The sequence below is a fragment of the Chenopodium album genome, chromosome 16 (assembly GCF_948465745.1).
Source record: "Chenopodium album chromosome 16, dcCheAlbu1.1, whole genome shotgun sequence".
NCBI lineage: Eukaryota > Viridiplantae > Streptophyta > Magnoliopsida > Caryophyllales > Amaranthaceae > Chenopodium > Chenopodium album.
In genome coordinates, this window is record NC_137849.1 from 42,277,959 (window position 1) to 42,350,047 (window position 72,089).

The following is a 72,089-nucleotide window of genomic DNA, read 5'->3' on the forward strand; positions in this document are numbered from 1 at the left end:
AACATAGAAATAAACTTTAATACATAAAGAGAGAGCTTTAGAACATACAAAGAAAGCTTTAGAACATTAAGGATAAACTTTAGAACATAGTAAATGAAGGACTTGCCTATAACATTTTGATTTAGAATATAGTGAATTACTTTAGAACATATAGAAAAACTTTAGAAAGAACATCTGTATAAACCTTAGGTAAACTTTAGAACATAGTTGGAAAAATTTAGAACATGTAAGTAAACTTTAGAACATGTAATAAACTTTCGAACATAGGAAGTAAATTGAAATGACAAGGCATCCAAAGCTAGCTCCAACCAAAAAATTTAGAAGCCCTTAGTTGTGCATACAAGTCTAGCGAATTACTCAACCAGTTGCTATATGGTGTACTCATCCTATGTTTATCTAGCCCTCAAGCACCCCAAACGTGATGTGGAGACATTCAAAACCCAATATAGTAGGCAGTAATCATAGTGCTTCCTTAGCCATAGCCAATCAATATCCATAATGGAAGGTTACCAAGACTTGTATTAAGTTATAAGAAAAGTATATATGTGGTGGAAAGCGAAGGAGGAGAAATAGCGTGTATGCTCATGTCTTTGTTGTTTTTAGGAACATGGCCTAATGTATTAGCTAGCCTTCCAAGAAAGACGAGGCCAACTTCCTCAATATACGTATCTTGGTTACTCCATTTAGTCCATTATTACCAATCTCATTGCTGCTTTGATCATAGCCCATACTCTTAGTCAAATGGGTGATGCCACTCATGCCAGACCTAACATGCCTAATTTCATCAACATAGAGTGAAAATTATAGAACATAGAGTGAAAACTTTAGAACATAGTAAGAAAACTGATATTAAAGCATAAAATACAACTAAAATTGCATGAATGAGTAACAGAGGAAGGAGAATTGTATTCGACATCAACTAAATCCATCAACATGCAAAAACCTAATTTCATAAACATTAAATGTAGCAAAAAATGCAAACTGAAATTAAAATCAAAATCGAACAAAAATCGAACTGATAAACCGATGAATAAGGAAACAAACTGATTTTGTTTTTTTTCCATCTATCAGAAAGATGCAAAGAAATAGAAATCACAACAAAAAAAAAATATATATATAAACCGAATAGAAATCGAAGAAATAAAAATCGCAAAAATAAAAATCGAAAAAATAAAAAACGAATAAAAATCGCAACAAAATTGCAACAACATCGAGCATTAAAGCGCAAAAAAATCGCAAAAATCAGGAAAAATAATCAGGGAAATAATCGATGAATATAACAAAAAAATTTGCATAAATATCGAACAAAAAATCAAAATAAGAAAACAATTGTATAACAATTGATAAACTTACAATAACTTATTTAAAAAGCCGAGAAAATTCGATCAATTCCTTGCTTTTGAGCTGAGCTGCCGAGGAGAGAGAAGCAGTTGGAGAAAGAGTAGGAGAGAGAGAAGCTATTGAGGAGAGAGAGAAATAAAAACAACGTAAATTGGTTTGAAAGGAAAAAAGATTAGTTGTATAAAATCCTTAATATTACGTAAATGCCATTATTAAGATTAATTTGAGTGGTTAGATCAAAAGCTAATAAACGGTTGAGATTGATTCTTATATAAGATTGGGTTCTTATATAGAGGAGGGTTCTTACATAAGCCTATATATATATATATATATATGTATGTATATTTTGAGGAATTGGTTATTTTTTTTTAATCATTTTCATTTCAAACTTTTGACCGTGTCAATAAATAAATAAATAAATTTTATTTTTGGTTGGAATAACTAAATTGATATCTAGAAATTGGCTTTAATTCTTATATTTTGTTACTCGTGCAATTTACGATGATAGCTACATATATATGTTTTATGATCTAATTTATAAGTATATACGGGAAAATAAAAAATAGAAATAAGCTACTCCTATTTCAATTCAATAATTTCGTAATCCGTGCATCGCACGGGTCTAATCTAGTATAATAAAGTATAATTTTGATATTTCATTAATTTGGAAATTAGAGGATTTTATATCTATAACTCTAACTAAAGAAAAAACTGCTTACATCACCCGTGTACACATATCATTTTATCATTAAAAGATTTTCCTCCAATTTGCTTATGACATCATCATTTTTTTTTTTCCTATTTTGTCTTTTGAAATTCAAGATTGGAAAAAATAATTCTTAAAAATAAATAAAAGTGTGAGCATCAATTAATCAAAAACATATTAATAATTTTTCTCTTTTCAAAAACCCTCATTTTGTGGTTAATTATTTTACACTCTCTTATAGATTTTTTTTTTAATTTTAATTAAATCGTGCATCGCAACGTGGCAAATAACGATTGGACAAACCTCGTCATATTTTATCACAATTAATTACGGAGTAATTAATTACATAATCCTATACGTACAAATACATTAAAGGCGTAGATAATTTTAAAAATAATAAAAATTCTCCACGAATCACTACCCAATCAAAACATGCCACGTCAAAATTCTGACCTCTAAGAAACCAAGTTACACGCACAAAAATGCAAAAAATAAAAATAAAAAAAATAATAAAAAAAACCTTCTCTCTCAACAGAAAGTTAACACGTGATTCTAACATTTTTGTCCTACCTTCTCTCTCCTCCACTTCTATTTCTCTCTCTTATTATAAACCTGCAAAAAATACTCACACTGAACTCACAACTTAGAAAGAGTTTTTCTTAGGAGAGAGAAAAATTTGGGGGGAAAAAATGGCGATTTCTAGGGTTTCATTCTTCCTTGTTTCTCTCTTAGCTTTGTTGGCTTCGATCTCTGCTTCTGAATCTACCGATTCGTCTGCATCGTCTGATGCTAAGGAGTTTGTTCTTACTCTCGATCACACTAATTTCTCTGAAACTGTCGCTAAACATGATTTCATTGTCGTCGAATTCTACGCTCCATGGTATGATTTTTGATCTTAATTTTATGACTTTTGTTAATTTGTTGTTACAATTGTTTATTGTTTTTGATGATTTGTTGTTTTGTAATTTGCGATTTGTTGATGATTGTTGTGTAGATTTCGGAAGTGATGTTGAGTTTTTATTGTTTCTGTGATTTGATTGATTTTTGTGAGGAATTTGGAGAAATTTGCGTGATCGGATAGTGATTTTGAGTGTTAATTATTGATTTGGAAGGTTTAATCATCAGTGATTGCATTGAGATCTGTTATAAATTAATTGTCTAACGATTTTTTTGAATTTAATGTGTAATTTTTTCTGAATGTTAGATCTATAATGTGTTATTGTGAAGGTGGCATCATTATTTTGTCTGATGAATTTGGTACTATCTTTAATTGGTAAAGATTGGTGTTGATCTAGTTTTAAATGGTGAAAAAAATAAAATGTTCAATACAATTTTAGTTTATTGAAATTTAGGCGAAGAAAGCAAGATCAAAGTTGCATATGAAGTGTTAAAAGTTAAAAATTTGTGGATTTATTTTTAAAGGTTTATGAAATAGTAAAAAGTCAAGTTTAAGAAGTTGACTAGATTGCGAATATTTTGATGCAATATAACTGTTGTCCTGTTGGGAGTTATATGATCTGTTTCATTAATAATAGAATGGAACTTTTTGTTTGCAAGACATTACTGATGTCGGGGAATTAAGGGAATGTATGTGCAGTGACACCTTCCGATTTATAGTTTATCCATTTCTCATCATTTGCATTTCCTGATTTGGTACGACTTGAATGGCTGGTTATGTTTTTCGTTTAGTTACGTATCTAGTCGTGAATTTCCTCTTATGGCTAATTCGATCATGATCTCTTTTTTATAGGTGTGGACATTGTAAGAGTCTAGCTCCTGAGGTAATTGTGGTTCCTTGTTTTGATTTTAACAATAGAGGCGATATATGGTTTTCAGTTGTTTAGTTATCTAATTGCAATGCATGATTGAACAATGTCGTTTGAATTGTGTATTCTTTGGCTGACTTGTGATTTTTTCTTTTTTCATCAAACTTGTAGTATGAGAAGGCTGCATCCTTGTTGAGCAGTCACGACCCTCCAATTGTTTTGGCAAAGGTTGATGCCAATGAGGACTCGAACAAGGAACTTGCTTCTGAATATGATGTTAAGGGTTACCCTACACTGAAGATTGTGAGGAATGGTGGGAAACTCATTCAGGAGTACAAGGGTCCAAGGGAAGCTGAAGGAATTGTTGAGTATTTGAAAAAGCAAAGCGGTCCGGCATCTGTTGAGATTAAATCTGCTGATGATGCTACCACTCTTATTGGGGAAAAAGTTGCTATTGTGAGTCGTAGTTTTTCCCCTTATGTTCTAATTTCTGTTATTGTTTTTGTGTCTAGCTATTCATATGTTTTGTCGACTTCAGGTTGGGATATTTCCAGAACTCTCTGGTGAGGAGTACACAAGCTTCCAAGCCTTGGCTGAGAAGTTGCGCTCTGACTACGAGTTTGGTCACACTACTGATGCAAAGCTCCTACCAAGGGGTGAGTCATCTGTGAAGAAGCCCACCCTTAGGTTGTTCAAGCCTTTTGATGAGCTTGTGGTTGACTCCCAGGTATAGCAAGTTTCTCATTTCAAATTTCTTGCAACATTGCAGTTTTTAACAGTAGTTTCGTTAGCTGATGTAACCTTGTGATAATATGTAGGATTTTAATGCGGAAGCTCTGGAGAAGTTTGTTGAAGAATCCAGTATTCCTACTGTGACCATCTTCAGCAAGGACCCAGCACACCATCCCTATGTTATTAAGTTTTTTAACTCTCCCAATGCCAAGGTATATATGTTTTTTCTTCTGTACAAACTTGATGGAGTTGTCCTTGACTAGTTTGGTAATGAGTCACCACATGTTTGGTCATAACTAAACTTTCTGATGGCTGTGAGCATTTTAAGTAACACATAGAACATTTTGATTCTGATATGCACATGTGGAGTTTGCAATTTCGCATAAATATCTGATTGCATTTAAACACCAGCAATTTGACTAACAGAAAATTTAGTTAAGAAACCCCCCCTTTTTTTTTTAAGTTAAAAGTATCAAGTATGCACCGAGTTGGATCTTTATCTGCGCTGTTAGGCACTGTCTCCTCTGTTTAGATTTGATGCTTATGTAATGTATGTCTATGGATCTTCTATTGCTTTATTTTTAATTCTCGTCTTAAGCTGTGTGAAGATGTCATGTAATTGAGGTTTATTAGTAGTTGTTTATGTCATTCTAGTGTCAGATTCGTCATTTAAATGCTTACTGAATGACATTTTAGTTTTGCTTATGTATAATCTCTCTACCAGAATTGTAGTCTAACTGGGGGTATCTTTTCCATCACCACCCGTCTCCTCATGGGTCAGTGCCACAAGTGCACTTGATTTGTGCAGGCGGACTAAATGTTTACCATGTTGAAATTTTGATTAATCTTTCTTCTGTGCTACTGTTATCCTGTTATTTTCACGACTTCACCTTCTGTTGATTTCTCCTCATTGTTCTATGGCTTACTAAGGTTGTTTTGAATTGGATCAGGCCTTATTGTTCATGAACTTCAGCATTGATTATGATTTATACAAGTCAAAGTATGAACAAGTTGCCAAAGAATACAAATCAAAGGGTATTAGCTTTTTGTTGGGAGATCTTGATGCCAGTTCTGGAGCACTCCAGGTAGATTAAATTTTCTGTATTTTTTAGCTAATTTTGTGCTGTCATTGTCATTAACACTATGAATTAACTGGTATCAATGTTTTTGTTCAGTATTTTGGACTTAAAGAGGACCAAGTACCTCTCGTTATTGTCCAGACCAACGATGGGAAGAAATACGTTAAAGATAAAGTGGAGGCTGATCAAATTGCATCATGGATTCAAGATTACAGTGTAATTTATTTTTTATTAGCATTTTCAGTTGTTTTTTTTTTTTTTTTTTTTTTTTTTTTGGCCATAGTTGAGGTTTTTCTAGGAAAAGTTATTTATGCGTGAATAAGCTAATTAACTGGACAATTATGTGATATTTCAGGAAGGCAAGGTGGCCGCACACAGGAAGTCAGAACCCATCCCTGAAAGCAACGATGAACCTGTTAAGGTGGTTGTTGCTGACACCCTTCAAGATATAGTTTTCAACTCCGGCAAAAATGGTAAGGATATTCGGTGTCCTTTGTTACCTTATTGAGGCCCATATTTATTCTTACATGTATTTATCATTTTTAATTACTACAGTTTTTTTGGAGTTCTATGCACCCTGGTGTGGACATTGCCAAAAGTTGGCTCCGATCTTGGATGAAGTTGCTGTTTCTTTTGAAAATGATAAAGATATTGTCATTGCCAAGCTTGTAAGAATCTCTCCTTGTCACTTAAAGAACTTTCCCTGTTGCGTTTTAGGAAAACTTCTTTCTGTTCTAAACCTTACAATCATTATTAAGTTCATGTCTATGCTGTTTTGAATGTGTAATTTGCATATATATACATTCTAGTAACAAGACCTTATTCACTACCAGATGATGGCTTGTCATCATTTTCTAGTTTGACATGATCCATTTTTGTGCCTCCTAAACTTTTGATTTTACAATAAATCTACTTTGTAATTGGCAAGTGTTGTCATATTTACGAGTCTTAGAGAATATCTTAGATTAGTTGAAGCTAATTTGAGCCTGATGAATGCAGGATGCAACTGCAAATGATCTCCCAGATGACACCTTTGATGTCAAAGGTTACCCAACTTTGTATTTTAGAACAGCAAGCGGGAATGTTCTATCATATGATGGAGACAGAACCAAGGAAGAAATCATTGATTTTATTCAAAAGAACAGGGACCCAGCTGCTAAGCAATCTTCTGTTGAGGAAACTTCATCTGAGCAAACTACATCTAAGGACGAGTTGTAATTTAGGTAAATTTTTTACTGTCATTTTGATTTCAATAAATGATGGGAAAAGTTTACAAATGAATGCAGAGAGACTAGTTATGCTATCAACTTCCACTATATTCAAAGATAATCACCTTTTTAATTTATCAAGGATAGAAAATTTTTGTCTCACTATAAAAAATTGATTTAATTGGAATGTTTTCATATGTTTAGTAGTTGAAACTCATTTTGGCAAATTATTATGTGGAATGAGCTTTTTAACCTCCAAAATCAAATTATTTTTACGGCAGTACTCCTTGAAAGTTTTGAGGTTAATTTTGCATCAGAATGATTTTTGTTGATACATTGTTTCCATATGCATGTTTATAGACATGGTAAACTGCCAGATACTAAGAAGCTTTTGAATTTCCTTTCTACAGGAAAAAGGATCTTAAGATGGTGGAATTCATGGACAGGAACTTAATTTATACCACAGAACGTCCATCGATTAGCTATATGTTAGATTCGCAACATAAGCTAGCGTGGTGGTCTGCCCCGGCTTTTGCCATCTTCCTGATTATCCTTATCTTTCTCGTTACTTTGTATCATGCACTCTCTTTCTCTCTCTCTTTTCTGTAATAAATTCAAGGCCTTGCTTTGTGGCTTTTTAGATCTGACGATTTTGGAGGTAGTTTAATTAGTCAAGGTGTATCGTCGAGATCTGAAGTTGCCATGGATTTTTGATTGGAAGAATGTTTATGTTATGTTAGTTAACTTCATTTTGCTGGCCCATTCTCACTCTGAGAGTTCTCGATCTTAAGTCACTTACTTTATAAACATGTACTGCTAAAAATTCTAGCCTTGCTTTTAACAAGTCCAATCGTGGATTGTCAATATCTCAAGGCTTGTTGAAGGAACAATAGATTTCTACACTCTCTTTCTCTCCTCTTTCAGTAGAGAAATATTAGCTCAAGAGGTAACAAGGTTTTCACAGACCATAATTGGTGGCGCATGTCGATAACGTCAATTCTAGAATCAATTAGGGGCTTACTTTTGTGATTTTGAGGTCATGTGTCCGATCTCTTTTTTTTGTTTTGCAAATATGTCGATAACATCAAACATAGAATCAATTAGGGGCTTACCTTGTGATTTTGAGTCGTGAATTGAAATTTAAAATAATATATTTACTGTAGATGACACGTAGTCTGACGCTTTGTGTTTAACGTCCGTTATCCACCCAATTCTTGTTCATCTTCCTCATCCTTTCTTCCTCCCACCCAATTCTTGCTCTTCATCTTCATCCTCCCTCCCAATTTCATCATCTGCTTCCTCCAACATCATTTCTTCATCACCAACACCACAAATAACATTCCGCACAACCCATTTTTGATGGCTTCGCCGCCAAATTATACGAAAAAACTAAGAAAACCGAGAGAAATTAGGGGTGAGGCTAACCCCAAAGGGTAGGTGTTTCACTTCTCCATCGTTTTCGCCATTAGAGGTGAGCTTTTCCTTCTTCTCCATTGAAGCTTTAAAGGAGACATCGATGATACCAGGCCACCATGATTACCAACAGCACAATTCACTACCGTCCGACCCTATACTTGGTTTAATTACTTGCTAAATCAAAGTCCAATCTAGTTACAGAAGCTCAAAAATTTTGGTACCCTATAGATTTTAAATCTGGGTATTTTTGATGAAAAGTTAATGTATTTTCTCTCTCTTCCTCTAGCTGATTTCAATAAAGCAAACGGTGCATAGATTTCCGTTTTTGGAATTTATAAGTATACCCCTGATTGCTCAGTTGAAAGTACTATGCTACCCCTAGATAAACATATCATGTTTATCATAGTGATAAACTTGAATTTGCTGTGATTTTGAGGTCATGAATCCGATCTCTTTTTTCTGTTTCCCAAGATACCCAAGAACAATTGTAGAATGAACTTGAGGTGATGTGTTCCCAACACCCAAGAACCAATGTAGAATTTACAGTACTATTTAGAAAATTGAAAAGAGCTGTTAATAAACGACTCTTCTTCACAAATTACAATGCCTAATCAAACCATTCAGCATAAATGGGTTTGGATTAAAAGACAGACTAGTATAATCGACTTCAAAATTAACACTAGCTTGAATTCAGCTTATATTACAAATGTAGTAATGTACAATGGAATATAATGAGACATGAAGTGAAACTGATCAACTGACTAGAAAGTTTTGAGTTCCTTTGATTTAAGCTCATTTGAAGTCATTTGACTCCTTGCAGCGATTTCCTCGCTATTCTTTTCTCGACTTATTTCTTGCGTGAGTTGTGTCCACTTTACACTCAAGTGTACCATTTATCTAGTGCTTCGTATATACTACCTCCGGTTCGAATTACTTGCAACTTTGGGAGGGTTTGCGGAGGCCGAGGAAAAACTTGTAAGGGGTTCTAATGATTTGTAAGGGTATGTAATTAGAAGAGATAAATTGGAGGGAAATGAAGTGGTCCCATTTTGACTTTAAGTACCCACATATGTTTTTTGTTTTTAAGTGGGAAGTTCCCACCTTTTTTTTTTGACTTTTTGAAACAAATGGGAAATTTTCCTCCCACTTTGTTTCCCTCCTTAATTTTCACCAAATTTCAAATCTGAAACCAAATTCCTCCAAATTTTTCACAGTTCATTTCAATTCAAACAAAATGCCCTCTTACCCTCTATAAAAGGAGGACACCCCATACTAAGCCCCAATTCCAGAAATCAGTTTCAAAGGGAATTGGGGAGGGGGGGGGGGAGGGGAACAACAAGTTTAGTTAAGTTACATGACAAGTTTACCAATTTCACAAAAACAGGCACCTCTACAAATTACATCCAACTAAGTTAAAATTAGCATAATCCTAATTCCTAAGAGTTGTGTTAGTAGATGCAGCATCTTTAATTACAGAAATTAGGCTCCGTTGAAGACCATCCAAAAAAAAAAAACCAGCCGCCACTTCATCACCAAAAAGCCAACTTGAAATAAAAAGGAAAGGGACTCATGGCAGAATTCATAGATGAACTTTTGGATGAGTTTTATGATTACCAGCAAGCAATGGATGAAGAAATCATCCAAGTCGAAGACCCATGGTGGTATGAATCAGATGAGGAACAGCAGCAGGAAAACCATGAAAATGATGATGGTTATGACGCAGATGATGATGCACATAATGAACAACCACATCAGAATGGGAGAGCAAGCAGAGAGATGAATATTGAAGAGAAAAGAACAATAGTTGATGAGATTTTGCTGCACATGGAGGGGGACTCACTGTCAAAAGACTTCTTAGCCAACTTGGCGAGAAAATATTCAGTGCACAAATCTACAACAACAAGGTGGTTTCAGGTAATTAAACAATCCCTACTTGATGGTACTTCAGTAGATGTAAAAACAAAAAAACTAGGAAGGACATGACCTAAACCAAAGGAATACACTGATGAGTTCCTTACTTCTATACCATTGTACAAAAGAACTACAGAGAGGGGTTATGCTTCTACACTTCAAATTTCAAAATCAGCCTTACATAGGCTTAGAAAACAAGGCAGGCTTAGAACACACACAAGCAACAATCACCCAGCTTTAACTGAGAAGCACAAAATCACAAGACTTAAGTGAGTTCTTAGTCACATTCATCTAGTACCAGCTCAAGGGGACCCGAAATTCATGGACATGCAACAATGGATACATTTAGATGAGAAATGGTTTTATATAAATCCAGAAACAAGAACATTCTACCTTCTTCCTACAGAGGAAGATCCCTATAGGGCATAGCAATCAAGGATGTTCAAGATCAAAGCAAAGTTCATGGGAATGATAGGGAAGCCTTTGTATGATGAAAACAACAACATGTTGCATGATGGCAAATATGGTCTTTTTCCTTTTGTTAAGTATGAAATGGCCAAAAAGAAAAGCAAGAACAGAGATGTAGGGACTCTTGAGACAAAAGCACTCTAAAGTGTCACAAAAAAATCAATCAGAGACATGTTGCTAACACATGTAATCCCTACAATTTATGAGAAGTGGCCTCAACAACTGCATAAAGACATCATCATTCAATGGGATAATGCTAGGTCTTATCAAGTTCCTAAGGATGCTGAATTTGAAGCAGCATGTCAAGTAAATGGTTTCAACATTCAATTCATTTTTCAACCATCACAATCGCCAAACTAATGTTTTAGACTTAGGATTGTTTAGTGTCATTTAGTCACTTCAATACCAATCATTTCCAAGGAATCTAGATGATCTTATTAAGGAAGTTGCTAGAGATTTTGAAGAGTTTGATCCCCTTTTGAACAAGTACACATGGATCACACTACAATCATGCATGATTAAAATTCTAGAGAAGCAAGGTGGAAACAACTTCTCTCACCCACACATGAAGAAGAGAAGCCTGGACAGGTAACGACTTCTACCAGAACTTTTAGAAGTGGACAGGGGACTTATAGCACAAGTTGTTTAGTATTTGGAAACAGTCACAATTACAGGTGAAGGGGAAGCCAACATGGAAGTAGATGCAGACTGATTCAACTCAACAGGTTCAATATATTTTTTGGGAAACATTGACTGCCACACATAACCATTTACTATTCTACAAAGTTTTTGAATTAGATTATGTTTTGGTTATGTGTACTTTTGGTAAATATTATGCATACACTGTTAGGCAATCATGTATTAAGTCAATCGTAGTTGTTTTAATTTGTGAAACACATTTGAACATTATGGAATGAAAAATACTTTTGAACACTATTTCCATCGCGTTTTTTTTCAGTCAAAGCTTTAGTGAGTGTTGGTACCTCAACAGAAACTTGAAACAGAGGTTTCAGGAGCATCCAGACCACCCAAGTAGCTATCAGATAAGTCCCATCATCATATGGAAATCAAACAAGTAAATGCATTTATGGAATAAGGGACTGAATGCATCTAATGCAGAACATACATATTCATAAGTAGGGACTCAAATGGAAAGGTAATTCAATTCCACATCAACTACAACATGCCATGATGCTAATATAGGGGACTCTTAAAGTTTGTCACCAACAACAAACAAGTGACATCATAGAAAGCACAGTCAAACAGACAAGCATTCCAACCAACAACATCCAACAAAAACAGAATTCCAACACCACACAACCAACAAAATCCACCAAATCAGAATTCAACCAACAAAATCCAACAATAACAGAATTCCAACACCACATAACCAACAGAATCCAACAAAACAAGAATTCGAACACTATACAACCAACTAAAACCACCAAATCAGAATCACTACAAGAAATAAGCTATTTTGCGACAGCCAAAATCTGTCGCCAAAAATGGCAAAATTGTCGCAGAAAATAGTTGCGACATTCAACTGTCGTAAACTGTTTGTCGCGATCAGAGTTGTCGTAAAATTTTATTTTTGCGACAGTTTGACCGTTGTAAACTTTTTTCCGACAGTTTTACTAATTTTAACGACAGTTTCATTTTTTGTCGCTATAATTAATCCGCGACAACTTAAAACCGTCGCAAATTACGACAGCCATGAAAACTGTCGCAAAAACCAACTTTAGCGACAGCTAGCCGTCGCAAAAAATTACAAAAAAAAAAAACAAAAACAAAATCCCCCAACCCAGCCACAACATCCCCCTTTTAACCCTGTCACCCACAGTAGCCCAGCCGCACACCCCGTAACCACCACCAACCACCATCACAAACCACCTAGGCCGCCACACACTTTCCACTGCACCAACACCCAAAACCTCCAAATTAAACCCAGAAAACAAACTTAAAATCAAAGATTAAAAAGTAAACACCAACAAACTAAAAATCAAAGAAAACCTAACATAATAAAGAAAGATAAATGAAAATATAAAACAAAAATACATAACATCAAACAAGAAATACAAATATATATCAAATAATCAAAAACCAAGAAAAAATCAAACCAAATTAATGAAATAACAGAAATTATAAAAAATTGTACAAAATTCAAACAAAAATGCCAAAAAATCAAACGAAAATAAACAACAAAATAACAAGATCAAACAAATTAAACAAAAATCAAACAAAGATGAACGAAACTAATTAACATACCTTTGAAAATTTCCTCTTTTTTGGGTTTTAAGGGTCAAATTCGACCATATAAACTCCAAATCTGGAATTTTTATAGTTGAATTTGACTAAAATAACCTTGGCATCACGAAATTGAACCTCAAAAACATGAATTTTGCTTAGCCATATTCGCCATTTTTATAAATGAGAAAGAGTGGAAAGAAGGAGAATGAGAAAGAGAAGAAAGAAGGAGGACGAGAGAAGAAAGAAGAAAGAAGAAAGAAGAAAGAAGGAGGACGAGAAAGAGAAGAGAAAGAAAAAGAGATCAGGAAAGAGAGGAGGAGAATAGGGGAGATAATATGAGAAAGAAATAAGAGAGGAACTGAGGGGAGATGGAGAAGAGGAAAGCGAAACAGAGAAAAAAGATAAGGGAGGAGAGGAGAGAGAAGCTGAGGGAAATAGAGAGGAGAGAGAATTAGATGTGATGAAACGGCAAAAGAGGATTTAGGGTTTGGTATGGGCTTGTTGGATTGGGTATTTAAATACCATTATTTAAAAAAAAATCAACTCTACGACAGCCATAAGCCGTCGCAAATTGCGACAGTTTTGAAAACCATCGTAAGTTGCGACAGTTTATAGCTGCCGTAAATATTATTTTTTTTTTATATTTATTTTTAGTGTTTATTGTGATAGTTTATTGGCTAAAAACTGTCGTAACTCAACGACGGTTTAAAAACCCATCGTAATATTATGACAATTACAAAAACCGTCGTAAAATTAAAATATTACGACAGTTTTTCTAGCTGTCGTTATTTGCCCGCATTCTAGTAGTGAATTCAACCAACCAAATCCAACAATAACAGAATTCCAACACCACAGAACCAACAAAATCCAACAAAACAAGAATTCAACATACAAAATCCAACAACAACATATTTCCAACAACACATAACCAACATAATCCAACAAACCAGAATATAACCTAGAATTATAAAAGAAAATACGCGTTTCAGAGATAATAAAAACAAGTTAGGGTTTTAGAATTTACGCTGTGCTTTCAGTTAGGAGGAGGGTTGAACTGAGGGTAGTAGATCTGCAAATAAGCCTCAATCACCTCACGGCGAGACATCTCGTCTGGGAGTCCAGATCTGACGCGTTTCACGCCAGAGGAAGGACCGTCTCGCGTTTAGGGGACTCAGAAGGCTGACCCACTTCATCAACCTCCAGATCTACTGGGTTAGACTCCCGAGTCTCAGATCCAGCAACAGAAACCTCAACCACGACATCTGGAGCAGCAAGAGCATCGCCAGGACCAGCCACAACCAAAGGTTCAGGACTCACCTCAGCAGAATCCACCAAAGCTTGTTCAGTAGGTGGTTCATCATCGGCCTTAGCCTCAGGGACCACCTCCTGAGGCTTTTCTTCCTCATTGCTGTTGTAATCAGCAAGCTTAGCACCAAGAATCCTCCTCCTAGCAATGATAAAAGCACGACGAACGGGTTTCATGTTACCCGTTCTTCGCTGCGGCTTGTAGGTGGTTCTTTCAAATCTCCTCTTAGACCCGCTTGAACCAAGTGATTCATAGCAAAAAAGGTCGGTTTTTTTTGTCATTTGGGGTTTTCATTGTGGGACTCCAAGTGAGAAAACACAGAATTGAAGAAGGGAGAAAGGTGAGAAACCAGAAACAGAGAGAGAGAGAGGGGGGGGGGACAGAGAGAGAAGAGGAGGAGAATCGGCAGAGAGGGAGGAGTGAGAGAAGATGAGCTAGGGTTTGGAGGGGAAGGTATTTATTCTGGAGAATTCTCCAGAATTAATAAACTCAACCATATTCATCAGATGAATTGAATAGGAGCATTCAATTCTGTTAGTTGTGGTGTTGGGGAATTTAAAGAGTTTGGGGTTTTTTCGGTGGGAATGGTTAAATTAATTAATCAATAGGTTTTAATTAGATAAGGTTAGTAGTTTAAGTAAGTAGATTTTTTTTAAAAAAAAGTAAGGGTAAAATGGTAATTTCAACCCTAAAATTTTACTAAAAAAGGAAAGAAAATGGAAAGTTGCGAGTAATGTGAACCAATCTAAAATGGCAAAAGTTGCAAGAAATTCGAAGCGGAGGTAGTATTCACTTTTTCTCTTATTAGTTCACAAATGAAAATTCCAAATTCACAAAAATGGACAATGACTCAAAGAGAGTATTTTTTTTGGTGAACGTGACTCAATAGTACTCCCTTCGTTTTTAAATACTTACTCCATTTCTCTATGCGCGGAATTTTAGGAGAAACTTGATAAAGTAATAAAATATGGAGGTAGTGGAGTAGGTAGAGAATAAAAAAATTGTAAAAAGCAAAAGTAGTGAAGAGAATTGGAAAAGAAATAATATGAAATTAATAGAATATGGTTCATAGTGGGTCCACTAGGTAAGAGAAATTTATTTAATATTGTTAAAGCCTTCCAAATAAGGAAATGGAACAAGTATTTAAAAACAGCCGGGAAAATGAAAAGTGGAAAAAGTATTTAAAAACGGAGGGAGTATATACAAAGTAGTATATACATGGGATTATGAATGTATGATGGAAATTGTCCCTGAATTGAAATTTGAACTAAATCTTTGAAATAACATTTTGCCATGAGTCTGATACATAATGGTTAATTGTTTACATCAAAATTACAGAATATATCACTTGTCATCTTAATTTATTTGATGCAAATGTTGATGGATTTATGATGGCTAAGAAGCTTAAAATTTTAAGTTTGGTCATATGCATGTACCATTACTAAAGATCCATCAAAACATGTAAATCAGAATTTCTTAGAAACATACACCACATTGCTTGAATTCTTCACTCCGAACTACTTACAAGCTACAACAAAAAGACAATCTCTAGAGGTCCAAGGCTCGTACAAGCCTATATTCGAGGGAAAAAAAAAATCATCTAAATCTAATTCTTACACTTGTACCATAGGGATTTATGACTCGACTTTAAGGAAAATGTAGCCAATGAAACCTCTTAACTGATCTCGCTATTCAATTCATATCGTCAAGTAAAAAAAGAGGGTAAGAAGATTCGAAATCATCTATAAAAATAAAGTTTTCGTTAGGTTCATCTATCAAACTGGCTAAGAGGGTGCAACATTTCTTTAATTTCATAAACTATGCCTAAAATTAAGATAGATTTATTCACATTACAAGTTCATCTTGGATATTTCAACAAATTTCTCTATTCCATAGCTAATTTTATTGGTTTCATCTTCATTGGAATTGTTGGTGTAATCTTCGCGATGATCAGCAATAATTTTTATAATTTCTTCCTTGGAAATTTTATTGTCATTTGGTGCTAAAAAGTTGGTCTTTTTATTATTTTCTTCACTTTCAGAACTCGTACTTGGTGTAGCTTTGAAGACACGAGGTTGCAACTTCTTCAAATCCGATAATCTTACTGGTTTTAGCAAGAATTCCTCTGCTCCTTCTTCTAGACACCTATTCAAAGTTCATTGCAACAATTTTTATTATTACGGAGTACTTTGCTCGTACATGTAGCACATAGACAAATGGTCTCTATTTCGTAAAACTAGTTAAATAGGAATAGTTAAACTTTAATAAGTTGCACAACGTCAATCATGTATGATACGAGTAATTATAAAAATATTATATTAAAGTTTATAAGTTTCATTTATAGGAATGCTTGATTAAGTAACAAGAATCTTTCTATACAAGTAATTTTATTTTATTTTATTTTTTTAAAAAATTTAACTAATTTTTCTTTCCACCTACTTTATTACTACGCAGAAGAGATTAAAAAGAAAAATCCTTCCTCTCAAAGAGTCTAATTAAACCATGTTTCAAAAAAATAAAAAAAATTAAACCATATTAGGCCCTATTATGAGTTTTATTTTATACTCCTTATTAATTTAAGCAGATTTTACTAATTACAATTAGTTACAGTGTACTTTATGTACTAATCAAAATTATTTCTATTAAATACTATCCTGTTTATTATTATTTACAATGATTACCATTTTTTTTAGAGGAATTTGCAACGATTACTTTATGTCAAATCGTTGTACTCCGTAAATAATATGAAACTCAGATAGTATTTATGATTTTTAAGCTAAGTGGGGCCCTTATTCATTAATCAATAACTAAGAGTAAGTGAATTATTTGTATAGTGGACAAGATTTTCTTACAAATTCAGATCATATGGTGCCCTTATACTACGGGGGATTTATTAATCACCATCCATGTGGATGGGAATCTTTTGCTAATTTTTATTTTTTTAAAGTTGACATATCTTTATAAATCAAATATAATTAAAACTATCTAATCTTTCCCTTGTAATCCTCTAGATTTTGTTACAATTTTTTATAGCCACTATGATTATCAATAATGAAATGTTCAAATGTACATTGTTTTGAAAGATAACTAAAAGTATTAAACTAACGAACTTTGAGAAACGAAACTTGATATAGACGAAAAAAGATTAATTAAACAAAATTAAGTCATTAGGCTATTTAACTATTTTTAGTAAAAGAAAAGTCATAATGAATTACTACTAAGGACACCATGTAAAACGAATACTAATTGTAGCAATCAAATAAGCATCACCTAGATACTAAGAAAAGTCTAAATCACAAGAGTAGGACTATAGAGATATCTTTAATTTTTATATACTCTATAATTAATGCTATTAAATATAAAATTCTTGGTAAAACATCATTTTCGAATGAATCCTTGATATCTAATTACATATACCTAGTTCGTATTATATTTGGATATTAAGAATAATTGTGCTGTTTTTTTTTTTTATTTATTTTTATTTTTTTTATTTTATTAAATGCAATTTTTAAAAGGGATTACTGTAACATAACTAAATATACAATGGTCGGTATAGATTGTAATGGAATACACATTAGATATAGTATCATACTACTACTATTATGACATCTTAAAGGATCTCTTTCTTAAGAGATATACCTTAAATTCTTTTTAAAAACAAATTGTGTAATTTACAATCACGTACAACAATAATGTAGACCATATTTAATTTCGAAATCTAGGGTACCCTTTTAAGACTTCATATCACATACTTGTATCATTACATTGAAATTTTAAAAGTTGTAATTAGGTAGATTCACCCCAAAAAAAGTAAATCTAATGAAGTGAATAAAATAATACTCCATATAGTTTATGAGATTGCAATATAAAAATAAATGAGAACAAGGTTGGGCCATTAGATAATAATCAAAGATCCTACAGCTCACACGAATTGCATCTTTTCAATCAAACCAATAATAATAATGTAACATCACATTTTGACTTAATATTTTCAAGGGGGACAAAATATGCACCAAGATTCTTTTAAGATTTTCCCATATCATATAAAGATAACTTGGGATCTCAATTATGTTAATTAGTTAACGTCTAAGTATTATTTTTCAACGCAAAATTATAAAAATATTTACTTTAATTAATTTATTTTAGAAAGAATAATATATTTTTCTAAAAAAAGAAAAAGAGAATAGTCTATTTTTAGAAAAAGGTGAGAAAAGGAGATGAGCTTACATGTGAATTCTTGAAGGAACATTCTCAGAAGACATCACAACCACTGGTACATCTTTCCAGGAGGATTCCTGCCAATTTGAATGAAATTTCCCGGAATTATTAGCCTTTTTTTTGTTTTATTAAAATGGTAAAGTACTAATGACAACCAAATTGGTACGAGTAGCCGGTTATAAATCGTGGTATTGTTGCAATGGTAATAAATTTAAGTGTAATTTGACAGTAAAGGTAAGATCTAAAGTAAGTAGTCACGCAATCTCATCTAATCTTTTTGTTCTCTTCATAAATATTCATTACCATCCAAACCCCTTAAGCAGTAATAAATGGTAATGACAAATTGTGGAAGAAAAAGAGATAATTTGAGGTGAACTAACATTTTCATGTGAATGATCAATGATTTCTTTTTAACAAGTTTATATTCTCGTAGTAATTGTTACTCCGTACTACTTACCAAATGAGCTGTAATAATAGTACTAACAAATCAGTGAGATTTTATATTTAAAAAAAGATACAAAGTTGCTAGGGAAATATATATATTGAGTTTATAGTAAAACCTTGACTCTTTTTAGTAGATCATAACCAGTTATTCCTGGCATGGAATAGTCTGTCATTATCAAGTTCACTCTTGTTCCTTGTCCCTGCTTAAGAAATTGAGGATGTCATATTAAAACATGCAAATAATTTGATGAATTTGCTAAACATGTTGTAATCTTCGAAATAAAATAGGATATCTTATGTAACGAAGCTTTCCCAAATAACCAAATACGTAAACAAAAAGTTTAAATTGGATCATGCACAAGGTACAAATAGTTATATCATAAAAATCATTAATGGGCCGGGTTTTCATTAAGTCTAACAACATTAACTTAAAATTGCTTTCTCGATTTTAGGTTAGATATATATACAGCCAATTACTACCCAAGTAACATATATATTCTTTCTTTCGTGACCCAACTAAAACTTATTTTTCATGTATTAGAAGTTTCATAAAATGTATATTATAGATTCTTACCCTACCAATGATCTTTTTTCAAACAATTAGTAACCATATAGAAGTATAAACTTGTTCATTTAAGAAAATAGCATCTCGCTACGTCAAAATGTGTTATTACTACAATTAGAAACTTGATAATGAAGTCTTCATCTTATATTATAATTATGTCATTACCATACGTATAATTAGGGAGATATACACAACACAAAGATGCTTAAAACTTTGGTTAACCGTAATCTTCCTTCCAAATTATTTTTAATAAATATTTACTCGTATAAGTTAATGAGGTCCAAAATATGAGAAATAAATTAAGTTAAAACAACAATTGACATAGTACCTGAACTTATGAAAGTGTAATTGGTGATAGCTTGTAGTTATGTGCTTATATAAATGCACTCAAATTAAATTTTCTACCTTCACAATTTATTAACTTGGAAATAAACATTTTCACCAATACATTTAAGTAATACGAGTATATAAAAGTCTAATCAAATTGATCATAAGTTTAAATTACAGTATTATTATTAGTTTAAATTATAGGATTTTCAACATGACTATAAATTTCGTATATATCAACTCCGGACTAATATGTAGAAATTAATCACCGACGAGTAACATTAATGATCTCTTTAGTTTTAATTTATAATTAGTGAATTAGGTGCATGCATTATTATCACTTTTGAAACCAAATTGAAGTTGTTCAGATCTAGTAGTACAAGAAGCTTTTGGTGCCAACTTTCTCTCCTTTTTTTAATTCTTTAGAATCAAATAATATAAAATCACTTAACAGATCTTTGTTTAAAATCAAAAGCAATCCAAATAAACACTTTTGTAAGAAAATATATTCTTGCCCTCTATATTTCAGTCACTAAATAAACAATATGATACTGTATGATATGATATGATACGATATAATATGAGACTCTGACTGGCCTTGTGTTCTGCCCTGTACGGCGGTACACACCATGGCCGGCCGTCCTCGAAAAAAATAAAATAGGAAAACTATGAGGAAGAGAAAACTCACTTGGTGGTGGTGATGAACATTATCATCAGGTAATGGAAGAGAAGGACAAATCATGGAAACTTCAACATCATCATCATCATCATTACCATCATCATGATCATCATCATGATGATGAACATGACCATCATCATTAATAACTGGATTATGACAATTCACTAAGCCCAAATACTCCAAAGCCTTATCCCCAGATTCAACGCAAGTCACTACACATTTAACAAAATAATCATTCAGAATTCCGAAATTGATAGTCACGTTGATAGAGTAATTCGAAATATGACAATTAATTCCAGATAGAACGAGGTTTATGAGAAATAAGGATATGATTACATACCATGGTAGGAAGAGATGGTAAGGAGCTTTTCTAACATTTTACGTTCGATGATACTATCATCAACGGCTAATACATGAAAATGCTTATTTTCTTCATTTTTCGGAATTATAATTTGGGTTTTTGCTTCCATTTTTCTTAATAAAAATGGGGAAAAGAAAGGAATAATATATTAAAAAAAAAATTGTAGGTAGGAAAATATTGAAATGATATAGAGATCCAAAATATATAATGTTGTAATGAAGAATGAGAATTGTAAAACTCGGGTTTGTCCACTTGTATATATATAGTACAAAGAGAAACAAAAAAAGGAAGGTAAAAAAAATATATTTTTAAATTAAGTTTAAAATTACTGTAGAAATTATTTTTAAAAAATTATGATAAAAAAAAAAGAAAGAAAAATGTTTGCCGTAGGTGATACTAAAGGGAGTAAGAGAAAGAGTTGGGGAAGATATGTGAATAGATTCTGCCGTTCACACGTCGGTACAACTCACTGAGTTTGGTGGGGTCAATTGGGTCCACTTTCATATTATCTCTCTCATTACCATTTTCTAATTATATGTGTGCAGTGGCATGCAATTTTTTTTTACTTTCTTTTACTATACACAATTACTTTTGATTAATCAGTGGTAAATGTTTGTATCGTTTGAGTAGAGATGACAATGGGATTGGGTGAATTGGATCGTGTAATTGTGTGAGGTATGACATGATGCAACATAGTATGACTGTGGTAGGGTTGGTCATGAGGTATGAGAATGGAGGGTTGTGTGTGTGTGTGTTTGAAGGCGAGAAGGGAAGATGAGTCGAAGTGGTTGCTAAGGTAGAAACTTAACGTTTGAAGAAAGTTACCTAAATATACAATTTAACAACTAGTTATGATGGTGCGAACTCAACTCGTTAAGTATGTGGGTTGGACCGTAGATACAGAGTAACAATATAAAAGAGTAGCTTTTGTTGACACACCAATGTAAAACAATACAAAATATCACATCTCAAACCCAATAGGTTGTATCTAAAAATGACGTAAATTAATTTGCCATGAAAGATTGACTATATATATATAACAACTTCCAAAATTTCAGCACTGTAATAACCAATAAACACATTGTCATATCATATCATTTATAAAACACGAATACGTATACAGAAAATCTTTTGTGGTAAAATATTAGGTTATGTACATATATATGGTAAAGTTGATTTGGGATAGATGAATAAAATATTACACCTTGTAAAAATCGTGAGAATAATAGATTCTAGAGACAATATAATATAATTAATGTTGATCATTAAGGATCCCAGAGTTGATTTAGGGGAGGATTACGTTGATGACTTATAGTAAAGTAATAAAGTATAGATTAAAATGAACAGTAAAAATTGTAAAGAAGATCTTCAAGTCAAAGAAAGATAGTAGTATGGTATCAAAGTGTAATCATGTTACTCGTGCTATATCACCCCTTCTTTATCTTTTTTATTTTTACTGTTTATCTAGATTTTCTTCACATGTGCTTTATTTTTACCCTTTCTCCTTTGCAGTAGTATCCGAGCTAATCAACACAAATACTTTCATGTATACTATTCTTCTTTTATTTTGAAAAAAAAAAATTAATAATAATTATTATTTTTGTTTTGATAGCTAGATTTGTTAAGAAGCTAAGGGGTATGGTTACAATTATTTCAAGACGGAGTTAAGAATTATTTTTACTGATTTAAGATATTTTTTACTTAAATAATATTTGTTGCTGTTTAATATTGAATTTAGTTTGATAAATTAAAAATAAAAGATCCTCAATATAGTTAATTATAGCGCAATATAAATCCATGATAGTAAAATTTGATGGTAATTATAATTTAATTTGTAAAACAATAATCGATGATCATGTAAAAAAAATTAGAAGCATTAATGGTAAGGTAAATTTTTTTTTTGTTAGCTGCTTTGCTCATTCAATTCAGCCATTCAAACAAAAATGAGCAAATTGGGTAATTATTTTTGTAGCAAATACAACCAGTTGTATCTTGTATCATAAATGAGAGTTAGGGTCTGTTCTCATATGATTATTTTCAATTCAGTTCTGTTCAATTCAATTCAGCTCTAATAAGTTCAGTTCAGTTCAGTTCTATTTAGTTCAGTTCAATTCAGCTCTAAAAAGTTCAGTTTTATTCAGTTCAGTTCAGCTCTAATAAGTTCAGTTCAGTTCAGCTCCTAATTTCCTTCTCTTGTGAAATATTCATTTCAGTTCAGTTCAGTTCAGCTCTAATAAGTTCAGTTCAGCTCAGTTCAGCTCTAATAAGTTCAGTTCAGTTCAGTCCAGCTCACTTCAGTCAATGAGAATAGACCCTTAACATGCACTAGTTTCATCTAAATGTTTCTTACACCATCAATTTATATGTTTTTTTTTTTTTTTTTATGAAGATTAAAGTCGAGCTGTAAATTTTATTAATGTGAATCAAGTTTCACCAATACAGCTATGCGAAGATCCTTTGAGGGAAGGAGATCAGATGTACATATCCCATTTCGATATCAATCTCCTATAGCATACAAATCATATATTATCAATATAATGGATAGAGATGTGTATATATAATTAGAGGGGAAAAAAAAAGATGCAATGAAGATTGAGATATTGCGTGCCATTCCAAATGGATATCATATCATGCGTCCAAGATTTTGAAGGACCACAAATGTTTCGTCAAAGGATATGTATATCTTAAAGATATAAAATCTTGGGTAGTTGAGGCCTACTAATACATACATTTATTTCATTTTATTATTGGCCTCATATCTATTTTAGCCATATTTATCCATATTTTGTGTTTATTTTTGGTGAGATATAACATGGTGTAATTAAGATAAATCTAACTATTAACATGCAATTAATTAGTTGTACAATCTAAAGATGAACGGTCCAACAACAATTTTAATTTTGAAAGAGATTCGAGATAATATATGCATGTTACATACTTCTATACTAAGAAAAAAAAAATCATAATTAATGGATCCTATGCATAGTAGCCACTACTAAGGGCCTGTTCACATTTACTGAACTGAGCTGAACTGAACTGAACTGATTGGAGCTGAACTGAACTGAACTGAACTGATTGAAACTGAACTGAACTGAACTGAATTGAGCTGAAATGAATATTTTATGAGAGAAGGAAATTAAGAGCTGAACTGAACTGAACTGAACTGAGCTGAACTGAACTGAACTGAACTGAAATTAAGTAAATATGAACAGACCCTAAGTGTTGGTCTTTATATGGTAAATTTGATCGTGGAAGTCGATTTCAAATCATGGTAATTGTTTTTACCCTTATAGAAGGAGTGCATGTCAAACAATGATGCAAGTTGATTTTTAGTTTTATTCTCATTTTCCTAATGGTAGATAAAATCTAAGGTGACACTAAGGCCTCATTCACTTTATCTTATTTTTGCTGAATTGAAATTATTTTTACTGAATTGAAATTATTTTTACTGAACTGAAATTATTTTTGCTGAACTGAAATTATTTTTGCTGATTTTCTATTATACTTCTTCTTTAATTTTACTGATTTTTACTAAACTGAAATTTTTATTGCTGAACTGAACTTATTTTTACTGAACTGAAATTATTGTTACCGAATATTTTTTTTTAAGGTGAAGTAAACAGGGCCTAAAAATGAAATAAATAAATAAATTATTTTTGATAGAGACGTATTCATATATATAATTGATTTTTGAGAAATCAATAAAGAAATATAAAATCGCATAAAATTTGAAGATATTTTAAAATAGAGAAGGCCATAAATGATATGATGTAGACAAGATTTAAATTTCAAGTTAAGAGTGTTGCCTTCGCTCGCATCCTTTATATTACGGCCCTGTTCACTTCACCTAAAAAAAAAATATTCAGTTTAAATAATTTCAATTCAATAAAAATAGTTCAGTTCAGCAAAAATAATTTCAGTTCAGTAAAAATACTTACAGTTCAGTTAAAATCAGTAAACTTAAAAAAGAAATATACCCGTTCACTTCACCTTATTTTTGCTGAATTGAAGTTATTTTTACTGAAATTAAATTATTTTTGTTGAATTTAAATTATTTTTACTGAACTGAAATTAATTTTATTGATTTTCTGTTATATTTCTTCGTTAAGTTTACTGATTTTTACTGAACTGAACTTATTTTTGCTGAATTGAACTTATTTTTATTGAACTGAAATTATTTTTACCGAATATTTTTTTTAAGGTGAAGTGAACAGGACCTAATAGAAAATCAGTAAAATATAATTTTAATTAAACAAAAATAATTTAAGTTCAGCAAAAATAATTTCACAATATTTTTTACATGGTGCACCCAAATGTATAGTTAGTACAGTATAATCTAAATTGCATGATGGTATGAATTTTATTTTTGTGACCTATCTCTAACCGACCTAACATTCCTAGCCATTTGTAATACTCCACTTTTTTTTTAGTCTTTTTTTTTTTTTTTTTTTATTGTTTAAAAAAGGTTGAATGTCTTTGTTTATTTTTATTTATTTTGATAAATTAAATGTTTAGTTTTACTCCTATTATTATTTTTTTTGGAATGTAAATAAACTACTTGAGAGTTGAAATTTAGTACGTATATATTACTCCGTATTTTTTATTTATTTTATTTTGTTGTTCGTACTTCTCTTAAACATAATTTTCAATTGCAAGGGTCCACTTAGATTTGGCGTGTCACATGAATAAGAAAATTCTTATCTTCTTTTTCATTCTTACTCCAACATAAGACTTTTTCTAGGAGAGGAGATGGTTGCTCAAGTTGTAAAGTCCTAATTTGATTGTTAATCTACATTCTACAGGGTGGAAAATAAGTACGTAGTGTACGTTATTACTAGTGTATCACTTGCCAAGTTTATCGTATCATGTCCACTAGCAAGCTAGCTAAGTCATATAGCTAGAAGCCTTGAACTACGACATGCATATCATCTACTCTCTCCATCATACGTTCACGGAACATTAATTGGTTTTACGTGCTATTGTACTTTGACTCTTCATTTCAGTCTTAGCTTCTATACTCGATTGTGTGTCTCGTATATAATTACCAACACTTTAAAAAGGATATGAACTATAAAATTCTTAAATATAAAAATAATAAATACGTTATACAAGGTTTTAAATTGTGAAGTCTCAAATTGTGAAGTCCCTTCATGTTAGTTAAAGATAAATTGCTTTATTATTATTAGCCTTATAAAAAAATTAGATAAAATTAATTACAACAAATTATACCACAACTAATCTAAAAAAAAAGAGCAAATATTATTAATTTGGTTCTATAAAAACAAGAATAAAAAATGTACTTGAGACAAAGTTCACACGTTGAGAGGCAGAATAATAACACTCGAAATTAAGGGCTTTATAGAAAGAAAGATTATTTGGGACCACGTAAAAAGAAAATGAAATATTCAGGGAATCGAACAATTTGCAATTTAGCTAGCAACTGTGAAGGAGACATGAAATGAGTAAAGATTGGTAAAAAAAGGACCCACTCAAATATTTTGAAAATTATGTGACCTTGCTCGATCATATTTCGACACCTCTACGGTTAATCTATCTGTCTCCTTTCAGGGTGTCTATTTTTCACAAAGTATGTTGGATAAAGAAATTTCATAAAATGTAAAGTATTTTTTTTACTCGTATTAAATTTAATCTATTTAATACTTCCACATTGTATATCTATTAATGCTACAATAAATTATGTATTAGTTCTTTAAGTATGTAATTGTAGCATATTATAGTAAGGACATGTTCACATTTACTAGAACTGAACTGAACTGTTTGAAGCTGAACTGAATAGAGATGAAATGAATATTTTATGAGAGAAGGAAATTAGGAGCTGAATTGAACTGAAATTAAGCTGAAGTGAACAAGCCCTAAGTTTATACTTTTTCCGATTTTTAATACTTAATTGCAACACACACTTTTTCATGGTATTTAATAAATTATGGGTCTCGTGTGATATATCACACTTAAAATGGAGCTAAGTGATTGTTAGGAGTGTAATTAAGTGGCCATGAGCTATAAATAAGTGTAATAGTACAACATTCACCGCGATAAACTTTCCAATTATTCCATACAATGTTTTGCAAGTATTATGACATTTTCATTTTTAGAAAGTGTTGCTATAATATTAAATAATGGATGAATAATCATTCTTATCATGCATGCATACCTTTGAAAAAGCTAAAATACACAAAGGTTAGGGTAGCTGCGCTGCATCTCACAAAGAGACTAAACCCTAGTTTATGTTTGAAGAAAGATAATTAGAAAACTTGCTATATAAATGGATCATCAATATCATGATAGACTTGATTTATATGATGATCTGATAATTACCTTTGTAACATAATTGTGTAAATTAAAAAACATGACAAGAATAATCAATCTTTGGCCATGTTCTATAACAATAATTTGTCCATATGGAGATAATTTAAATTTTTCACATACTACCTCCGTTCATTATTATGTGCGACTTTGGGGGCATTATCTGTGAAATATAAAATATTTTAAAGTTGTGCATAATATTTAACGAAGGTTGTACACTTGTACATTAAGTAGGGGGCTTGGGCCTCCTTGATAATATTAACAATAAGTAATTTATCTCCTTTAATAAAAATATTGATGTTTCCCATAGGAGTATCGCTATGCTCGGCTATGTATGTCATGCATGCATGATACATATATAGGTCATCTTGATTTGGATCTATCAATAATGTTTTTGGTGACTTGGAAACATTGAACTGCCCTTAGCTTGAGACTAAGGTCTTGGGGATTCCCTCAATACGTACCAACTAAAGGCTTGATTTACCATGAGAGGTCATATTCCAATATTAATGATGACAAGATGTGATAGGTAAAATATACTATAAATTAATTCCGAGTTTTAACCATCAGGTAAAGTTTTTAATCGAGTTGGTTCATTAACATGGTGTTAAGAGCCACTGTGACATAAAGGTCACAGGTTAGCAGATGTTCGATCAAGTACCTTGATACACAATCAATTGAAATAATTGATGTCCTCAGATATCTGAATTGAATATATGTACATTTGTAACTTGAAATCACTAAACAACAGTTGCTACATACTCCAATCCAATTTAAGATTTTGTATCAGTCAAGTAATAAATAAATTAAATGTGTGCAATGTCAAATCTATGTAAATGCAGTATATATATATACAAGAAGTGAAGTTAACATTTACAATATCACATGCATTTCTGCCAAAAGCTGGGGTTGTATAAGTTACCCAAATATTAATTTGAATGCTGTAACTCAGCCGACATGTATATTTACATTCATTTCAATTCAATTTTACATACAACAAATTAAAATCAATATCATAATCAAAATCAAACTGTGTATTAGAAGTACTTCGTATATAAATTTTATTTTATTTTATTTTTGATATTATTACTGACATTATTGCTTCGACTAAACGTTTGTGCACAAGTTGAGTGCACGATTAATTAAATATATATGGCCAAGATTATGTGAAGTATTAGTTAGAGTTAGTAATTAGGGATTGGATAATAATTGATCAATATGAATTGACCCATGAATCAAACCAAAAAGATTACAATTACCAAATTAAGGATTAGGACAATCTAAAATGTGTCTTGTTCATGGAGGGACCATACTATACTAGGATTAATAAATGTCTTAAATTAATTAGAACTTCATTATGTAGTTATTTTTTCGTTTGATAGATAACCTACCTAGCTCAAGTAGTCCAAGATTTATTAATTGGTTTTGGTTAAATGATTGTTACACTTTTCCTAATTGATTCATATGCATGTGATCATATTAAAGTCTTCAAACTAATACTATAGTTATGAAATAACTAAGCTTTAATATATGTTGCCATGTTGGTGTCATTTAGATATGACTATATACTGTTAACAGGTGATTAAAAACTCAAGAATTCAAATTTGTATGGTATCAATCATTCATCAATTTAATTAATGGTGAGACAATTGAATTTTTGGTAGACTTATGTTTTTTTAGGCAATGTCATTTGACAACACTAACTGAAATGAAGCTTAAATTGATAAACGAGCTGAAATTAATTAGATAGTAGCTATAAAACGAAAAGGTACTTTGCACCTACATAGAGAGTAAATATTATAAGTATAAAACGTGATTCTTTTTCTAAACACCTTATTATAATAAATTATACGGTAATTTTTTAAAAATCCGTGCATAGGGAGTAGTCCGTACAAGCAAAACAATATATACAGTATTACATCTACATGTAAATCTAACCCTCGTGTATACTGCAATCACCTTATCTCCAAGACCAGAAAGGCTAAGAGGATCTTAGACATGTTGCCTAGCCTAGAGGTCTTAGACCAAGGTCCAATTCAAGGATGTGAACATGAAATTATAAAAGTTTCAATGTACGGCTATGTCATGCATGTGTACGAGAATTAGTGTACAGTAAGATATTGCATCATCTCATCATACCATATATGTTTTACAATCCATATTATTTCTTATAGTACTCGTAGTAAGCAAGTTTTAGAACAACAAAAAGAAATGGGATAAAATAAAAGATGATTTTCTTTCAAGTAGGATAGAATGATAGATACACCAAAGACCAAAGTTGGCTTGTTTCAAATTATGCGAAGAGTTACCAAAAAAAAAAAAAAAAAATAATAATAATAATAAATAAAATAAAAATTATGCAGATATGACTCACTTTCACCAATGTCTCATCTATTATGTTTTAAAAGCCCAAGTAAGAGGGGAATTTTTTTTTTTTTTTTTTTTTTTTTTTTTTTTTTTTTTTTTTTTACTTAAGACTTTTAAGACATGATAGATGATTGGTTATACAAGTATATTGTTTCTTTCACAAAAAAAAGAAAAAAAAAAAAAAAGATGATTGGTTATAGTGCATAATAAATAATTGTTATATCGTCACAAACAGAGGTTGGTGCACTGGTGGTTCATATTAGTTAGTTGATGCAACTTATCAATTCATTCTTACATGAAGTGTAGGAAATCTTTTTTTTCATTATGAATTGGAAATTAAGGACTCTAAACTTATAAACGAATTGAATTATAGATTCACCATGCTCTGATAGTCTGATTTGTTAACATGACGTGCAAAAAATTCATATCTTGGGTGACAAGAGCATGCCAAATTGCCAATCCATGCATGGGTGATTGTTTTGAAATTAAAGATATACGGATTATATCACAAATCATAACAGGTAATGCTTAATTATGCTTAATTGGTTTATTCAATCTCTCCAATTGTTGACGTTCCTACATATCCACTCTATTTCTATATGTTTATACCTTGTCTTGTGCAATCTACGGAGTAATTAATAACATATACAACACACGTGATGACGTGACATGTTTGTATAAATGTATAATCACATAATTTATGTACGTAAGCAAAGCTTGGTGGAAATGGACTAGCTTCTTTTGAGCCGTGCCAATAGAGGTAAATCAAATTTCTATGGGCTGCAAGACTATAAAATATGCTAACAGAAATGGGCTTAAAGTTTATGAGCCCAAAACCAAAATTAATAGGCTCACTTAGTTGCTTCATGGATCTGCTCCAAAAATTTGAAAATTCTAGAAAAAGAACACATTCTACGGTTTTCCACATAACCCACTGCATTACTGGAATTCTCTCGTCATTTCCTTAAGATATCATTCTTTAGTAACTAACGAACTTTCAAGACTTCTCTTTACTACACTTGCGTACAACTATAAATACATAACATTCACTAGCAAACTCATTGCAAAATTAATCAATCAAAGCAACCAAAAAACAAATAACAACACGTCCACAACATTATTTACTACGTTTAATTCGTTACACTAAACACACTAAATTGTTGATCTAGGAAAAATGCGTGCACTAAAATGTTTAATGTTATCCCTTGCATTACTCATTATGTTACACCCATTACAGGGGTCGGCAACCATATTACCATGGGGTGACCGACCCCCTAGCTTATTATCAGAGCTATGGCCGGAAAGGGTTCCAGACCCTTTCCGGATCCTAGAGGAAATACCCTTCTCGGCCCTAGATAGGGACTTGGATCCCATCATGTCGTCCCCAGCTAGGGTCGACTGGAAGGAGACCCCGGAAGGCCATGTTATAGCCATGGACGTTCCGGGGCTAAATAAGGAGGATATAAAGATAGAAGTGGAGGAAAACCGGGTGTTACGAGTAAGTGGGGAGAGAAAGAGGGAGGAAGAGAAGAAAGGCGATCATTGGCATCGTACTGAGAGATGTTACGGTAAGTTTTGGAGGAAGTTCCGGGTACCAGATAATGTTGACATGGATAGTGTAAAGGCTAAGCTTGAGAATGGAGTTTTGACTATAAATTTGGCGAAGTTGTCACCTGATAAAATTAAGGGGCCTAGAACTGTTAACGTTGAAGGTGGTGACAATGAGACTCCTAAAATTAGTTTTGGCAACCAGAAACAAGAGCTGTAATGTGGGAGGATGAATTTTGCTAAAAGTGTGATCAATGCTTTAAATTGTGTAAATGGTTTGCATATGCATGTTGTATGTGTGCCAACAATAAACCTATGTACTGGTTTCATAAATACTAAAATAATAATATAGAGCTTATTTCTGTATGTGTATGTGTTATTTATTTGTTTGTTTATTTATTTATCGTGATTATTATTAGATTAGAAAATAATAACAATAATAGAAAAGGCTAAAGAATGCGGATAAGGTAATTAAAATAAAAATATTAAATTTAAATGAATATTAATTATACTGATAAATGTGTGATTATGTCATGTATTTTCAAATTGACACTACTTTAGTAAATATTTTAAATACTTATTTAACGTCTATTAGTAAGATCCTAATAATAATTATAAGTTTATTCAAATGTAATAACATTAAAATACTATGTAACACACCATAGTACTATTTCAATATAATTTGCACTTGCTAATCAAAAAATTTGATACACTAGTATAATCCCAACTAACTAAAATGTATTTCTTCCTTAATCATTTTAGTATATATGAACACAAATAATTCTTTTTAATATAATTTTATTGTTATAAAATGTGTCGTAGTTAAAGTTAACTTCAATCAGTAAAATGTATGTGTAAAGTGGTAGTTAAAGTTTAACTTCAATCACTAAAATGTGTCATTGGATTCAAATTATTCTTTTGTTCGTTCTATTCCCTATACCAATTTGCTAATAATGGTTTATCCCATGTAAACCAATCTGTTATAAACATTTGGGTTTGGCGCTTTGCTTAATTCACCTTTCAACAATTAAGTCTGACTTTAGGCCTGCTCCGATTTACTAAATTGAGCTGATTTGAACTGAACTGATTGGAGCTGAATTGAAATGAACTGAGCCGAACTGAATTGGTTAAGAGAAGAAAATTAGGAACTGAAATTAACTGAGCTGAACTGAACTGAAATTAAGCTAAAGTGAACATGCCCTTTGTCTCTTAATTGGGAATACTTCGTAATAAGTTTGAGTCAAAAACACAATCTTAAAGTTATATCCAGAGATGGGCATGGGTCGGCCCGGCACGCGAGCGGCACGGGCCCAACACGAAAATGGCACGGCACGGCACGAGCACGCCAGCGGCACGATGATCGAGGAGTGGGCCATGCCGTGGACACGATTTCGAAAATTCGGCACAGGCACAGCACGAACTCGCGGGCGGCACGGTGCCCACGAGCACGACAAATGGCACGGCCAAGCACGACATGCGGCACGGCACATCTCTTGCAAAACGACTACTCATTTGGTGCTTCAAATAAATTAATAATAAAAATAACATAAATAATAAAGAACTATAATAATAAAAATAAGAATAATAAAAAGAACAATAATAATATAATAATAAAATAGCATACACATAAATTAATAAAATTATTTAAACTAGCTTAAGGCCCGTGCCATGCAGGTATGCACGGTAAGTCTAATTTTTTTAAGAAAATTAATTATATGCAATAAATAAAATTTGATAAAATATACAAATCAAAATTATAGAAATTATAATGTCATAATCAATATTAATAGGAAAAACAACAAATTATCTAGTAAATGGATTTTTTTAGTCTGCCCAAACTCGAGAATTTTTCATGCAGGACTTAGTTTGATCAGGTCTAGTGGCCATATTAGTGAATACAAGGTTATTAAAATCAGAAATCTACTTTGAAACGGAAGGGCCTCTCGGAATCGAATCGTAAAATCGAATCGTAGAATCGTAAGATTCTACGGACATGCATAATCAAGACGTCATATCCAAATTTAATTGAAAATTTTTAAATTTTAAGTTTAAAGCCTAATTATTAATAGAAAATAGTTGTTTATCCACTAAACGACCAATAATTGACAAGATATACTTATAAATAACGTTGTAGGCATGTTTTAAATTTATAATGTTTTCGCTAGTTAAGAGAAATATGTAGAATCGTAAATCGAATCGTATGACATACATAAATTGTAAAATCGTAAGATTCTAAGATTTAAATCGAGATTTTAATAACAATGAGTGAATACTTATTTATAAATGCAATTTTAATAAACATCAAAATTCAATCGAACAACATACTAAAATCTCCACTAAAATTATTAGCAAAAGTGCAAACATACATAAAATTACAAATAATATATCACCTTTATTAAACACAATATTTATTTTATAACTATAGTATACTCCATAAATCAATTTGTGATAATATGTACGTATATTAGTAAAATTTCATAAACAAAATTGTAATTAACTTGAACAAATAGTTATATTGAATTGATATTGAAATAAAATATTAATTAGAGGTATTTGAAAAAAAAAATTAAAGATAATATAAAAGATTTGGAATGATATTATTATAGAATCAAATATTAACAAAAAAAAAAAAAGTTTAAAAAGGTAAGGGAAATTTTGGAGGGAAAAAACAGCACCATGATGTGACACGTGTCACTCCCGGTGACCGTTTTAGTATTAAGTTATTGATGATTGATTGATTGATTGATAGTGTATTTATTTTAAAAGTTGTTCAAAAAAAATATATCGATTTTTTAAAATAAAAAAAGACATGGACGGCACGGTAACCGGCCCGGCACGTCAGACATGTGGGTCGTGCCGTGCCCTAGGTTGGGGTGTGCAAAATGGTGGCCCGGCATGGCATGACTATATCCAATCTGATTATGTAACTTTTTTTTTGAAAGAATCTGATTATGTAACTTAAAATGGGTTTAAAAATAGTCGTGTTCGATCCAAATCAGCTGGTAGTAAAATAAAACTGTAAAAAGGTAGTAGGTAGTTGCAAACATAACATAATCCAGAAATCAATTATCATCCAATTCACCAGTGCTCTCTCTTCTCTTATTCGACGATCTTCAATCTTCATCTGATTTTCCAGATAACAACAATAATTCCCCCATTTTTCTCTCTCTTCTTTCACCAACGCTGAGCTTTTAATAATTTCATTCTCTGGTATTTACTCTCTCCTCTTCAGTATATTTAAGCTATAAATTTTCATTTTTTTTGGCTTTTCTTACCATTTTTCCATTCGAATTGTTCTTCATTTCTGTGAATTGTAGATGAAAATCCCATTTCTAAAACCTTAAATTGCATTAAATTCTTATTTTGTTGTAAAGGGGTTGAACGAAAGATTTGATGGCATCGACATTTGTGAACAATAACATCCCCTGTAATGCTGGATCAATCAAGGGTTTCAATAATTCGCAGAGAAATTTGGGTTTTTGTTCAAATTTAGGGTTTAATTTTGCGAAAACCCGAGTTTCTGATTTTGGGAATTTTGCCCGGAAATTCCCTTCGCCATTAGTGGTGAAAGCGAGCGAGAAGAGAGAGAATTTGACTGAGCAGAACACAGGGTTGAGTATTGAAGAATGTGAAGCTGCTGTTGTTGCTGGGAATGCGCCTTCTGCTCCTCCTGTTCCTCCCACTCCTAAAGCACCCTCTGGCACACCTTCTATCTCTCCCCTTGTGAGTTTTCTTTTTACTTCTTCCGTTCTTTAATTTATTGCAAATGTCGGGGATGCACGGTTTTTTAGGAGAGGGATATAATAGGGACTCGTGTGATGAGGAGAGAGATAGAGAATCGCGAAATAGATTAACTTTTCAAAAAGGAAACTTTTGCTATTTCTGTTTTTAATTGTCTTGCTGGTGATTATATTACTGTAATTGTGTGTTTGCTGGTTATTGTGACTGAAGGAGCATTGAAGGACTTGTTATTTGATGGGAAATTTGTAGGGTGTTGTTGCAGCAATTCATATTTCATAGCAATAGCATTATGGTTAGAAAGATAGGTAAATCATTTATCCGTGGCAACAAAAAGGTTGGCTCTACTTCATAACTAAGCCATGGCACGCGGCAAGCTCATCTAAGCCTTAGCTGTCTCTAATTGGCTTTGATCACTGTATTGTCCTGAAATATGATTACTTTAGGCCACCATCTTTTATTTCGTGTTGGAATAGAATGTGCTCTAATTGGTTTGGTTTGTATTAATTTGATACAATAGTGTGATCATTAAGGATGAGTAATCATCCTTGTATTGTACTTTAGTTTAGTGATTGTGTCAGACTGTACTTATTACTTGCTTTAGAATTCTGCATCATATTCAAATTGGTGTTTATGTCATTTAGTATTGTATGGTTTATATATTACGTATTTAGTATTGTATTTCTTATTGCAATGAGATGGCTTTGATTAACTCTTCCCTTTGTACACCAGTCGCTAGGTCGGCGTCCTCGTCGTAATAGGAGGTCACCTGCATTTAGAGCAGCATTTCAAGAGACACAATTATCCCCTGCCAATCTGGTTTACCCATTGTTTATTCATGAGGGTTAGTACATGTGGCTAAATAATTCTTACTTATCTAACATTTATCTTCTTTTAACTTGGATTCTCAAATGGATATATTATTTGGACTTTCAGGAGAAGAGGACACGCCTATTGGAGCAATGCCTGGATGTTATAGACTTGGATGGAGGCATGGCCTTATAGAAGAGGTAACTAATCTTAATCTTCTGAAGATATGTATTCTGTTGATTCAATTAAGGTAGATTATTTTTAAAACTGCATTCTGTTTCATATCTGTACCACACTACCACACTGCTGCTGGACATATGCATTGTAACTGCTCTTATATCATGTCTACGTCATTCTTCTGCTGAACTGTTTGAGCTCAAATTTAACCTTGACCTAAAACTCTTGTCTACAATATGGTATGCTTCAAGTATTATACATCATAACGATGCAGTTTAACTGTTTTACGCCATAATGATGTATTCTAAAACTATGTTTTAGACAAATTTGGCAGGAGCTGGATAAATTCTAGGGTATATCAATGTGTAATGATCAATGATATTGGTTCGTTGCCTCAATATTGACTATGTAAGGTCAAAGGATTGATCTACAAAACTTATCATCCATGAACTATGATCATGATAATTTAATGAGACTATTGAGGTGTTAATGACCTTCTGCTTGGTAATTTTGTTCCAGAGTATCATGTAAATTTGATTATGTGTGAGTCAATCTGAGTTGGTGCTCATTTGTGGGATAAAGTTTTTGAATGAGTCTCTCGGTCCATTAGCAGCTGCTAGGGGGGAGGCTATCTATATTTGAAGCTCAGTAGATCTTATCCATAGCAGCTTTTATACTTGGTTGTTCCTGTAGCTGTGGGATATGAAGCCAGACAGTTGGTGTTTTGCTAGGAACTGAGATAAAAACAGAGTAAACACACAAGCACAAAAGAGGGAAATAGCAGCTAAAGATATGATGTATTGATAATCAGTGTAATTAAACTCTCCTTTCGAGAGGAAGGAATCTCTCCCAAAACTTCTCTCTATAATTTTCTGGATAATCCTCTCCTATTACAAATCCCCTATTTATAATCAGTTACTAGCAACTTCTACAGCTACGAAAAAATAACAAACTTTTCCCAAAATTACCACATTACCCCAAACCCCACTAACAAACTCATAACAGAATTCCACCTCAGCATCAAGTTGCTGGAGAATTCTTTTTGGCCTTCCTGCGAGCATAAGTGATTGTGGTGGTTGGTAGTTTTAGTGACCCTTACCTTTCCAATAGTGCTGGGGGGACTTCATCCTGTTTTGGTCGTTTATAGGGGTTAAAAGAAGCAGTTTTTGACCTTATAATAAGATATTAATGGCTTTTTGCTTCTCAAAAGGGGTTCTAATTTATCTTATACAAAAAAATAATTTCTTCCCCTTCTTTACATTGAGTCTGTACCCAATGTACCCAACCAACTCTCACTGGCATTATGGAATCCCCCGAACACAGGAATGAATTATTCTCTACTCCTTTTATATATTCTGGTTCGATGGCTCCCCCTTCACAACCAATTCACCCCAAAAAAAGTGGTCTTAAGCAAGAATGTGGGTTTCAAAATGCTTTGTTGACTGTGATTTTTCTATGAGTCATTGAGTTGAATTGGTGCATAAGTTGCTTTTTAAATGCTATATGGCTAATATAGACACCTATAAAATTTTGGGAAATTCCATTTCCAATCAAGGACGACAACTATCTAAGTTAGAAAAAAAAAAAAAATCTTTGAAGATGTTCCAAGCTACCCGTTGCCAATTTCTGGTGATTAAGGGGATCAACATTGAAAGTTTTTCGTTATTATTCTCTTATGTATAGTATATATATTCTCTTATGTAGAGTATAGGTATTCCAAACTTGCAGTTTATCTCCTCTGGGAATTTTAATATAATTTAGATATAGAATTTTGATCTGATTGGTTTATACTTCATTAGGCCCTCATAATACAGCTTTTAGTAGATGTGTTGGTTGGCGTCTCAAGGGCTTTGAATGTTTGGGCTTGTTGGAATCCTGTCGAATACTTATTAGTTTCATAATCAAACTAGACTTTTAAACTAGTCAGTTCATAGCATCAGTGCTTTACAAGAGTCCTTCACAATATGGTTGCATTGTCCACAGGTAGCAAAAGCCCGTGATGTTGGTGTTAACAGCATTGTGCTCTTTCCAAAAGTCCCTGATGCTTTGAAGGTAATTCACTTGTTTTGCATCTCTGCGGCTTCCTTCCTGCTTATGTCAATCATCAGCTGCAAACAATGACAAATTACCAAATATATATATATATATATATATATATATATATATATATATATATATATATATATATATATATATATATATATATATAGTCACCCACAGGCGATGAAGCATACAATGAAAACGGTTTAGTGCCCCGGACCATACGAATGCTGAAGGACAAATTTCCTGATCTTGTAAGTATAGTACAGATACTTTCTATCTGTGATACATTGAGGTGCCTCCATTTCTTTCTCTTTGATAACAATATAATTTTGGCAGGTAATTTACACGGATGTTGCCTTAGATCCATATTCTTCAGATGGGCATGATGGTATCGTTAGAGAAGATGGTATGTGAGGCTAAGGATGATAATTCTGGATATTTTTATTTGCTAAATTTTAATATTTGAGTGGTAGTCTATTGTTAGATAAAGTAATTGTATCATATCTAATGCTTTGCAGGTGTAATTATGAATGATGAGACAGTGCACCAATTATGCAAACAAGCTGTAGCCCAGGTAATGCTGATTTAAACTTGCATCTTTTGACAGTTTGAGTATATTAGCTCTCATGAATTCAAGTCTAAGCTGTTAAAAATTCACCCTAGCCCCATCTTTAGGAGATGTTAAACCTTTCTTTCAATGGCTTAGTTGCTGAAAATTGCTCGACTATACTGAGGTTTGACTGTTTGAGGAGTTCCGCATGTGTCTTCCTTCCCATTTTACTAACGAGTCAATAAAACTCTAGGTTTGGGATTCATGTCAACTTGTGATAAGCAAGAATTAAATGTGTTAGGTTTTATTGATTATTATTGATATTCCCTAAGATTAGATTGGGTGTGCTATAATCTTTTGACAGTTTTCATTATTTTCTGTCTCTGGCTTCTACCAGGAGATTTAATGTTTTTTTTTAAAAAAAGAATTATCTGTATCTCGCTCATTCTTTTAACATTGTGGGATAATCCTATTGTATAGGCCCGTGCAGGAGCAGATGTTGTCAGTCCTAGTGATATGATGGATGGTCGTGTAGGTGCAATTCGTGCAGCTCTTGATGCAGAAGGATTTTCTCATGTTTCAATCATGTCCTATACGGCAAAGTAATTTACTTTCCTGATACGAAGTATGCTTTTTCTTGTCACTTGCAGAAAGTTGATTATATGTTCATAAGCAGATATTCTTTCTTATCATTGTCGTTTGCAAAAACCAACGATCTCATTAATTTGATTCGGTTGGCTTCCAAGCTCTGACGTTTTTTTGATAAGAATGAGTATCATTTAGTACTGATGACTATTCTTTTTATTTAGGTATGCAAGTTCATTCTATGGTCCATTCCGAGAAGCTCTTGACTCTAATCCACGCTTTGGGGACAAGAAAACGTATGTATGCTTTTGGATTTTCTCTCGTTGATAAACTTGTGTTTACACTTTAAAAATCAAGCCTGATTTTTTGTGTCTTCTTATGTTGTTGGATGGAATTAAAGCTATCAAATGAATCCAGCAAATTATAGAGAGGCTTTAATTGAAACTCAAGAAGATGAGTCAGAAGGAGCTGATATCCTATTGGTTAGTTTCTCTGTAGGCTAGATATCAATGATTTATGGCGCTTGCTCATTTGCTCAACGATATCAAATGATTTCTTGGTTGACTTACAGGTAAAACCTGGACTTCCGTACTTGGACATTATCAGGCTTCTTCGGGATAACTCCTCTCTGCCTATTGCAGCATATCAGGTACTTAGGACTTCCTCTGTCCTTTTTAATTTGCGCTATAAGGTTTGGAACAAGTATTAAGGCTAGAATATACGCGGGGATGCCGGCGAATGACATAGATGGTTTAAAAATACAATCTATTCAAAAATTGACAACAAGCCTTTTGTTATTAGGGAAAGAGGGAATAGACATCACTTGAAAAATTTTCCTTTTTTTTTTTTGGGGGGGGGGGGGGGGGGGGGGTTTGGGGGAAGAGGAGGGGGGGGGTTACAGAAGGAGATGGCAAGTACTTGGCTAGTTGCTCACAGTCACTTGGTTTGGTTTACTAGGCAGAAGGTATTGGGTAATGTACCTATATTGGAGCAGTGTTGAACACATTTAGGCCCTTGAAGCAGATCATAAGAATATTTGTGCTAAACTTTGTTCTTTTCACCTAAATTAAGCATTTTTGAACTTGTTGGAACTTGGAACTCATTTTAGTTTTGAATTGAGCTTAGGTAGCCCTATGAGATATTTTCTTGAAACTTACATGCTTAAGACTTTGAGCCTTTAAGGCATAGAATTAACAAAGCCTTAGCCTATTAAATCTGGATCCTGGCAATAAACCCAAGCATTCTAGGGTCTTGAATCAAAACTTAAAAATTCCTTCATTTCAGTTAATATTGTGACAATTGAACTACTCTGCTGGAGCTTGATGTAGTATCCTGCCTTTTCTAGTCAAATTATTTAATTTTTTTTCTCCTTCCTGGTGGTAGGTTTCTGGTGAGTACTCCATGATAAAGGCAGGTGGGGTTCTCAAGATGATTGATGAGGAGAAGGTCATGCTAGAATCGCTTATGTGTCTCCGTCGGGCTGGTGCTGACATCATTCTTACATATTTTGCCTTGCAAGCTGCAAGATGTTTATGTGGAGAGAGGAGATGAATCCCTTTGTAGCTCACCATGGACCATATAATTGGAGACAGGCAGTATAAATTGCAGTTAAGTAAATAGGGGCAACGCAGGGGTATGTTCCCAAGATTTATTATTCTCCGTTGTTGTTGTATGAGTTTATGTAGCTAGTTTTTATCAGGCTTACAGGGTCCTCAGTAAGCATATTCGGGAAATTAGATAAAAGTTAAGGAGAGTCTCTACACATTACATTACTAACATCGGACTGCAGGGGCTTGCATCAGCCCCTTCCCACTATTTTTAGATGTCTAATGGCAATAATAGTTAAAGGTTCTGGACCTGGTAGGCATTTTAGCTAAATTTTGCGAACTCTGTTGGCAATGTTTAATAACTCACACTACTACCAGGGCACCACCCTTAACAAATGGGTTAGCTAAACTTTGTCAATTCTCAAACAAGTGAAGTAGTTATGCTTGTGACTGTTGTAGGGTGGCAAGTTGGTTGCGCTAACTCCATGCACCCGGCTCCTGGTTTTAATAGTGATCCCCCTCGACCCCTCAATATCCTACGACTATGGTTGTGTTACTTGTGTATAAAGTACTCCTTAGAAAAGACTACGGAGTACTATTATTGCATAATTTGCTACCTAAAACATCAAACATGATAATTCAGTAGTTATAATATATTTCATGCATTTAAAATAATACAATGACAAAAATACACTTATAAATGATGGCTACTAAACATAACCCTACATTTCCAAAGGTAAACTTTGTACCAGAATACCTCCAACTAAGAAGAGAAACTTTGGAGACAAAAAAAAAAAAAAATTACCTGAAAAAGGGTTACGTTAAAAAAAGATTGAGATTTAATCTAGCTTCTAAGATCTCAATATGTACTATAATATTTTGGGGAACAAAGATAGTCTGCAATCTGTATCATTAATTTTCATTCAAGTATCTTTCAGCAATGGTGGCATGTGTTGCAGCACCTATAGGGAGCATATCTTCATCGAGGATGAAACGAGGTGAATGTACAGTGTGTGTTGATCCTAATTCCTCGCTCCTTATACCTATGTAGTAAAATGCAGCAGGGATCTCTTTAGAGAAGAATGAGAAATCCTCTGCTCCCATTATTGGAGGTGCAATTCCAAAGTTCTCCGGTCCAAGTAAATCTATGGCCACCTTCTTTACATGCTCGTGCATACGATTGTCATTCACTGTTGGAGGGTAGATTGTATACTCTTTCTCGAAGAAGTCCAATGTCGCTGAGCATCTGTAAACTTTCACTTGCTCCTTAATCACCTACAAGTAACATACAGAGTAATGTCAATTAAACTGTCAAGAGAACATTCATTACTATCGCGATAGAAGGTGAAAAAAATGTACCTCTTCTATTCTGCGTAGGAGCTTGTGCATATCAGAGAAAGCGCGGAAAGTGCCAGCAATGACAATATCTTCAGGCACAAAACTAAATTGGTTTCCACCATCAACCCAAGTTACTGAGACAACCTGAGAATCCAAAGGATTTGCTTCACGAGATACGATGCCTTGCAGGCTGATTACTGCAGCTGAAGCAGCTAAGATAGTGTCAGAACGGTGAACCTGATGGCCACCACCGGAACTACGGTTAGCACTGATCACAGCCCTAAAAAAGCCACAACCAGCAAGCAATGGACCACTTCTCGAGTAAATGGTTCCTGAAGGATAATTATGGGAAACATGAACTCCAAAGATGGCTTCAACATCTTCTATGGCACCTTCGGCTATCATTTGTTTCGCTCCGTTCCCTTTCTCCTCTGCTGGCTGAAATAAAAGGATTACCGTTCCCTGTATGTTAAGGTAACATACAAAAATTAGCAATGTATAATCAGTAACGTCGAAATGTCTAATGTAAAATTAATTGCATTCTGTCAAATCCATACTAAGACAATTAAAATTCAAAGTTCAAAAGTTCAACTCTAACATTGCTTGTAAAGAATTGAGGAGGAATTTTGTACTCAACCCGAAATATTATGGTCCAATCAAAAACAATTGAAACTACTATGAACTATAAAGCAAATGATTTGAAGCTAGGAAAGATGATAACAAAAAAAAAAAAAAAAAAAAAAAAAAAAAAAAAAAAAAAAAGAAGAAGAAGAAGAAAAATTAAGACTAATCACCTACTATTTGTTATATTCAGGGGTCATTCTTCACAAATTGAGCTAAGATACCGCGATCATCCTTCATTTTAAGGTACTTAACATCATCACTAGTTTAATGTAGTGTGTATGCTTTTTTGATCTCTTAAGTAATCTTATTAAATTAATCGAAAAGTGACCTACCTATTTCTTCAAAAAAAAAAAAAAAAAAAAAAAAAAAATAGTGACCTACCTAGCTTTTACTTAAGAATGAGCTGAGATGAACTGTCGCCAAAAAAAAAAAAAACTCGGACTATCATAAGTTGGTAAGTGTAATTAATGAAATTTCAGAAAGTTCTAAACATTGATCACTGACATCAGTATCTCCCAACCAAGGCTAGAACTTTATAATTTAAAGGATAATTTTAAATTGGAGGTAGAAACTGAATCGATTCTATTATTTTAATCAAGCTCCATCAATTCTTCCAAAAAAAAAAAATCAAGCTCCATCAAAGTAAAAAAGCTTTGTATAATCTAGTTAGAACAAAAATAACGGAGTTGTATCAAAGCCAATTGAGGCACTTCACCAATCTACATAAATTGTATTGTCTACCCTTTTAATCTTATAAAGTGCTGACAGAAAACAGTTTCAAACAAAAGATCAATTTTTTTTTATTGGAAAATTTGTTGAAAACCATCTTATAAAAATCAAATTTTGTTGAAAACCATCTTATAAATTTTTTTTTATCAAAGCACACCTGTTTTAAAATTTTTTTTGTTGAATCCCACCACTTTTTGAATTTTGACTATTAATTAACATTTTCAGCGTTGATTAGTATATGCACCTCACGTGACTTACTTAACCCCACTTTTCTATTATTTCCCCCCCCCCCCCTTTTTCTTTCATTTATTCCCCCTTTGTCAATTGCATTTTCGTGCAATTTTATAAAAGGTTATAAAAACCAAATTAGGATGAAGAGGAGTGACGAAGAGGGGAATGAATGGAGGAAAAGGGGGAAAAATAAAAGAAAAGTAGAGTTAAGTGGGTTAAATGAGGTGCACATGTTAGTCAACGCCGGAAATGTAAGTAATTAGTCGGAACTCGGGAAAATGGTGGGACTTAACAAAAAAAAAAAAATTAAATAGGTGTGCCTTGACAAAAAAAAATTTAAAATAGGTGTGTTTTGACAAAAAAAAAAAATTTATAAGATAGTTTTCAACAAAATTTAATTTTTATAAGATGATTTTCAACAAATTTTCCTTTTTTATTTTCAATACTTAACCTTGAGTTTTGGCCACTATTTGTTCATATGACTATCATGATTCATGAGGCCATATATTTAATTGAAAGATTCTCTTATAAGTCGTAATCTTTTTTGTACAAATTGCAATCAAGTAATCGTCACTGACTCTGAAAGACAATAACAAACCATATTTTTTGTAACATATAAATTGTCTGTTTCAAAGAATCCAAACAACATTTACAAATTATCTTTTAATTAAATGATAAAAGTGTGTATAATAAACATACATGCACCTCAATTAAGCTTATATATTTTACCATAAATAATATCTTAGAGAATAATACATGTCAATATGCCATTCATTTGAAACCCCAAAACATATAGAATATGATTCTTCATCCTTAATCTAGTCATTATTATGATAAGTTTATTATATTTTCGCCAACTACTTTAGACCAATGTACCTCATCACCTAGCCTAAGAAAAACATAACAATTGCAATAAAGGCAGATGGAATTTTTAGTTTGATCCTCAAAGAGATATGTTGGCGTAAGTTTAGATTAGTGTTGATAAATATACTTTTTTTTTTTTTACTCTGTAACTTGAAATACATGCATTCTTTCACAAATATAATTATTTCAATCAGACGAGAACATGTGACTAATTTGGAAAGGCAATAATATTATACTTACTATATTTGAAGGGCATTAGATAAGAGACGTATCGACATAAAATTAGAAACTTGTATCATATCCACACAAGAAGTAGTCATTTTCAATAGCCGTGAGAAACCAGAAATGAACCACAAATAGGAATGAAGTAGTAATGCATGTATATGTGGAACAAGATAAGAGCAAAATTCAATGTCCAATTCATTTCCCATGATGTAGATTAAAACAGAAATACATAGCAAATAATAATTGTTTTCTTTTAGTATGAAACCAACATAATCAATGTTGTCCATATATGATTGTGAGTGTTGCATTCATATTAGTTGGAATTTTTGGAATGTTGTTGATTATATTATAAGGTCCAAGTTGAATCACATCGATCAATAGGACCACTTTTGATGTTCATTTTTTTCTTTGGTTGTAAAACGTCATCACTTCAACACTAGGTTTGCATCACTTTGTATTATGAATATCATAACTTGAAAGATTTCATATAGGTTGGAACTCGTGACACACGGAATTGTCTTAGCTCGTTATCACCCCCAATTAAAATTGTGATATACTTTTTGTTGGATATACACATACTGTGATTTGAAAGTAACATTTTATGTCGTAACATATATATACATGGCATATAGCACAACCACATTAGTGTGGGTAAAAGAATAAGAACATTTAGAAGTTAAGACAAAAGGAGGAGAAAAAAAAAAGGATGATGTTATTGGCTACCAACTAGTTATGTATCATTCTCCTAAACATTGAATGTTAAACTTTTGTTAACATCAACCAAATTACACTTATGAGATCTATGTTTAACCAATTATTTCTCTATTGATGGCTTTTAATGATCTCAAAAGCCAAACAAATAAATACTTGGTATATTCATGCACATGCTTAAAGATTTGGAACTTAAAATGAGCAATGAATGAAAGAAGAATTTCTAGCCCCAGCCCATTTTCATGCATTACAGCAAATAATCAAAGTGACATTGATATAGACTGGACAAGTATGTATTAGGCTAAAACTTGGTAAGGAGTCCGATAATAAATTTTAATGTACGTATTACTCCATCGGTCCACAATTAATTGTCACATTCGATCATAACCAAAGACATGACACGTACAATCATACAGAAAGAATGCAATCTTCCTAAAATATGATGTGATAACTTTTTTTGACCATTATAGAATAATAAATGCAAATAACTAAATTAACATAAAAACGACTAGAGTACATACTACCTTGAGAAGATGTTCACGAGATTTAAGTATTTTGGCCGCGCCAAGAACCATGGCAACATGAGCATCATGGCCACAAGCGTGCATTATGCCATCGTTTTTGCTCTTATACTCCCATTCTACAGCTTCCTGCAGTCATATAATGTAGTGAGATGTCTACAACAAAATTATTAGTGCTAGGACCTGATCCAAGTTTTGTGACCACATTATCAAATTAATAATAACAATTTGAATGTTAAACTTTATTAAAAGCATTGATTATATATCAGTAATATCACTTTATCACATCAAACTATTGCTTTGAGGAATCCTTTAACCTACCAAAATGGCCACACTCACAAAACTATGACACATCCAATCCCCAAATAATTCACTTATTCTCATTTGTCTTTAAATTTTAAATTTTACATCTGATTCCAGCCTATTGAAATTGTATTTAAATTTTACATGACTTCAAATTTGTCTTTGATAAAGGTAAAAATAATGCACATATATATACCTCACAAATAAATAAAATCTAATTTTATCTCTACAAAAAGTAAACAGATATATAAAACCATATACACACGTGTATAAGTTCAGTAATGGTGTATTTTGATAACAGAATAATGATTGTATCACATATTCCTAATTTCACACAATCTCATACATACATACTCTCCACGTATACCCACAACATGCACTAGCTAATTTTTCATTAATTGTTGTCACATTTTTTAAAATTTACGACCACAATTGCGAATCACAAAATTCAAAAAACAAAATAGACAAAAATGAGTTGTAAAGATCAATACCTTTTTTTTTTTAAAAGAATTCTAACATCTCAATATTTTCGACAGCAAAGTCCGATCGCTTAATTGTTTGATTCATAAAAGGAGACAAAACATCATGGTCATGCCCATGTGATCTAAATATAAACTAGTGATTTCCTATTCGGGACTTCTTCCACTGGCTATAGAATTTTACTTTTTGGTACTTTCTACTTTTTAGGTTAGGATATATATAATCGTTTGTAAATTTGTCCCTACATTTTCTAAATATAAATACTACATTCTAAATTTATCTTCTATGTTTCATAGCAACATTTAGCTTTAACATGCAACATGAAATATTATTAATATCTTTGATTTTGTATTAAAAAAAATGTATATTATGTTAACATACATCAATATTAGCCTAAAGACGGCTAAATTGGTTATTTAGTAATAAAGTATGCTCAAAGTTTTTACTTCAAAGAGACATTATGCACCACAAAATATGCTTATGAGTCCACTTGTTGCACACCAACATAATATTAATCTAACATCTCATAGAGGACTAATGGAATATTATGCTAATAAATTCAGATTATGTTTGATACATCTTATTATCACTTATATGAACTTATCTAAACTTATAAGAATAACACCTTATTAAAGTTTACTTTAGTTGTAATTCAACTTGAATAACCCTTATCATAACTTATTTTTTTTAACCAATCTTATCTAACTTACTATGATCATAATATAGTACTGAGCTTTGATGATGCACATTAAATATGTATCCTGGTTTTACTAATCAGCTTAGTAGAGAATGACAAAACATGTATCAATCGATGTCATTAAGAGATGAGTTATTATATGCTAAGTGTGTGTTCTATTCACCCCTCTGAACTTATTTGAATTTATCTAAACTTATCTTATCTGTTAGCTGAACTTATCGATCTGAACTCATTAGACCTTATTAAAACTTATTTAATTGTAATTTGTATGTGGATAACTCTTATCAGAACTTATCTTAAGTTATTATAACTTAACTACACTAATCTGAATTTATTAAACCTGAAATAAATGAAAATAAAGTGAATAGAGTAGGCCTTTGCCACTTTAAGTTTGTGTATATGCATTATTCTTTATGATAGTATGTATCATTTTTCCCTTAATTAATTACACAAATAAGTTTTGTTTTTTATAATGTATAAATGATCACAAACTGATACTAGCTGTACTAGTTTTGAGTTAATGTACATTCGATTCTCTTGATTTTTTTATTTTTTTTTAATTTTTTTCGTTTGACGAGAACTTCTTGATTATTACTTATCTTAACACATTAAATCTAATTTAAGCTGTAAATTAAACTTTAATTGGTAATTATATAAAGGAAATTTTGTTTTTTATCACCAAAAAGTAACCCGATATTGGCTTTTACCACCATTTTTTTTTTTACCACCACAAATCTAAAAATTGGTTTTCACCACCAGTTATTAGGAAAACCGTTAAATGTAATGGTTTATTTTTTATTTTTCGATTTTTGTGCCACAAACTCCAGAGGTTTTGAGGGTTAGTTAGGGCCTAAATGAACCGATTTGAGGTCAAAATTGACAAAAAAAATTATCGAAAGTGTCTCATTTTGCTTAATTAAAAATATCTCGATTTTCATAAAACACGCGGAGAATTTCCTATAACTTTTTTTGTCAATTTTGACCTTAAATTAGGCCTAAATGACCCTCTAAATCTCTAGAGATCATGTTTTTAACAAAATATCTCTCTCTCTCTCTCTCTCTCTCTCTCTCTCTCTCTATATATATATATATATATATATATATATATATATATATATATATATATATATATATATATATATATAGGTTGTGAAAAATAATATTTGGTTTTTTGTGGTGGTAAAATAAAATACAATAAAAAGTAGTTGGTGAAAGCCAATATCGGGTTATTTTTTGGTGGCCTGTTAAAAATCAAAATTTCCGGATATGAACTCTGATTTGGAATAATTTCTTACTCCGTATAAGCTAATTAATTCTATTCGAACTTATATTTTTCAAAATAAGTAGAAATAAGGTGAATAAAGTAAGACCTTAATAAAGAATAATTAAGTTTTGTAATAGAAATTTTATGGCTAATACATTAATTAAGAGGTAATCCAAAATGAATCAATGTAGCACTACCGTTCAAAAAAAAAAAAAAAAAAAAAAAAAAAAAAAAAAAAAAAAAAAAAAAAAAATCAATGTAGCACTAATAATGCTTATAACTTATAAGTTTATTTCAACAACAATGAGTTTGTATACTCCATTAGCTTAGGGTTTAGAATTTGGTTCGACACTATCGAGTTTGTATGCTCCGCCATTATTTAACTTTTTGAAATTAAAGTTTGAAACTTCAATTCAATCATAATTGGTAATTTCTATGTTATAACTTATATCTAGAAATACTAAGTACGGAGTACATGATTTTGAATCGGCCAAAAAAAATTAAAATAAATAAATAAACAAATAAAAGGTTTTGAATTTTGTTTGATTTGGTTTAATATAAATTTCTTATACACTCATTGTTCATCTCTCTTATGCAAAGTTCAATTTATTTTATGATCAAAGATAATATTGCATAATGCAATTAATATATATCCTATAGGAAGATTTTTTAAGAAATGGAGGGGGTGAAAGTTTTTTATTCATAACTATATACTCAAATAAAAAAAATAAAAAATAAAATAAAATAACCAAATTCACTAAACCAATTGTAATTTTACTTTTACAAAGTGTACTAGTGTAGTACTCGTAACACTTTAACATTTTCTAGCAAAAAGCAACTTAAAATGATAATTTTACCGTCAAATAGATCACAAACATTGAAGATGCTATTAGTAAACCCAACTTAATCATTAGATAATAAGTCAACAACAACGCTAATACTGTATTTTATAATTATAAACAGAAAACTTGTTTCATTAAACATCTATGGTCGTCCCACTTTATATTATTCTTTGATTTGAATTTAATGAAACATATTACAGATCACTGATTTTTATATAAACTAATATTTCATGGACCCCTAAGTTTTAAAGTTAGATTCTGTTAGTTACTAGAAGTGTATGTAAGGTTCTTTTAATTAAGACCTTCATCCAAAACAAGAATGAGGTATGCTCATAAAATAGTAGTATCATCTCCCTTTTCTTTTTCATTAATCATTTTTCCTCGATTAAAACGACAATTAAATTATTACTCTGTACTTGGTTAGAAAGATTTAATATGATCGTCATATTATTTTACTTTGTCACATATTTTGATTATTTGTATAGGAATTAACAATACTGATTGGTTTAGGGTCTGTTTTTATTTATTAAGTCGAGCTAAACTGAAGTGAAGTGAATTGAATATTTTATAAGAGAAGGAAAATAGGAACTGAATTGAAAATAAGGTGAAGAGAGCAACTCCTTAATGCATTATGACCGTTCATATAAGAAATCGAATTTCCAATTCGTCAATTGCTAAATTGAAGTTAAATCCTGTTTGGTTTTGAGGTTTAATGGGGTCACCCTAATACAACTTTTTTCTGGTAAATTTTCTGTCTTTTTACTTAATTTTTAATTTCATGGGACCCAAAGAATAGTAAATCAGAGCCAGTGCTACAATTTGCTCGAGTCATAATATCTGGGAGAAAAGGGGGGAAATTTTATGGACAAAGGTTAGCCATTTAATTTGTTTATGGCCGCTCGAAATCAATAGCTAATGATTAAATTCTATAATGATGTTTACATAATAAAACTCCTTAGAAACTAAGGAATGAAGTACAATTTTTCTTAATTTAACTAAGAAACTAAATTACATTTTCTAAACATAGATCTGAGGAAATAAGGCATGAGTTCTAAAGAAATAATTGCATGTGAAAGAGAAGCAATATTTCTCATGCTAAAATAAATTTTACAAAATAAATGAGTATCACTTTATGCATGTATGTGTGACACACTACCATAGTAAATCCCTACGAGGTTTATGTACATAAAATACACCTATAATCCATACCGGTAAACATAGAAGTACACATTTGCAGCACCGTACTCTCGTATGTTGAAAAAAATGAAGTATAAATTAAGATAACGACAAGTTAGGATCATATTAAGTATCTATCATGTTACTTTCTATTTTTAGGAAAGTGATACTTGGGAGGACCCCGTTAAAATATTTATGACGTCATTAACCATTATCCTGTCTTAAAATAATTTACGATGGCACGTTGTAATTGGTCAGGATTACAGATAACATTATGATAAAATCAACTAGTAATTAGTTGTGAATGAAGAATTAATTAAGGAGGGTGAAATTAAAACTAATTAACCAACTAACCTGTATTGGTAAAGCATCCATATCAGCACGAAGCGCCACAAAAGGGGGCCCACCAGTGCCTAGCCAAGCACGAATACCGGTCTTAGCCAAAGGAAACTTGTAAGAGATCTTAAGTTCATCTAATTCAGCTCTAATAAAAGCACTTGTATTATGTTCTTCAAAGGCTAATTCAGGATTTTGATGTATTATTCTCCTAACAGTTTTTATCCACGCCACCGTTTCCGGCTTCATCGCCGCCTTTAGGATGTCCAAAGACGGTGGAGCTTCCGCCTCGAGGTGGCTCCTCGAGGCGGCCGAGCTTTTGTTTTTGATATTGTTTACATGATTTTTGTTGGTTGTAGTGGTAGTGGTGGAGGTTATGCCACTTGGGAAGTATGTGTTCGACGATGATGATGATGATCGGATGAATTCGACGGCGGTGATGTTATCACAAGATGTGAATGTTAGTATGATGATTATGAGTATGATTAGTAGAGAGAAAGAATTGGGTGAAGTTTGCTTCATGGTAAGGAAACAAATAAGAGAGAATATAATGATAAGAGTAATAAGGTCTAAGAAAATAAGAGGTAAAGAAGTTAGATTATATAGAAGACTAAGCTAGCAGGTGTGTTAATAGGGGAGAAAATATAAAAGCAAAAAGAGGTTTTAGTCTTTTAGATCACGTGGGTTTAGACTGTTGGAGGGATAGAAACCTTTTTTTAGTACTACTCCGTAGTATAACATTAGGTCCGCTTTACTTCACCTTAAAAATATAATATTGAGTAAAATAATTTTAATTTAACAAAAATAATTTAAGTTTTATAAAAATAAGTTCACTTCAGTAATAATTATAGAGAACCTATAAAAATAATTTCAGTTCTATAAAAATAAGATGAAGTGAACAAAGCATTAAAAATAGTATATACTACGAAGTTCTATAGAATAAGAATTTTTTTTTACTCCGTATCTCATATTTTAATTTATTTACTACTCGTAGGTGAACCAAAAAGAAAATTGTGTCCTCTGAGTCAATAATGTTGTTGTTAAATATAGAAATACTTTGTATATATTAAAAAATAAAAAATAAATAAATAAAAAAAGCTTAGTTGGAAGTGGTGATGAAAATGAAATTGAGAATTGTTTTTTTTTTTTTTTTTTTGACAAGAGGAACTAACAAAAGAGAACTAAAAACGGAAATAAAGCAAACTCCTACGACTAGCTAAAGCCGCCAGATCATGAGCATAAGCTATATCCTTCCGAGGCACCTTCTGAATAGCAAACTTGGTAAAAGTATGGAGAAGCTGCCTAATCTCCTTCAAAATCCAAACCACACAAATCGCATCCGTCAGTCGAGCCTGAAGTAAGGCCTGGAGTGGACTACAGTCCGTAAAAACTTGAACACTCGAGTAACCCCTTTCCCTTACATGTCTAAGACCAAACAAACAAGCCAGTAGTTCTGAATGCAGAGCCGAAGAAGTAACGGCCGCCTGAGCCCCACCCCCAACAGCAGGGGATGTAAGGGTGGAAGAAAGCACCCAACCCACTCCTGCATGATTATCACCAGAATTCCAGGCCCCGTCAACAGAAAGACAAATATCAAAGGGACCAGAAAGAATATCCCTCATAGAACAAGGACTAGAACCAAAACCCGGAGGACAAACATGCCGAGACAAAGAGCTTATCTCTCTAGCATTGCCACTACGCTCAAACCAATTGGTAGCAATAAATAAAATACCACTTGGAGAAATAACCTCAGAACGAAACCGGAAATTGTTTCTAGTCACCCAGACAGCCCACATAAAGGCGACCAAAGCATCCAACTGAGGCCAATCTTTAGAAACTCCCAACCGGCCAGTAGTAGAAGTCAACCAAGACCTAAAGTCCACATTTATTGATAAAGACGCAAAAACATCCCAATTATACCTAGTCCATAGTGACCGGATAAACTGACAATGATGGAATAGGTGAGGAACAGTTTCCTGATCTTGATTGCAGAAACCACACGTAGAATCCACCGGAATTCCTTTCCGGAACAAGACATCAGCCGTTGGCAGAGCGTCATTAAGAATTTTCTAGATAAATATCTTCCACTTAGGAAGAATAGGGAAACCCCAGAACTTCCTCCACCAACAAGGCAGAACCTGAGAAAAGGAGGAATGCGAAGAGTCATGCTGAAGCAAGAAAGCATAAGCAGACTTTGTAGTAAATAAACCATCACGCGTAAATTTCCAATAAACAAAATCATCCATTTCCTCAACAGGTCTTTCTAAACCAAGAATGATATCTGCCGTAGCCGGAGGAAACAGATGACGAATACAAGCACTATCCCATTCTCGAGTTCGGGAATTAATCAGATGAGCAACGAGAGTAGGACGATTAGTAGCAGGAATGGAATCCTTATAATGCACCGAAGTTCCTGGCACCCATGGATCATCCAAAATCCGAACACTAGAACCAGAGCCCACCTTCCACATGCTACCCTGAGATAAAACACGACCACCTTCCAATAAACTTCGAGAACCCCAAGATGGACGAGAAGAGGAAATAGATGGATTGTGTTGAAGTAAGTGAGGATGTCGAGCATGATACACTTTTGAAACCAGTAGCTGTGGATTGTGAATGAGACGCCACATTTGCTTCCCTAATAAAGCTGAATTGAAAGAGGGAATATGGCGAATACCCAAACCCCCCAATCCACGTGGTAAATGAAGTAAACAAGGCGAAGATAAACCCAAGGCCTTTGTCGAATTCCCAGATTTCCACCAGAAGCTAGTAATCAATTTATCAATCCGGTCAGCAACTGTAGCAGGTAACTTGAAGACAGAAAGAACATGATTTAAAGAAGCGACCAGTACCGAGTTAATAATGACCAATTTAGCCGCTGAAGATAGTCGTTTAGAACTAAAAGCCGACAAACGTTTTGAAATCTTATCCACCAAAGGTTGGAATTGCCGACATTTAGCTCGTCCTAAGTCAACCGGAAGGCCCAAATAAGTTCCCAACGAATCTTGAGCTTTCATACGTAAGGAAGAGCTAAGAAAGTCACGGTAATCCGCCGGAGTATTAGGACTAAATTTAACAAATGATTTCTGCACATTTACCATTTGACCCGAGATGGAACAGAAACGGCTGATGATCCCTAATAAGTTTTCACATGCCTCCGGCGAAACCCGGAAAAAAAGAAGTGCATCATCAGCAAAAAACAGATGAGAAATTGAAGGCGCCCGCCGAGAGATGCGAATACCTTGAAATAAACCGTCAGCCTCTGCCTTCCGCAACATGGCGGAGAACACTTCCATACACAGCACAAACAAATAGGGCGAAAGCGGATCCCCCTGGTGAAGACCACAAAAAGGCCGGAGAACCGAAGAAGGTTTCCCATTGATCAAAATTTGATATGAAACCGTAGAAACACACTGTTTAATAATATGGATCCAATAAGGGGGAAAACCAAACTTCTCCAAAACACCCCATAAAAATTCCCAATTAACTCTGTCATATGCTTTGTTCACATCTAATTTTAAAGCTGCTGAACAACGTCTCGAAGCAGTAGTATTCATGTAAGAAAGAACCTCATGAGCAATAAGACTGTTGTCAGACATAAGTCTGCCCGGAACAAAGGCAGATTGGGAATCAGAAATGAGTAACGGTAAAAACCAGCGCAACCGAGAAGTTATGCACTTAGCAGTACACTTGTATAAAACATTACACAAACCAATCGGCCGAAATTGTGAAGGAGACTCAGGATGGTCTACCTTTGGTAATAGGACAAGAAAAGTGCGATTCCATTCCTTCAGCATATAACCATGTGCAAAGAAATATTGCACTGTCGAAACAACCTGTGGTCCCACAGTCGCCCAGTGAAGCTTGAAGAAAGCTGCCGAATAACCATCCGGGCCAGGAGATTTATCATTACCGATATGGAACATAGCTTGTTTAATCTCCTCAGCCGAAAACGGAGCCATGAGCTGATGTCGCTGGTCTGGATCAGGAGAAGGGAGGTTGAGATCATCCCAGAAACCAGGAATAGAACTGTCAGATGATCCTTGACACTTATAAATGTCCTGAAAATGATCCACCAAAAGATTCTCAACTCCCAAAGGATCTGTAATCCAATTCCCAAGAGTGTTTTTCAAACTAAAAATCTTATTTCGTCGACGGCGTTCCTGGACTGAAGCGAAAAGAAGATGAGTAGAAGTTTCACCAAAAGCATCCCAACGAATTTTAGACCACTATATTCTTGAGAATTGTTGGAGCATAGACTTGAACCACTATATTCTAAAGGACGATTTTGCATAACTTTAAAGAAAATCTACAATTGGCCCCAGGATTAGCACGTCCGGAATGAAATTGTGTGCAGTCACTCACAGTCTAGGAATGAATGTGAAATAATTTTTGTGTGTTTCAGTTTGATTAAGGACTAGCTAGGTTGTTTTCAAAAAAATAAAAAAAGGACTAGCTAGGTTTAAATAGGCTTGGCAAGGATAATAAGATGGTTAAGGTCTAGCCGTCTAGTGCATAGCTCCTCTATGCAATATTTGCATATAGGATGGCAATGTAGTAATAAAGTTGAAGTTGTAATGAGAGTATACAGTGTCATTTAATAGGTAAATAGTATCATAAAATGGTGTAGTGGTGTAAATATTATGCTAATAGTACAAATAAGTATGTAAATGGTACATCAAAATAATATACTACTGTAAGATATAATAGTACTACTAAGACATAAATGGTACAATATACAAATATAATAGTACAAAAAAATACCACTAAAACCATAAAAAGTATCATTCTGAATGTGATTTTTCACTTTTGCCCTCCTATATGCAACAAATGCATATAGGGACTATGCGACAAGATACACTCGAATAAGATCAGATAGCAATCAATTGGAGAAGTAAATCAAGGATCGAATTTAATTACGGAACTAAATCAATGGTCAATCAAAGCATTTTTTTGATTTGTAATGGCTAAGTGATCTCACTAATAATGACAAGTCTAATACTCTATAATTGACGAAAATTTGACACGTCAATAGGTTTCACTCGCCCTTTTTTCTCTCCTTTTATGTTGGTTTTCTTTCGAGTTTTTATGTTGAACTTGCAACAAATCACTCAGATATCTCACTTTCAAAGTGTCTAGTCTGATCTACTAATTTAGACCGAGCTATTTTGTTAGAGATTATGAATCGGTAGCATAATACAACTTACCTACAAAAAAGTACTCGTTCTATTCACTTTATATTTACTTATTTCAAAAATAAATAAATCTGAGAAGATTTTTATGAGATAGATATATTAATTCATGCAAAAATAAATCTAGAAAAAAAAAAGAAAAAGAAAAAGCATTATGAGTGCTAATTAGTTTTATTATGTAAATGAAAATTGTGTGTATTGAAAATCATAAATATTACATAAAAAGTTCAAATATAGTAAAAAAGTCACTAGTTAATTGCATGTATCTACTAGAAAATGGAACTTCGATCCACATCTTGTGTTCAAATAAATGATCGATTATAACAAAACTCCCTTTAATTTGATTTTCAATTTATTATTTTACAAATCATACTATTACAGCAGAAAATCTTGTGCGGACCTAAGGTTTATATTCATGTAACTGACGTTATATTGAAAATAATGAACTCTAATTTTAATATAGTAACCTTATTTTTAACATAGTGACCTTTTTTAAAACTTGTGTGACTTTTAATGTTATTGTGAACTTAAATTACGACGTTATGTTGAATAGTGACCTGATTTTAACATACTGATCTTTATTATTCATATTGACCATTATATTAAAAATTTCATTAAAAAAAATTAACCTTTTAAAACTTTTATAATGTCACAGGGATTTTTATTACAACATAATAACCTTTATTTTAATATAGTGACTTTTTTCATTAATAAAAGAGTTGTACCTAGTTAATTCCCCGGATAAACAATTGGGGGTATAATTGTCTTTTCAAGTACCAGTGGGGGAGTACATGCGTCTTTTCGTGTACTAGTTGAGGGGTACATGTGTAATTTCCTCACCAAACAGTAAAAGCAAGTTATAAACAGATTAGACAGTTCACCAAAAGTAATGAATAAATAATCACGCTTTTTCAATATATTTACAGAAATGCCACCACATTAACAAAAATTCGTTTATCTGGCAGATAAACTTATATTTGCCCTTAATAAAATAATCAAATTGTCTCTAATGTTGGTGATCCACAATAAATTACGATGAACTAGGTCCATTTAAAATTTTGTACTATTACGAAGTATATACTTCTTATTTTGAATGGAATAATCTACAAGCGAAAATACAAGACTCTTAATATTCCATTTTTGCTTAATTTTTATGAAGTCATGTAATATTTTGATGTACATGGTAAAGAACCAACTCAATTAAAAATTTAAAAAATTAAAGTCGGTAATTTTTTTTATATATACAGATATAGCCAAAAAAATTTTTTTTTTTTTTTTTTTTAAGGTGGTAAGTTAATTAGGCTCGTGCTAGTGTAGATTGTGGGAAGTGATGGTGGATTGGTGATGAGTGGGTCCTGTTTGAATTTTGGCTACCGTAATTATTGCTTGGTTCTCCACTACGTTGCTTAGTAATGGATTTATGATTATTTTTTGTTGTCCATATATATTATATCGTGGCATTATATGTATATAGTAAATCTAAATTCGTAGACGACTTTTTTTAAGGGTAATGATATATGTAACTCTTAAAAGATAAAACTACATATAAACATTTAATATAAGTTTTAATTTATTACTCATATTAATTTAGATTTTTTTTTTCTTTTCTGAAAAATTTAATTTAGGAATTTTTAATTGCAAATTAATACATAATATTTTGTTAGCCAATTTCTAGTAAATATAAAATACAAAATTTTATTTTTTCTATACTCAAACTTTTTTTTTTTTTTTTTGAATAATTATACCTTTTGTAATCAATAAATGCTTTTTGTTCCTACAAAAAAAAAAGCTTTTTGTTGATAATTTTGATTTTATATTATTAATTAGATTTTCCAATAGTACAATTAAAATTATATTAAATCTACGGAGTAATTAATATACTACTCCATATTTTCCTACAAACTAATCTGTACTACAGAATATATAATATATTAAAAGTCGGTTATAGAAAATTTAAGTGACACCTAGCACTCTCCTTTGATTTCATGTCAACCTATCAATTATAAAAAATATTGTATGTCAAGCATCAAATGCTTAATCTTTGAAATTAAAAGTAAGAAATTAACCACTTTTACAACATTATATTATTATTATTATTATTTGTTAATGTTTCAAAACAAATACGGAATAATAATAAATTCTTGCAAATATTTTACTTCAAAAGTTATAAACATGCAGTTGTACCTCCAACTCCTCCATATAGTAATAATAAACGAGTATTATAGATAATTTGTCTTATTCCAATTCATTGCATTAATTATATTAATATAAGTTATATTTTAAATTTTTTTTTTTTTTTTTTTTTTTTTTTTTTGGTGTTTAGAGAGCTATAAGGGCGGGGTGAGAATCGATCCAAGGATCTCCTGAAATCGGGAGGAAAGCTCTAACCACTCGAGCTATCCCTCACTCTCATATTTTTAAATATCCTATGCTTTTAAGGGTTTTTAAAAAAAATATCAAGATATTATTATTTATCATGTTAGTTTGTTAAATGTTCCTCACTAAAAATAAGAACTTGCCTAAGATAATCACTAGTTGTTGATTTAAAAACCAAATACTTGTACAAATGTAACAATAAAAGTAAATGATATAAAAAAATATAAAATAAATAAATAATCGTTATTGCACTTCCGGCCTATCACCTATGTCCCTTTATGTTTTTCAATTTGGAACATCACACTTGAAAATAGAAAGTTTTTGACAATAATCATATGTGGGAACTTGTCCATCCAGATGTAATGTGGTTTCAAAATAATAAATTTACACGTTTATAATTAAATGTAAAAAAATACATTAATGTTCAAAAACATGCATTAAGCTTAACATGTACGCAAATGATATTATGATGTAAGGGCCTGTTCTATTCCGCTTAATTTCAATTCAGTTCAGCTCCAATCACTTCAATTTAGCTCTTAATTGCCTTCTTTCCTAAACAATTCATTTCAACTCTATTCAGTTAAGTTCAGTTCAGTTGTTTTTAGTGAATCGAAACAGGCCCTAAGAGGGAGGAGATAAGGTCGGTGTTATTACAAACCTGTAAAAAAAAAACAAAAAAAAAACTTTATTACAACAAATGTTATTAGGTATAAACTGTATAGAAAAAAAAACCCCTTTTAATGGAAAATTGGTAATAAAAAGGAGAGAATATTTTTATGTTATTTGCAAAGAAATTTGCTCTTTTATTTACATTGTATCTTATTACTATTCAACTTATATATTGTGATTAAGAATTCTTTTTCTTGAAATTAAAATTTTTCAAGTGCCACTTATGTAAATTTGTGTAAAAATGGATTAATAACAAGATTGGAAATTTTAGACTAATTAAAAATAAAAATCTTTTTTCAATTAGGAATTGTATATACGAAAATAAATAAGTAATATATATTCACAAATCTCGCTACATGACATCCTTGTCTTCGCATGTGACATGTTGTAATGTTGTATATATAATAATAAATTAATAATATCATCCTAGAATCCTAGCTGATCACTAGGTGTTGCGTTTGGCTATATATAGCTGATCACTAGCTGATCATTAGGACAATCCTTGTTGATATGAACCTCTAATCTTTTGAGTTACCATTATACATTCAAATCATTGATATTCGTAGGATCGGGACTACGTACACAAAAAGGTGGAGCTAGGCCATAGCAAGATGGAATGTCTTCTATATATGTTGACCCTTTAGAGCTCACATCACACTATCTAGATAGTGTGAGTGCGACAATGCTCCATGCTGTTAATTTGCTATAGTCCATAAAACGAATGCCCAACTGAGGAGTGCATTTTGCTCCACATATATAGCCTTAATCTAAGCTAGTCCATATCTTATATAATAGTGATATAATATTAAAAAATTAACATCACAATTTTAAAAAAAATTAAATAATCCAGGTGGTGGTCCAAGAATTATATAATGAGTATTTATTTAATATATGAGATATAGTAGGAAGTTTGAGAATAATGTAAGCATAATCAATTCTATTTTGTCGGTAATGGCTTAATTAATCTTGACTAAAATTTGGCTTAATTTCATCATGTAAGTTTTGTATTGGGTGTTGACTGACCATACAAAAAATTATGATTCGTAAATTACTTTGCCATGTTTAATTTGCATATAAAATGTGGTAATTGCATATTGCTTCAATTCGTTAGTCAGCTTTATACGTTAGTTTTGACGTCATGATGTGATGTATAAAACTCATGTTATAATTTAATAACATGTGGTTTAATTTAATTAGTGATGATTTGAGCTCCGAAAAAAAAGCATAGTACGGAGTACACAATTAAAAGATAATTCGAACAAGCAAACAAACCTTGTGCCATAATGTATTTCAGTTCCCCTCAAAAAACAATGTACTTCAGTTGCTCTATCCCATATATTGATTGGCTCGCAATTTTATTTTATTTTAATTTTTTTTTTTTAAAAAAGGGGTTAGGTATTCTTTTTTAGTTAGCATGTTTTACTTATCATGTTTGTTAACGCATAATTTTAACGATTACTCCCTCCGTCCCTTTTTTACGTTCCCGATTTCCTTTTTGGGTATTCCAAAATTACATTCCTCCTTTTCATTTTTAGTAAGTATTTTTTTTTCAAATATCCCAAATTATCCCTCTTTTTTCTGTTTTGTAATTAATGCTCACTCTTATTTTCTCACTCTTAGTTTTCTATTTTTACTCCTAAATTTAGATGAATATGATTGGTTCTTAATTTTCAAATAGGAGCATGTTATTGGTCCTTTATTTTTTGCAAAGGATTGATGACATGGCATCATTAAATATTAATCTATTTTTGCTTTACTCAAAGACATCATTTCATGTTTTATACTTCCCATTGTATTTTGTTTTATTGTTATTTGTTTTACTCTTTCCTCTTTAAAATTCCCGTGTAATTTTACAAGCAGGAATGTAAAAAAGGGACGGAGGGAGTAATATTTTTATTTATCAACACGGTAAAAATAATAAAAAGTGGATATTCCAAAAATCCTACATGACTATATCACATGAATTTAATTAATTTGCGAACAGTGCAAAAGTCAAAATATGTTAATTAAAAAAACCAAAGAAAGTATGAAGAAGCATTAATCCTAAACTTATACTTGTGTATCTCAAATCTACAAGGTATAGATCACCATAGCCTCTTAGCTTAATTTCAGTTCAATTTAGTTTAGTTCCAATCAGTTCAGTTCCTAATTTCCCTCTCTCATAAAATATTCATTTCAATTTAGTTCAGCTTAGTAAATCAAAACAGGCCCTAATAGTGAATTTGTGGGGGATTTATCAAATAAAATTATATAGGTATGTTGGAAAGCTTTATTTTTGATATTTTTGTATTTTAGTTTTTCTATATTAATTATTTGAATCTGAGAGCGAGTTTATAATTTTTTTTTTGTTTTTTTTAATGTTTAAATAGCCACAATGGTGGGGATGAAAATCGATCCCAAAATTTTTTGGAACTAGAAAGGAGAGGTCTAACCACTTGAGCTATACCTCACTCTCTAGAAGTCTAGAGTTTATAATTATAAATATATAAGATTCTTCCTATTTGTTATGTATGTATTTTTTAGTTTTAGACTTTTCTTATAGTTGTATGATTTTTATCAATATTATAACACCCTTAATTAACATGACTTCACTAATTTACAAAACTAAGGGATCGGATCTTATTAGGTTTTTCTTATTTTGTGTATTTTTCTAATTTCAAATGTTTTATGTATAAAAAAAAGTTTTAGATGTATGATATGATGGTAATTAACCAAAATATTAGGAAATATACGGCCCGATAAAACCTTTGTATTATGCTATATTTTTATTTGATTTAGACTAATATAAGCTTAATAGATTAGGTTTTTTTTTTTTTTTTTTTTTTTTTTTGGACGAGATATAAGCTTAATAGTTTATGAGCAAGGTGAAGAGGACAAACTATGTTCCATACTTCAATTCCATTCCACAAAACAAACAAGGACATCCAATTCTACCAGGCCTTTTGGGACCAAGTTTAATAATATGGAGTAATTAGCTTGGTTTAATGGCGATTTGACATAAGATCCACTAGTTGACTTATTAAATTTTCTCATTCACATGCATCGATGGGGCTCATAACTTAACTCGCTTAAATTTATTGTGATATAATTAGTACCTTTTAGATAAGTCATACTCATTCATGTATTAGCGCCCCAAAGATAAAGATATACGGAGTACAGAGTACAACATAGTACATATATACGTTGTTCTTGGGAAAAGAAAGAAGAGAAGAAGAGGCAAAGAAGAATAAGGTACTCAAAAAGGATAGGAATGAACCTCATCACATCACACATATATATTGGACCACTAGGGAAGTCTCCAAAATTGTGTTGATGCTATTAGACTGAGACTACCTCATTGAGGTCACTATACTAAAGTCTATGAATGTTTTTTCAAAACTAATTTTCCATCACGTGTTTTTTTTGGCACCAATTTCTGTTTATGACCATCTATTTGATGACTTGCGTTCCTTTGATCATATAATTGAAATTGGTATTTATTAAGCCCTGAAATTATTGATGCACGCTTCTAAAAGTTGAGATAAATTAATGAGATTAGACGACATTCAAATTTTGCGATGTAAAGAGACCTAACTAGATTATGATTATCCTTTTCTTTTTTCCCCTGTAGGGTTACAATGTATTGTTTGACATACAAGTAGTTACTGACAAGTGACGATCAACCTTTATAGTTATTAAATTCAATCATTTATGAATTAGCTCATATAAAAATGATATACTATCTCCGATTTTTTTTAGTTGCAACTTTGGAATATTTTATATCTCACAAATAATATCCCAAAATTGCAACTAAAAAAAATCGAAAGTAATATTAAGAAAATACAACTGATATATGAGGTAGAGTCACATAGAAATTAATGTATGCTCAACGACTCAGTGATATATAAATAAGAGAATTTGCCCAAAATGCATTTTTGTCTATTTTCGGCTTATGTTGATCCCTTGCATTGATCCAATTCTATCAAATTTAGGCTAAATTATAACCCTAGCTTAAGCCACATTATTACTTCTTTTACCTTACAAGTTACAACCACTGTAACAAAGTGAAAATTTCACATGTTATCACCTTATTACAAAATTATTGTTAGCCGGTAGCTACGTAACCAAACCAAATAATTATAGAATTCGTTATATACACCCGAGTGTACAGTACACTCAGGGTCATTTGCTCATTTAATCAACAAATGAGCAAATGATATTTTTACTTATTTGTTGATTGAATAAGCAAATGACTTCGGGTGTACTGTATACTCGGGTGTACATAATAGACTCTCAAATAATTAATTACCTAACACCTACACCAACATACGAAATTATTGAACACATACATTGTATAGACTTTGTGCACATGATGTATTTTAGTATTTAACTATATATTCATTAATAATCAAGGTTTTTTTTAAAAGAAAATATAAATATATATATTTATTGGACAAGATCAATAATCAAGATTATATATGGAGTTCCTTAAAAAAAAAGATTATATACGGAGTATATAAAAAGGATCTTGCTAACGAGATAAGTATTTAAAATGTTACCTAAATTGGTATTAATTTGGAAAAGTATGACAAAATCACACGTCGAATGATATAATTAATGTTAATTTTAATTTAATTTTTCTAGTTTTAGCTAAACATACGTCTCGAGACGTTCGTTAGCTTTTGCTTAAAAAAAAAAAAAAAAGGTGGTTTTGATATTTAAAACCGCATTTAACTAGGCGGTCCATAATTTCATGCTCGGTATCATATTTATAAACCAAAACAGAAAAAAAAAAAAAAAAAAAAAAACATTAATGCATGCATGTTTTTTCATTCAACCATTTGATCAAATGAAACATACACGTGTCTATATGATAGAGGAGAGAGAAAAATAGATGATAAACAGGGTCCAGACTCCAGATTTGGAGACTCCCATTAAATCTAGCTCCTGCAGTTTCGTACAGTAGTCCAGAAATTTAGGGCCGGTTGTCAGTTCTAATTAAACACATGGTTTTTTTTCCCCACATAAATAAATAAAAGCCAAAAATTGGAAATCAAAATCAACGCAACAGTCAATAATACTCGGTACAAAATAAATATAAAACGGACTTGGACAACCGTCAATTCCAACGAGGAAGAAGAGAGTTTGTTCTACTAACAAATTTAATGAGTTAATAGAAATTTTTTGCTTAAACTAATTACTGGTAATTTATAATGCTTTCTCTCATTTTTTTTGTTTTTTTCTATGTAAAACAAGTCCTATATGAATAACAATAATGTTTCAACATATGTCATAGACCTTATTTTTGCTTATTATTACACTTTTAATTAAAAGGTAAGGTTATGTTTAGTTCACCTAATTAAGTTAATTTGAAATTTTCTTATTTGATGATCTGATCTGATTTGACTAAAATTTAACTTTATACTCATATGCTAGTTTTGTGCCCCGTGCGATACCGGGTTGTTTATTAAATTTTGAGATAAATTTTTAATCTATATGTCAAATTTTAACATGTATAATTGATGTGCTTTTGTGACGATTTGTTATCTAGTAGGCATGTAATGACTAATAATAATGTTGGTGGAAATATACGATTTAATACATTAAAAAATTAGTATAACATAAAATAAATGTTCAAAGCACGTTGGGTTGACCTGAACCCAAAACTTTGGGCAAGGGTTGAACATTTCTTGACTCGTAACCTGAAGTGACTCAATCCAAGATGACTCATATACCCGACCCTAATTGACAGGTGTACATAGTAATAAAAATCTATTAGATTGTGAAGTATATTATTTTAACTTAGTATATATTATAAATGGATGTTTTACGCTTTGAACTACTTCTTCGCTCCAAAAAATATTATGATATAAAAAATAAACTTATATGATAATTTTTTAGAATAAAATTATAAATCAATTTGTACATCTGAAATATTGATATTTAATCGAAAAAATAAAACACTAAACCAACAATTTTATCCTAAAATTCTATCCAAATAGAATTATAAACTAATTTTTTTATCTTACGAAATCTATTTAAATCTATCCAACGTGGTGTTATACTTGGCATTGACACTTGGCGAAAAAATTGAAATGCCAAGTGTCTCATCGCTGCCTCGTGACCTGGCTAAAAGTTTAGCTTTATATATTAGTTATATGATATGTACACTAATTCTTAAGATAAAATTTATCAAATGAGATAATCATATTAATGTTTGTTCTTTTCAAATACTATGTATGAATGTTTCATACGGAGTAATATTTTTAGTTGCAGGAGTAAAGACATTCTTATAAGCAAACGTAAGTAAAACTATTTGATATGATTTAATATAGGTAAAATCAAGTAATTAAATATATTATTAAATACAAATCTTTATGTGCGGCTGACCACATGGTGCGGCAGGAGTTGCTTGTAGGGTGTTACTTGTTTTGTCTGGGGTTATTTGTAGGTGTTACTTGTATTTTGGGGTTACTTGTATGGGCGTTACTGGTTTTAGTCGGGGGTTACTTGTACGATGTTACTGGTTTGGTATGGGGTTTTGGTCTGGGTTACTTGTAGGAGTTACTTAGAATACAAGTAACACCTATAAGTAACCCATACAAATCACCCCACAATACAAGTAACCCATACAAGTAAATTTAGAATACAAGTAACCGCATAATATTTATACAAGTAACCCCATAATACAAGTAACCCCTGCCGCACTAGAAAACCTCTAATTATTAAATTAGCTACTGAACATGGACTAATAAGTTAATAAAATATTGATATATAAGCTAATAATGCTACCGTTTAAAGTTTTATTTGCAATAAATAATAGGAAAATTTGCCATTAATTATACAACCTTTGACCCGTTTTTTTTTTTTAAAAAAATAATATAACCTTTGGATTATACTTGAATATTACAACTTTTGGGGGGTCTTAACTTTAAACAAGACAAAACCGGAAGCAACTTGATAAACAGGTTAACAATGCCACGTGTTGCTATATGATTGGCTTATATAAAACATTTTATTTAATTTTTCGTTTTCTCTCTCCTTTCCCCAAATACCACCACTGCTCCACCCAACCCACCACCATTGGACAACTCCGATCCCCCTCCCCACCACCAGAACCTGCCCTTCCCCTTTACAACCACCGCTGCCAACCTCCAATCCCCCACCACAGCAGGCCTGAATCCTGATCTCTGCTGCCAACTCCAACCACCAAAAAACTCCCACACTTCCCGATTCCTCCCCTTACCGACTAAAGAAGCCCCGATTCCTCCCCTTCCTAACTACAATAGCCCCAATTCTTCCACTTCCCGACCACGGCAGCCCTGATTCCTCCTTTCCCGACCACCGATACCTCTCCCTTCGTCGATGTTGAAGCTTAAAGGTTTTGATGATGATGAACACAAAATAGCAAACTTCATCTAATAAAGGATTTTCTAAGTGTTGTGATTAGAACAGGTGAAATAGACTTTGGAAGTGGAAGAGTAACCTAAACTAAGAAGACATGAGGAGATTCCAAGGAAAGTTAAAGAAGATAGAAGAAGAGTTCTCTCACAAGAATTATCTGAGTTCCCTAATAGGAACTTGAAGACAGCAAGTGAAAGTGATTGGCTTGGTCTACGTTGAAGACAACAAGAACTTGTTCCTGCGAAGTTCCAGTTTAGAATTGGATTGTACAACAGACAGCAGGATCTTAGTCCTGGACTGCGTGAAGCCCAAGTATAGTATTCTGAAATACAAGATATTGACGAGGCAATTTAGTTTTGTTAAGATTTTATCTCATAGAATTGTTGTTAATATGATTGTTAGGTTTACGTGTGAGACTTATTAGAAACGTGACAAAAGAGCTTGGCAAGCTTAAAATAGGAAAGTTTAAAAAGATAAGTTTTTAAGAAAAGATTTTTTAAAATGATTTATTTCTTAAAAACAGATTATCAAAATATATCATTCTTTTGATGATTTATCTTTGATAATTTTTCTAAAAAGATTTTCTTCTAAAAGGATTTACATAAAACCGTGTTTTGGGATTTTGGTAAAATAACATATTTATCTTTTGCAAACCCTATTTTCTATACGAGCAAGTCTTGTATAAATTATAGAGATCTCATTTCATTATTTTATGTGAGTTTATGCGTGAATAATTCGAAGTCTTCTTAATTGTGTAAGTTTGCCAAGTCCATTCTTTGTCATATTAGTTTCGGGTTTCATGCGTAGCTTACCTTTCATATACTAGGAGTCAATAATTTGTATTGGTTCACTAGTAGAAAAAGGCAAAAAGGCACCCCTTAATTGCCACCGGTTCAGTCCAAACCGGTGGCAAAAATAGGCTATAAAATGGGCGGGTAAATGAACCAGGAATAATGGCACCGGTTCAGTTCAAACCGGTGGCAAAAACATATAGCCCACTAGTTTGAACCGGTGCCATTGTGAACCGGTGGGTTTGTTAATTTTTTTTAAAAAAACCCGCCCCTTTTATACCCCCCAACCCTAACTCTCCTCTCTTTATCAGCTGCTCTCTTTCTCTCTCCTCTCCTCCTCTTTCCTTCTCCTGCTCACCCCGACTCCTGTTCTCCCTTTTTTTCTCATCTCCTCCTTCTCTTTCTCATCTCGATCTCCTTCTCCCTCGTCTCCCTTCGATCTCCTTCTCCCTCGTCTCCATTCGATCTCCTTCTCCCTCGTGTCCTTCTCCTTCTCTTTCATTCGAAGACCACCACGAACACATGCAACACCGACTTTTCCACCACCACGAATCGATTTTGGTATTTTATGAGTTTTTTAATCGATTTTAATTCGATTTTTTTTTTATTTTAATCGATTTTTATTCAATTTTTTTTTTATTTTAATCGATTTTAATTCTGGGTATTTTTTTTCCGATCTCTTGAATTCAATTTCAATTTCTGGTTTTTTTTTTCGAGTTCTTGAACTCGATTTGAATTTCTGGTTTGTTTTTTTTTCTGGGTTTTTTTTTTGAATTCGATTTGAATTTTTGAGTTCTACAATGGTTTTTGTTTTTATTTTTGTGGGTTTTTCTGTTTTTTTTTTTTTGCAGTTTATTTATTTTAATCGATTTTTTTTGTTTTGTTTTAATTAGTGCAGGTATATTGATTTAGATCTTAAATCGAAGAATCAAGATGCAAGAATATTGATTTAGATGTTGTATGGGGTTTTTTTGATTTTGATATTGTAATTTTTTTTTTGATTTATATTGTAATTTTTTTTTTATTTATGTGTTGTAATTGATCTATTTTATTGATCTATATTGTAATTTTTTTTTTATTATATTTATATTGTAAATTTTCAATTATATTGATTGATATTCGATTTATATTTTGATGTTCTTATTTATTTTAGTCGATTTAATTTTTAAGTGAAAAAAGACAAGACAAAAAAAAAAAAAAAAAAAAATTGGGCACTTTTGGCACCGGTTAACCGGTGCCAAAAACAATGAATTAAATTTTTTTGGGCATTTTTGGCACCGGTTAACCAGTGCCAATAACAAGTTTTCCCACCGGTTTGAACCGGTGGCTTTTCATGCAATTATTGGCATCCCCCAAATTGGCACCGGTTCAAAACCGGTGGCATTGAGGGGTTTTGAACCGGTGCCAATTTCGTTTTTTCACCTAGTGGTTGGGTTCTTGGGTGTGTGTGTGTGTGTGTGTTTTATCTTTGCATACAATTGTGTAGGCTTCAAGGTTAAAGCTGAGAGTTAGAGTGCTCAGGGAGTACGAGTAAATCTAAGTCATGGACTTAGGTTGGGTGGGATAGGGTTCTACTGTGTAGCAAGTTCAGTATGGAACATGTGAGTAAAGGTCTGAGTATAATAGGTTGTAACTTGTGTGTTTTTCCTATTATAGTGAATTGGTTTGGTTTTGGAAATCCTTTAGAGGGTCGAGGTTTTACTTCCAATTGGGTCCTGGAAGGTTTCCTCGTAAAATACTGTGTGCATTGCAAGTTCCTTTACATTCTGTTTTATATTTCGCAAAAGTAGTCACTGGGAACTCACATATAATTCACCCCCCCCTCTTGTAGTGTTCGTCTCAAGTAACAATCTGTAGGGATTTATAGGTACTACGCAGCGGAAATAACATGAATCATATTCATACAATACCTAATCCAAGGATCTAATGCATAACACATAAAGCACAAATAATCGTACCTTTGAAGCGTGATTCCACGTGCGATCGAGCAAGAACAAAGGGAGATAAAGAACCTCAAACGTGATTCCTCTACTTAGTCCACGGGCACAGATTAAGACCTCCACTAATGCTAGTTAGTCGCAATTGAAACCTTCAATTGACCTTCTATGGAGAAGAGCGACATGCTAACCAAGAACCACCACAATAACCACCACGAACCACCACCTAAGGGGTGGCCGTACAAACGTGAGGGGAGGAGAGAGATAGCCGTGATTTAGAGAGAGGATTAGGGTTTTGGGATTGGTTGCCTTGATGTCAAAATTCACTGTGTGTGAATTATGACTACTTACTGCAAACCCTAGGCATGGTTCTTATTTATAGATCTCATCTCTAAATAGGAGCCCATGTCAAAAGTCCAAAACCTAATTCCAATCTAACTATGCTAGCCCAATCCAATTCATGATTAGTTAATTGCTCATGAGGCCCATTAATGGGCCTCTAACTTGCTTAACCCAATACCCTTGTGTGTGACCAATATAGGATCCATTCTAAAGGGCTTTGGGCTATTTGACTAGCCCAAAGATCATCTCTCATAGTCTAGCAACAGAGGATGACGCCCCAATAGAATGAACTTATTATCTCCATAATAGTGATCCTTGATATATCTAGTAATTGCACTTATCGAAGACACAATTCCTTCAATCTCCCACTTGTCTGAGACAAGTGCGCAATATTCAAATTCCTTAAGTCATTTTGTGTCGATTTGATAATATGATTGCATCTTATGCTAATCCATATTAATCTACAAATCGTTTCTTGAAATCCGAGTTAGAATTACAAAACAAATGGTTACTATGTAACACATTTGAGCACGGCCATGAATTTTCTGAATTCTCCCTCTTCAAGAGGCCAAAACATGACACATTCCTAATTTAATAGGTAGACTCTATCCAATCTTGTGGCAACCAAAGCTCCCACTCAACTTCTGAAATAACCAGGAAACACCCTTTATAATCTCCAGTTACGGGTAGACGTTTGAATGTACCACAGTTATTTCATCCATTGAATGAAACCAATGTTCCACTCATGTCAAAGGAATCCACTAATATATCCGGAAGTTCTATACTTGAACTTCAAAGTAGGTCTATAGTTCGATCCTGCATCATTCATGCATATCCATGTGATTGACCGAGCATCACTACACTCCCATAGCCCATGAAACCGAGCTATCCAATCAATCTTACATGCTAGTCCATTCATTGAAATCATTTATGTCCACTTTAATGATTTCGAACTAGGAACTTAAATAATATGTGGATTTTGTTCACCTGTGGGGTTTCATACACCAGGTCTCTATCGAATAGATAACCTGATGAGCCCATCAATCCATAATTATTTTTGGACATTTTATTTAATTTTGAAACCACAATTAAATAAGATTGAAACTTTGTTTCAATTGATAAACATAATTCTGCAAGCTAATGTATTTACTTTTGTAATATGCTTTCTCAAAACATACACAACTAAAATTACATAACTTGCTTCAATCCAAGAACCTTAGCATGACTTTCATACCTTGGTCATGGAAGGGGTTTTGTAAGTAGAGTTCATGAGACATTCTCATAAACATGAACTTTGCAATTTCTAAATCTTATAATCATTTTCATCTCCATACACTAATAATTTTCCTTCGCCCTTTCGCAAGGAACTTTGGAATTTCTAATTTGTATTCCAACATCACATTGGATTTCGATTGAAATCTATCTTCACTTGTTCTTTAAAACACGTGAATCAAATAGACGAGTATAGTCCATGGCATGCATGATGCATCCTTTGCGAATTGCATAAGGATCACCACTCAAAGTCTTAATTTCATCAACCTTTCTCAAGGTATTGAATCATTAAGCAACGTGCCATGTCACATGGGATTGAAACTCTTTTCAATATAATGTTGAACCTTATAAGAATCTTATCAATATAAGCTTCTTAACCAAAACTCAAACATCCTTCGAGACCTATCTATATAGATCTTGAATCCCAAATGTACTCATCATCCTCTTCAAGGTTTTTTCATACAAAATGCATTAACTATTACTTGACTATTCAAGCAACAAATAATCGCTCTTTGTACTAGACCAAGAAGACTTCATAGATCCCACTAAATACCTTGTACATACAAGACCTTTTCTTCATTTTACGAGAACATCAAACGATTTGATTAACTCACAAAATTAAGAACATTAACTCCCTGATGCTAACTACAATCCATTATGGATCTTCTATGCATCCCTAGGATTATTGGATCTCCAAACTTTTGATTGTATCATATGCAAATCTTATTTCATGAACAATTTCAAGAAAGTGTTTTGAAATCCATCTAAATTTTGTAAGGTAGAAATCACTAAATATCTTCAATAGATCTTTGCAACATGACTAATGTAAAGGTTTCATCGTAGTCCTAGTCATACTAAGAATTTGTTGAATCCTTAACAAGTCTTTGCTTTAGTTAGAAAACATTTTTCTTTCTTGTCTGCTTTGCTTACAATGGGTTTCACCCAATTTAGGCAAATTATTCAAGTGTCATACACTTGCTTACAGACTTAGAATCTATTTCAGATTTCATGGTTTTAAAACCACTTGGAGTCATAACTTGTCAAATCATCTTTATTACTTGCATAATCATCATGTTCCAAAATAAATATTTTAGAACTCTTATTCAATATGAAATCATATTTCTTTGACTAAGTTTTACATATGCTAGTCATCCTTGTGGGTTTTACGCAACAATTGAAACTCATACAACAACTTTGTTTAGTTTTCAATGAGAAACGACAATAGAGGATGTGCACTTGGAATGTACTACCTTCGACACATGGTTATTAATCCCATTACACATAATGAGACCACGCGTTGTCATTTGTAACATGAGGTGAATC

General features: G+C 32.3%; 5 protein-coding genes across 7 annotated transcripts; 3 read left to right on the forward strand and 2 right to left on the reverse strand.

The window, feature by feature from the left end:
- The first annotated feature begins 2,664 nt into the window (after positions 1-2,664).
- LOC145586560 (protein disulfide-isomerase-like) lies at positions 2,665-7,594 on the forward strand. The gene is made up of 11 exons (XM_081643423.1): positions 2,665-2,927; positions 3,798-3,828; positions 3,985-4,269; positions 4,352-4,540; positions 4,632-4,757; positions 5,496-5,630; positions 5,721-5,840; positions 5,980-6,097; positions 6,180-6,292; positions 6,624-6,847; positions 7,243-7,594. The coding sequence occupies exons 1-10, from the start codon at positions 2,737-2,739 to the stop codon at positions 6,840-6,842; spliced, it is 1,527 nt and encodes a 508-aa protein (XP_081499549.1). The 5' UTR covers positions 2,665-2,736; the 3' UTR covers positions 6,843-6,847; positions 7,243-7,594.
- An 8,309-nt stretch (positions 7,595-15,903) lies between these two features.
- Positions 15,904-20,934, reverse strand: LOC145585392 (two-component response regulator ORR9-like). 2 transcript variants are annotated; one of them, XM_081642094.1, is made up of 5 exons: positions 20,754-20,934; positions 20,423-20,625; positions 18,959-19,042; positions 18,408-18,475; positions 15,904-16,325 (listed from the first exon to the last, which is right to left on the reverse strand). In XM_081642094.1, exons 1-5 carry the CDS (start codon positions 20,881-20,883, stop codon positions 16,031-16,033), a joined length of 780 nt encoding a protein of 259 aa, XP_081498220.1. In that variant the 5' UTR covers positions 20,884-20,934; the 3' UTR covers positions 15,904-16,030. The 2 variants fall into 2 exon arrangements, with proteins under 2 accessions (XP_081498220.1, XP_081498219.1); XM_081642093.1 differs by having other exon boundaries at positions 18,959-19,045.
- A 9,705-nt stretch (positions 20,935-30,639) lies between these two features.
- On the forward strand, positions 30,640-31,233 carry LOC145585393 (22.0 kDa class IV heat shock protein-like). Its single transcript, XM_081642095.1, has one exon. It carries the CDS (start codon positions 30,640-30,642, stop codon positions 31,231-31,233), a length of 594 nt encoding a protein of 197 aa, XP_081498221.1.
- Positions 31,234-34,064: 2,831 nt separating this feature from the next.
- On the forward strand, positions 34,065-40,872 carry LOC145586562 (delta-aminolevulinic acid dehydratase, chloroplastic). 2 transcript variants are annotated; one of them, XM_081643425.1, is made up of 13 exons: positions 34,065-34,223; positions 34,388-34,736; positions 35,484-35,595; positions 35,688-35,761; positions 37,722-37,790; positions 37,949-38,032; positions 38,118-38,187; positions 38,300-38,355; positions 38,812-38,933; positions 39,141-39,212; positions 39,317-39,398; positions 39,488-39,565; positions 40,300-40,872. In XM_081643425.1, exons 2-13 carry the CDS (start codon positions 34,407-34,409, stop codon positions 40,465-40,467), a joined length of 1,317 nt encoding a protein of 438 aa, XP_081499551.1. In that variant the 5' UTR covers positions 34,065-34,223; positions 34,388-34,406; the 3' UTR covers positions 40,468-40,872. The 2 variants fall into 2 exon arrangements, with proteins under 2 accessions (XP_081499551.1, XP_081499552.1); XM_081643426.1 differs by lacking the exon at positions 34,065-34,223 and having other exon boundaries at positions 34,235-34,736.
- Positions 40,873-41,109: 237 nt separating this feature from the next.
- On the reverse strand, positions 41,110-51,427 carry LOC145586561 (IAA-amino acid hydrolase ILR1-like 6). The gene is made up of 4 exons (XM_081643424.1): positions 50,823-51,427; positions 45,710-45,835; positions 41,823-42,263; positions 41,110-41,738 (listed from the first exon to the last, which is right to left on the reverse strand). Exons 1-4 carry the CDS (start codon positions 51,324-51,326, stop codon positions 41,376-41,378), a joined length of 1,434 nt encoding a protein of 477 aa, XP_081499550.1. The 5' UTR covers positions 51,327-51,427; the 3' UTR covers positions 41,110-41,375.
- Between the last annotated feature and the right edge of the window lie 20,662 nt (positions 51,428-72,089).

Coding starts and splice junctions, on each gene's coding strand:
- LOC145586561 (XM_081643424.1), bottom strand. CDS start 51,326: ATGAAGCAAACTTCACCCAATTCTTTCTCTCTACTAATCATACTCATA. Junction 45,836..50,822: donor TGGATGCTTTACCAATACAG/GTTAGTTGGTTA, acceptor ATATGACTGCAG/GAAGCTGTAGAATGGGAGTA. Junction 42,264..45,709: donor CTCGTGAACATCTTCTCAAG/GTAGTATGTACT, acceptor CTTAACATACAG/GGAACGGTAATCCTTTTATT.
- LOC145586560 (XM_081643423.1), top strand. CDS start 2,737: ATGGCGATTTCTAGGGTTTCATTCTTCCTTGTTTCTCTCTTAGCTTTG. Junction 4,758..5,495: donor TTAACTCTCCCAATGCCAAG/GTATATATGTTT, acceptor GAATTGGATCAG/GCCTTATTGTTCATGAACTT. Junction 5,841..5,979: donor CATGGATTCAAGATTACAGT/GTAATTTATTTT, acceptor GTGATATTTCAG/GAAGGCAAGGTGGCCGCACA.
- LOC145585392 (XM_081642093.1), bottom strand. CDS start 20,883: ATGGAAGCAAAAACCCAAATTATAATTCCGAAAAATGAAGAAAATAAG. Junction 19,046..20,422: donor ATGTTCATCACCACCACCAA/GTGAGTTTTCTC, acceptor CAATTTCTTAAG/CAGGGACAAGGAACAAGAGT. Junction 16,326..18,407: donor GTTCCTTCAAGAATTCACAT/GTAAGCTCATCT, acceptor AACTTTGAATAG/GTGTCTAGAAGAAGGAGCAG.
- LOC145585393 (XM_081642095.1), top strand. CDS start 30,640: ATGCGTGCACTAAAATGTTTAATGTTATCCCTTGCATTACTCATTATG.
- LOC145586562 (XM_081643425.1), top strand. CDS start 34,407: ATGGCATCGACATTTGTGAACAATAACATCCCCTGTAATGCTGGATCA. Junction 37,791..37,948: donor AAGTCCCTGATGCTTTGAAG/GTAATTCACTTG, acceptor ATATATATATAG/TCACCCACAGGCGATGAAGC. Junction 39,213..39,316: donor CGCTTTGGGGACAAGAAAAC/GTATGTATGCTT, acceptor ATGGAATTAAAG/CTATCAAATGAATCCAGCAA.